This window comes from Schistocerca nitens, chromosome 8, assembly GCF_023898315.1.
Source record: "Schistocerca nitens isolate TAMUIC-IGC-003100 chromosome 8, iqSchNite1.1, whole genome shotgun sequence".
Classification (NCBI taxonomy): Eukaryota; Metazoa; Arthropoda; class Insecta; order Orthoptera; family Acrididae; genus Schistocerca; species Schistocerca nitens.
In genome coordinates this window covers 623,630,253-623,702,341 of record NC_064621.1, presented here as the reverse complement: position 1 = coordinate 623,702,341, position 72,089 = coordinate 623,630,253, and the positions used below count along the sequence as shown (strand labels likewise).

Sequence of the window (72,089 nt, the reverse complement as noted above, 5' to 3'; positions counted from 1 at the left end):
GATCACTGTGCACTAGTAATGGAAACCAGTATTTTTATTTTATTTTATTTTATTTATTTATCTCTTGTTCCAGTGATCCATGTTGTGACACTATCACAGGATATGGAACATGTCAATTTTACAAGCTTTTGGCCAGAATTTATGGTAATACATAAAACAAAACAAAAACAGTAAACAGTAACTTAGGTCCCACTACAAAAAAATACATTTTAGAGATAGATAGAGATTACAAAACAAAAAAAGTAAACAGTAACTTAGGTCCCACTACAAAAGTACATTTTAGAGATAGATAAAGATTACAAAATAATGTTACAGAGAAATAAATATTGCAAAATATATGTTTACAATAAAAATATTCGGTATTACAAATACAAATTTGGGCATATATTTGCAATTTACAATCCAAGAGATGTTAAACACTGTAGTTCAGGAACTCTTCTAATGTATAAAATGATCCTTGCAATAGGAACTACCTTAAGGTTTTTTTTAAACAAGAGATCATCATCTACCAAACACTTAATTCTTGATGGGAGGGCATTAAAAATCTTACAGCCACTGAAATGGACTCCTTTCTGCACCATACTTAGATTTGGCTGTTCATAATGGATATCATGTTTCCTTCTAGTACTGTGACTGTGATATGCACTATTCAGCTTAAAGATGGATTTTTCTTTCCCTATGAAGCACATCAACGAGAATATATATTGCGCAGTGGATGTAAGTATTTCAAGCTTCTTAAAAAGATTCCTGCATGTGGCTCTAAGATGGACTCCACACATGATCCTTATGGCTCTTTTTTGTACACACAGTACTTTTTTAGCCAGTGGCTGATTTCCCCAAAATATAATTCCAAATGCCATAATTGCATGAAAGTAACCATAATACGCTGACTTCCTGGTTTCCATATTTCTATAAGAAGAAACAATGCGCAATGCGTATGTTGCTGAACTTAGTCTTTTGCACAGATCCACGATGTGGTTTGACCAATTCAGTTTGCTATCAATATGCAAGCCTAGGTATTTTGAGGAATCTACCCTGGTTATTGTCTGCTCACCTATCTTTACAAATATTTCCTCAACTTTGTATGTTTTGTGGAACTGAATGTAGTTTGTTTTACAGTAATTTAAAATAAGACCATTAATGTTGAACCAGTTCACTGTTTCATTTAAAACCTTATTTGCCATTACCTCAAGTTTATCTACTGAATTATCAATAAGTAGTGTAGTGTCATCTGCGAAAATGGTGAATCTACAATATTCCGTTGAGAGAGGAAGATCATTTATAAATATAATAAAAAGTAGGGGGCCCAGAACTGAGCCCTGCGGCACTCCACATGTGATGGTACCCCATTCTGAGTATACTGGGACACCATCTTGACTATCTACTACAACCTTTTGTTTCCTGTTTGACAGATATGAGTCGAGCCATTTCCCTGCTGCACCACTTATACCGAGATGTACAGCTTTTTGTAAAAGAATTTGGTAATTTACGCAGTCAAATGCTTTTGTTAGGTCACAAAATATGCCAATCACTTTCAGGTTTTTGTTGATAGATTCCAAGAGTTTGCCAGTAAATGCAAATATTGCATCTTCTGTTGACAAACCTTTCTGAAATCCAAACTGATTTTGCTGAAGCTATTGTGTTCACTGAGATGCTTAACTATCCTGGCATGCATTAGTTTCTCTAAAACCTTTGAAAAGCTTGTCAGTAGTGATATTGGCCTATAGTATCCGTCCTACCCCCCTTCTTATACAGTGGTTTTACAAAAATGTGGCAAAGGACTTTACTTACATGGCTGGAGCAGTATTTTAATAATTTGTTAGAAATGTTGTCAATTCCAGCAGGGATTTAATAACTCTTTCAATTTCTTGAACAGTGACTGTTTTTACCTTCATGTGTTGTACTGAACCAGGTACTCTAGCTTTCAAAAGATTGATGGCTTGCTTCATGGACCCTTGTAAACCTATTTTTTCTGTTACTGTTAAAAAATTGTTGTTGAATGTGTCTGCAACTGTTTTTGGATCGCTAACAAGATTACCCTCACTTTTGATTTGGATATTTTCACTACAAACTGCTTTTTTCCCCGTTTCCTTCTTTACAAATTTCCAGATAGTTTTTACTTTATTGCTTCAGTTGTCAATTTCTGCCTTCAAGCACATGTTCTTTGCTGCCTCAATGGTCTTATTCAGAACTTTATTGTACATTTTATAGTGTGTAATCCTACTGCACGCCAGTGACATGCATGTCTGTTGAGGTAGAACAGTCATTATCAGGCAACCTTTGGGGAAACTGCTGAACCTCAGTTGTATAAGGCTGACCTACGGATGCTGGGGTCTGTGTAGGTGGACTCTTATTTCCCCAGCTGCTCATGGGACTGAGATGGAACCTTTGAAATTCACTTCTTCTCCTTCCAGAGGAAAGGGTTTACCGCTGGTAGGTACGAACACTGAATTGAACAAGAGGGCTCACATTAGCCATTCCTATAGACTTGGAGAGTACACAGTCTCTAGTAACAGAGCACATGCTGGTGGCCAGAATGTGTTTGTTATAGTTAAATGGAAAGAGGGCAGCTCTGAGAAAGTTTTACAACTACTAACAAACACAGTGAATTCAAAAAACAAATGTGCCCACAACCAAATGTCTTATGGGGAGCAAACTACAGATAAGCACATGGCATTCAAACTACACAATCAAAAGAAGATTTGTTAAAGAAGAGAGACTAAATGATCTCAAAGCAGCTCTGTCTTGTGTAAACTGGCAGCAGAAAATTTCAGAGTTAGTAGGCAGTGATTCTTTGTTATGTCTGTTCCAAACCTTAAAAGCAATATTTGATGACATATTTCCGGTAAGACCAGTGAAGAATCCTGTGGACAAATCACAAGGCAGGCAGCAAGTTACCAATGTGAAACAATGGTACACACCCGAGCTCAATAAATTGAAGTGTATTGTAACAATGTGCAAGGACCGAATGAAATGAGCTTTAGACATTCCAGCTAAAGAATTACATCACCACAACTACCTAAAAGCCAAAAAAGCTTATAGGAAGACAGTAGAGGAAGCAAAAAAGAAATATAATGATACATACTTTAAAGAGACCCAAAATCCTTGTAAAGCTGCCTGGAATCTTGTAAATGAGAACAGAAAGAAGAGTACCTCCTGCTTAAATTCATGTAGCCCTGATGACTTCAATGAATATTTTGTCAGAATAGTGGAAAAGACAGTGAGTGAAATTCCACACTCTGATCTAGGTCTGACTGCAAACATAAGAAATGCAGACAGTTGCAGTATTCAAAACAGGAAGTAAGTACACCCTGAAGACATGATAAAAATTGTGAACTCCTACAAACACTCAAAGTGTAGATATCTATGGCATATCCTGCACACTGCTAAAGAAAATTATTGCAGAATTAGCTCAGCCACTAGCCATAGCAATAAACAAATGTCTATCTTCTGGTGTCTTGCCAGACTTCCTTAAATTGGGCTTGCACAGTACCAATATATAAGAAGGGGGATCCATGCGAGGTGTCCAGCTTCAGACCAATCTCAGTGGTACCAGTACTAGCCAAAGTTACTGAGTCTGTGATGCACTGCCAGGTACTGAATTACTTTGAGGAAAACAACTTATTCCAAAACACACAGCATGGATTCCACAAAGGGAGTTCAACAGTGACAGCCACACTGGACTTACTAAAAACGATTCAACAGGGTTTTGAAGAGAGAGAGAGTGTGGCACTGACACTCAGTGACCTCAGCAAAGCCTTTGACTGCATCTCACACACAACACTAATAACCAAGTGAGTTTCTCAGAATAGTCTACCATGCACTCTTCCACAGCCACATTAGCTATGGACTGTTGTTGTGGGGACACTCCTCAGGCTGCAAAGATGTGTTGCTATTACAAAAAAAAAAGCCATCAGGATCGTATCCTCTAGCAAAAGACTGGACCACTGTAAGCCTATTTTCGCCAGGCTAGGCATAATGACTGTTTTTAGCCAGTTTGTGTTTTTCTGCCACATTTATATAAAAGAAAATCAAAGGAACTTTAGCATGAGACAAGAAATACATAATCATGACACTCGCTGTAAGAGGAACACTGAAGTGCCAAGGTGTCGCCTATCAAATACACAAGACAGCTTTCCAACAGTCGCCCTAAAAAGGTACAATCAACTGCCTCCAGAAGTCAAGTCCCTGCCCCCTGGATTATTTTGGAAAAAATTGCTCAGGACTTGAAACAACATCCACTATATTCCTTGGAAGAATTTTTCAACAGTGGTTCTAGTCAATGGACAAACTAATAAATATTGTTATGTTTTATATATAATTTTACCTAAATTTAATCTTCTTTTATGTTCTCAGTTAACTGCATATTTAATTTTGTGTTTTACTTAAAGTACATAATTTGGCCAAAACAAAACTTTGTGTGTGATCTACATGGTTTTGTAAACATTTTTCCTTATGGTATTTTCATTTGCTGCTATGAAGTTTTACTTTCCTGTTTAGCTATATTTCATTTTCTCTGTGTTCTATGTGCTTTTGTGCACTGCTTAAATATTTTCTTTTATTTGTAATATAAATTTTGTATATGGTGTTGTATAAATGTTAGCTGATAAACATTGTATTTGTGACGCAGTCTGTCCAGCCATGGCTGGTAAACGATGAAGATATAGTAATTATAAGTAATTACATATCCTCCACCAGGAATTTGATTTTCTTGTTTCTTGCAAGCTCTCATCATACTGGGAAATGAAGGACATCCTACCCACTATCATTCCCACCACTCTTAAAGCAGTATTCCATGGCCCACACAGTCTACACAACATTCTGGTCCATCCCTACATCTCTCCCACTACCAGTGCCTTACCACATGTGGAACACTGAGGAGCAAGCTAGGCCCAATCCATCCATCCCCTGCCCCAGGCCCCCACCCAGCTCTTCCTACTCCTGTCCTGTCACAGGCCGATCCTACCCGATCAGAGACAGGGCCATCTATGAAAGCAGCCAGATAATAAAGCAGCACTGCTACAGTTTGTACACAGTATTTTATGTAACCATGACCACCAACCTGTTGTCCAGTGGAATAAATGGTAACCCCTAGACTGTGGACAAGAGCAAGGTTGAGCACACAGTGACAGAGCATACTGCTGAGAACACATGCACGAGTTTAATGGCTGCTTAGCAACCCATACTACTTCGATTCTGTCACCCACCCCCAGCACCTGCTTTTCTGAGCTATGGAAATGAGAGTTATACTATCAATACATCCTTCACTCCCATAAACCTCCTGTCCCCATTCTCTGCTAGCCTACTGCACTCTACCCAACAGTCTCCCCTTCTTCTGTCCTGTCACCACCTCCAGATCCATGCTTCCATGCTATTCTCACTAAGTGCTGAATGAATTCACTGTCTCTGGTGAATAGTATATTTCTGTCATTTTGAACCAAAGAGCATCTAGGAGTGAAACTTCCAGGTTGTAAACCAAGAAACTAATTTCAAAGTATTTTCCAACCAAATTCTACATACAGGGCTATTACAAATGATTGAAGTGATTTCATAAATTCACTGTAGCTCCATTCATTGACATATGGTCACGACACACTACAGATACGTAGAAAAACTCATAAAGTTTTGTTCGGCTGAAGCCGCACTTCAAGTTTCTGCCGCCAGAGCGCTCGAGAGCGCAGTGAGACAAAATGGCGACAGGAGCCGAGAAAGCGTATGTCGTGCTTGAAATGCACTCACATCAGTCAGTCATAACAGTGCAACGACACTTCAGGACGAAGTTCAACAAAAATCCACCAACTGCAAACTCCATTTGGCGATGGTATGCGCAGTTTAAAGCTTCTGGATGCCTCTGTAAGGGGAAATCAACGGGTCGGCCTGCAGTGAGCGAAGAAACGGTTGAACGCGTGCGGGCAAGTTTCACACGTAGCCCGCGGAAGTCGACGAATAAAGCAAGCAGGGAGCTAAATGTACCACAGCCAACGGTTTGGAAAATCTTACGGAAAAGGCTAAAGCAGAAGCCTTACCATTTACAATTGCTACAAGCCCTGACACCCAATGACAAAGTCAAACGCTTTGAATTTTCGGCGCAGTAGCAACAGCTCATGGAAGACGATGCGTTCAGTGTGAAACTTGTTTTCAGTGATGAAGCAACATTTTTTCTTAATGGTGAAGTGAACAGACACAATGTGCGAATCTGGGCAGTAGAGAATCCTCACACATTCGTGCAGCAAATTCGCAATTCACCAAAAGTTAACGTAAGCGTAGGCTTCCGCGGCCGTTGTCTTCTTCAATAAAATTCTTCAGGGTATCAGACCGCATCGTCATAATTTAAAATACGCCAACGTTTCGGCCAGCGTTGCAGCTAGCCTTCATCAGGGCCTTACGTTAACTGCTAAATGAACACACTTGGTTCCTTAAATAGCTGCACGAGAACCGTGTCGTTACTTGATTGGCTGTAAGAGGAGGAGGAGGAGGGGTGAAAGGTATGCTTTATTGGTGTTTCCTTTATTATCTGTCATTGGCTGAAATAGCTGTTTTCTATTGGTCTTTATATTAATCCACCCCATTGGAGGAGACGGACGAATAGCGAACAGGTGATGGCTGTGACGTCACACTGTTTCCATGCTGTCCAGAAGCCGGCTGCGGCGTGCCATTGCTTTGTGTGCTCGCGACCACTACTGCGGCTCTCCGCGTGTCTGCATGGGCCGCCACGGCTCTGCCGCCGCTCCGTAGCCCTGCTATTGCAGGCAGCCAAGACCTCGGAAGCTTGTACCCGTCCTCTCTGTTCATGTTGGCGGGTCTTTTGGCTATTTCTATCGCCTCTCTAATCTTTCTTTTGAAAGTGAGAGGCTGTTTCGCAAGGACGCGGGCTTCTTGAAAAAATATTGGTTTCCCACACTCGTCTCGGTGTTCCGCCACTGCTGACTTAGTGTGTTGTTTCAGGCGGATATATCTTTCATGTTCCGAGAGCCTTGTGCTAATCGGACGTCCCGTCTCACCTATGTAGACTAATCCACACGCACAACCAATTTCATACACGCCAGCTGTGTGTAGTTTGTCAACTGCATCCTTGGTAGAACCGAGCATGTCTGATATTTTGTTTCTGCTTTGGAAAATTGGTTTGATGTCGGCTTTTCGTAGAATTTTGCCAATACGTTCGGTGACCCCTTGTACATATGGTAACACAGCAATGCTCTGTGCCTCCTTCTCCTCTTCCCTATTAGTCTTCTCCCTTGTCGACATGGTGCTGTCTATCATCTGCTTCCCATAGCCATTAGTTCCGAAGATGGACCTGAGGCGTTCAAGTTCTGTCTTCAGATGTTCTTCATCGCTTATCCTGTACGCTCTCTTCGTTAGCGTGTGCAGGGCGGACTTCTTCTGCGTGGGGTGATGGTGGGAGGAGGCGTGAAGGTACCTGTCTGTATTGGTTGGTTTCCTGTACACTTTGTGGCCAAGTTTACCATCAGGTTTTCGATAAACTTCCACGTCGAGAAAAGGCAGCACCCCATTCTTCTCTGTTTCCATTGTAAACTGAATTTTCCTGTGCTGTTAGTTAAGGTGCTTGTGGAAGTTCTGTAACTCCTCTTCTCCGTGGGGCCAGATGATGAAAGTATCATCGACATAGCGAAGCCAACAATTTGGACATAATGGTGCGGACTGGAGGGCTGTTTCCTCAAATGCCTCCATGAAAATTTCTGCTGCGATAGGCGATAGGGGTGAGCCCATAGCTACACCGTCAGTTTGTTCATAAAATTGACCTCTCCACTTGAAATAGGTGGTCGTCAGACAGTGGCGCGCAAGCTCACATATATCAGGTGCCACGCGTTCTTCTAGGATGTTCACAGTATCTGACACTGGGACATTCGTGAATAGGGATTTGACGTCAAAACTAACCATCAGATCTTGGTCCATAACACGCATTTCCTTTAGGAGAGACACGAAGTGAGTGGAATCCTTAACGTAGGACTCGGTTTGATGCACTAGGTGTCGGAGCCTAGGTGCCAGTTCTTTCGCTAGGTAGTAGGTCGGCGAATTTATACTGTTTACTATGGGCCTTAAGGGGAAGTCGGTTTTGTGTACCTTCGGTACACCATATATCCTTGGTGCCTGTGTCACTTGCGGGATGAATCTTCTGGCCTTGTCGAAGTTGATTCTAGAGTGCTTGAGCAGTGCCTGCGTCGTTTTGATTACCTTGGCCGTCGGATCTCCCTGAAGTTTCTTGTAGATAGGTTCTGCGAGAATATCTTCCATTCGTTTGTTGTAATCAGTTGTGTCCAAGACTACAGTGGCGTTGCCCTTATCTGCCTGTACCACTACTAAGTGGGGGTTGTCCCTGAGTTCCTTGATGGCATGGTATTCCTCAGCGTTGACGTTTTGCTTCGGTGGCTTTGCTTTATTCAGAACTCTGACCGTTTCCTGCCAGATCTTCTCCGCCTCAGCCTGCGGCAGATGACGTACCGAAGCCTCTACGGATTCTATGATATCTTCTTTTGGAACTCGCTTAGGTGCGACTGCGAAATTCATCCCCTTGGCCAGAATTGCTGTGGTTGCTTCGCTCAAAGTGTGGCTGGAGAGGTTGACCACCGTCCGTCGCCTGTCCAGCGTCAATGTTTCGTCCGTGGCTTTCTGTTGTAGTTTGTCGTACTTTCTCATCTGGCGGTTAGTAATACTATTGCTGGTCCTTGATGCTTGCTGAAAGGTTAACCTGTCAACTTTATCCCAGTCTTCCATCTGAAGTTTTCCGGCCAGAAATAGGTGCAGATCACACAAATTCCTATTGTGAGCATCGAGACTTATGCGGATGTGGCGGATCCTTTCCCGTAGCAATGCTTTACTGGCTTTAACACAGATATTCCTCGCCTTGTTCGTTTTTATGTGAGACGTCAACCGCAAAGAATACGGCACAACACTCATGTCTCTGCATCTCTTCAAAAAAGCAAGGTCATTCAGCAGTTTACATCTTTTTAAACGCAGTGCTTCTAACTTCTTGATGTTTCCGTGGATTACCTGCCCATAAAGGTTGGTTAAATGTAAGCGTAGGCTTCCGTGGCCGTTGTCTTCTTCAATAAAATTCTTCAGGGTATCAGACCGCATCGTCACAATTTAAAATGCGCCAACGTTTCGGCCAGCGTTGCAGTTAGCCTTCATCAGGGCCTTACGTTAACTCCTAAATGAACACACTTGGTTCCTTAAATAGCTGCACGAGAACTGTGTCGTTACTTGGCGCATTTTAAATTATGACGATGTGGTCTGATACCCTGAAGAGTTTTATTGAAGAAAAGTTAACGTGTTTTGTGCAATCTCACGGTTTAAAGTTTATGGCCCCTTTTTCTTCTGCGAAAAAAACGTTACAGGACACGTGTATCTGGACATGCTGGAAAATTGGCTCATGCCACAACTGGAGACCGACAGCGCCGACTTCATCTTTCAACAGGATGGTGCTCCACCGCACTTCCATCATGATGTTCGGCATTTCTTAAACAGGAGATTGGAAAACCGATGGATCGGTCGTGGTGGAGATCATGATCAGCAATTCATGTCATGGCCTCCACGCTCTCCTGACTTAACCCCATGCGATTTCTTTCTGTGGGGTTATGTGAAAGATTCAGTGTTTAAACCTCCTCTACCAAGAAACGTGCCAGAACTGCGAGCTCGCATCAATGATGCTTTCGAACTCATTGATGGGGACATGCTGCGCCGAGTGTGGGAGGAACTTGATTCTCGGCTTGATGTCTGCCGAATCACTAAAGGGGCACATGTCGAACATTTGTGAATGCCTATAAAAAAACTTTTTGAGTTTTTGTATGTGTGTGCAAAGCATTGTGAAAATATCTCAAATAATAAAGTTATTGTAGAGCTGTGAAATCGCTTCAATCATTTGTAATAACCCTGTAGATACAATCAAAACAAAATGAACAACAAAGTTGAGTTATTTAAAAAATTAGAAAATTATAGTAAAGGAAATTTTAATTTAATTAAGAGGAAAAGACAAAATTTGTAAAATTTATTCAAATTCAATAACATAAATTGGATGATCTCTATTCGCTTTTTTACCTTGATATGTTAAATGTAATCTTACAATTTTATCTAACTTATCATCATCAATTGTAAAGATTTTGGTATAACAAACTGGAAAAGTAATAAAACTTTATCGCCAAACATAGTTGGTAAAAATTCAGCTTTTGAAATAACATAATATTTATGTTTTTTAAGTTCTGATAATTTAGTGGAAACTTCTGAAAAACCTTTACTCTAATTACCAAGTTCAGTTAATAGATTTTCAATGCTACCAGTCATGTTCATTTTGTTTTGAGTTTATTTATATAGAAAAAACTTAAGGAATCAAAAATTAAAATGTTTTCCTAGCTTTTGGAAAACGTATGAAGAACATTTTAATTTTTTAAAATCTGAAGTATTCAGTTTTTATCTGCTCTAGTTTTCTGAGTATATTTCAATAGGAAATGATAACAAGAAGTTAGAAGTTCTTTAATTTTTCAAAATTTGTATTCAGTTATGTAATTAGAAATTTTCAGTAAGCATTCTGTGTTCTGAATTGTACGTTAAATTCTTTTTACCACACATAATAACATATGCCATAGTATCATTTGGGGTATTTTTAAAGAATGCACATAAATTCAGTGTTGTTTTTGAGTAGATAAAACATTACATATATAGGATAATTTTGAAAAAAACTGAATGGCCTTATCATTATTTAATTGCATTATTCTTTCAAAATACCAACTGTTACATAAACACCACTGAAGACAATTAAGTTATCATTTTTATCAGTTGTAGTTATTTCTAAATTCTGAGTAGTATCAAAAATTGGAATATTTACAGGATGATTTGGTTCATAAATTATTGGACCACAAATTTCAGAATTAGGTTTAAATTAAGCAATAGTATTAGTTTCTCGATGAAAATTATCATTATTTTTACAAACATTCCAGCAGACAAATTAAAATTTACATTCATTATTCCAAATGGAATGATTTTAAGAACATCTTTAGTAATAGTTTTTACATTTGCATTAATAATTTCATTTTTAAATCCTAGAAGTGACCAATGCTATCTTCTATAGTCATATATAATTTTTTTTCGCTCTCAGTAACAATTCTACTTAAAATATTATCTGCTTTATATGAATATTTGGATTTTTTTAATGAACAAATTTTTCCAGTTTTTTCAAACTATATTGACCAACATGAATTTCTATTATTTCTCCATCACAGTGAAGTTTATTATTTTTGATGTATTATTTGGAGGTAAAGAAGGTGAATAAAAACAAACTAGTGAAACACTTTTATAAGTTTCTCTTAACGGAACACTTAATCTTTTTTTTATGAACAGAACCTAACGCAATTGAAAAAATCTACTCATTAATAATTATAAAAATTATATAAGTAAATGATGGATTGGGAACCAAACATAAGAATTCCTGAAAAGAAATTAAAAAAGAAATATAGTTAACCTTTACCAAATTCCATTCAATGTGCAATAATAGGACCAAGTGGATGTGGAAGAACAAAATTAATTATTTATAATTATATTTTAGCATGTGGTTGGTTAAACTGGAAAAAAATTAACCATTTGCATATTTACTCATGAAGTTTACATCAACAAAAATATCAATAATTTAGAAAAAATTGTGAAAAAACTGAGGATAAAGTTAATGAAAAATTGTTAGTTTTACTGAAAATAATGATGAAATTATATCATTTGATGAATGTGAAAATAATTCAGTTACAGTTTTTGATGATTTCATTCTTGAAAATCAAGATACAGTTAGAGATATTTCACTTGAGGGAAACATAAAGGAATAGATTGTTTTTATTTAAATCAAAAATGTTCCAAAATTCCAAAACGACTAGTCAGAGATAATTTTAAATTTTTGAATGCCTTAGACAAAATGATACCAAATTAAATCATATTTAGGGCCAGCTGGCGTGGCCAAGCAGTTCTAGGCACTTCAGTCTGGAACTGTGCGACCACTACAGTCGCAGGTTCGAATCCTGCCTTGGGCATGGATGTGTGTGTGATGTCCTTAGATTAGTTATGTTTAAGTAGTTCTAAGTTCTAGGGGACTGATGACCTCAGAAGTTAAGTCCCATACTGCTCAGAGCCATTTGAACCATTTGATTTTTAAGTCATATTTATCATGAATTTGCTGTTGGTGATTTAAAGTTTGATGAATTTAAAGAAATATGTAGTAAATGTTTGAATAAACATAAATTTAGTTTTATAACAATAGATAAGGCGAGATAAATTAATGAAGGTAATTATTAAAAAAATTTTAGTGTGGAACAGAAATGGTAAATATAAATATTAAACATAAACATTCAATGTAAACATTAAACATAAATGTTAGATGTTGAACATAATGTTAAATGTAAAATAAAAGTGTTAATCATATTATTATCCTTAATATATGATTTGCAAAATATGATGTGGAAATAGTTAAAAAAAATAAACGAAACAGAAGAGTTAAGTAGCAATTAAAAAAATAGTTTAAGAAATGTAAAAAATAAGCAAGAACAAAACATGATAAATTTAAAAAAGTTCATCAGTTATCGATAAAATTGAAAGCATTAATGAAGTAAGTCAAGGATTTGGAGAAAAAGTTTTAAAAGCAATTGAAGAAAATAGAGAAGTTGAAAAACAAATGGTTCCTTATAATCAACATTATTTAGAAGAATTTAATGATATTTGATCAATTAAACAATATGATAGTAATTATACATTAAGTGATTGAACAATAAATAATTTGTTACAGAATTATGGAAAAGAAAGAAAGAATTAAAAGAAAAAGATTTAAAAAATAACTATAAGTGAAAGAATTCAACGGTGATAAATTAAAAATTGGTGAAAAAGAATATGTAGGAACTGATAAATGAATGAAACTTTTAGTTAGAAAACAATTAACTATGGATGGTTTAGGAACAGAATTTGACTCTCTTACTTTACAAAATTTTGCCAGAATTTTATTCGATTCAAATGCTCTATATAATGTTAGTAATCCAAATAAAATAAAATAAAGTAAACGGAATAAATATAATAATTTGATATAAACAATTGTTGAAGAATATTTTCCTAGTTTTTTGGAAAGAAAACTTAGTGATGCATTTGAACAAGTTGGTGAAGGTTTGGTAAAAAAACATCCAGAAAAGCCAATGGAATATGTTTGGGTGGTTGATTTTTGACAATTAATTGATACATTAACATTAATTAATGTTGAAGAATTAGCTGGAGTTATATTATGATAATGAGAATGTTGGAGTAACTCAAATGTTAACGAACAAATTTAGTGATTTATTTATTAATGATCCAAAAGGAGTTCCTTATTTTATTAGATTGTGAATAATTTACCACATACATTTAGGAAAAGTGAAAAATATTGCAAATGATTAATGAATACTTTAACTAACATATTGCCATTTCAATGCATTTATCTGGTTATCATTATTGTGGTCCATGTACAAAATTAGAAGAAAGATGGTCTGGAGATGATAAAGTAATTAATACATTAGATGATAAATGTAAGAAAATGATATTTTTATAGAGATAATAAAGATTTTATAAAGATATGATGTAAATGAAAAACTTGAATTGTTGGCAAAAGAAAAAATGCATCAAGTGATTCTTCATTAGGAGAAAAAAGTGCTGCAGCTGCAGTTAGAGGACCAATGTATGGGAAACAATAATTAGGAACAGGTTTAAATGTTGAGAAAAATGGATTTGGTTTATAACAATTCTGTATTAATTTTTAATCTATATAAATGAATAACTTTCCAATTGATTGCAATTTGCTACCAAGTGGCACAACTAAATCAAAATCAATTAAAATTAAATTAAATAATGAATACTTAAATAGTACTGAACCATTTTAACTAATATTCAAAACAGAAAGAAAGAGAAAAAGCTGGTGGAAATTTACTTGTTTTATTAACTATTCCTGTTGTGAAAAATATTATCGAATGTTTAACAAACAAAGAAAAAATGAAGCATCAAGGTGCATTTTTACCATTATTATTTGTTGTATTACCATACTTAGCAACTACTGGTTCACTTGCTGGTGGTTCTGCAGTAATTGCAATTACAATTTTATATAAGAAAATAGGTGAAAAGGAATTAGAAGAGCAAAAAAGACCTGATTTAGCAATGTAACATAAAGGGAAAGGAGTAAAAAATATTTCAAACAAATTATTGAAGAATTTAATAATTTTGACATAGACGAATTAGTTAAATAATTAAAAATTCATGATTTTCATGGCATCTTTATGTTTGAAGAAATTGTTTAATGAACTAATAAGTTTAGAATGTGGAATAGTAAATTTAGATACTTCTGATCATGTTGGTACTAATTGGATTTGTTATTATTGTCATCGTTAATTCCCAATTTAGGAGAGCATTAAAACACAATAAATTTTCATGTCACTTATTTTGTCTCTTTATTTTCTCTTCCCGAAAACCTCTCCTATACTCAATGTGTTTCTCATTCTTCTCTTCTGTCCACGTCTTTCTTGGTTTCTTCACTTTTGGTGTTTCCTCATATTTCTGTTTCCTGAGTTTTTCTCTGTATTATTCTCTGTTTGCTATTTGTTCTGTGGAGATATTTAGTTTCTTGAGGTCTTCCATGGTATCCTTTGTGAAGTTAGTTTTCATCGTATTACTCATCACTATTTTAAAATTCTTCTTGATCAGCCTATTTTCGTTCATCCTATAAATGTGCCCACATAATTTAGCCCTTCTTTTTCAGATGTTGTCTGTAATTGTCTCTGTCTGTTCCTACAGTTCTTTTGCTGGTCTTTGTATCCAGATTCCCTGTCTCTGAACTGGCCCATAGATTTTTCTCAGAATTTTCCTCTCTTGCTTTTCCATACCATTGATTTTCGTTCTTCCCCTATTTATGGTACTGTTGTTTCTGAGGCATACAATGCTCCTGGTAAGACTACTGTTTTGTAATGTCTTAATGTGGCATTAACGGAAATACTTCTTTTGTTGTAATGGTTCCATGTTAGTCAGTAAAGCTTTTTGTAGCTTTGCAACTCTTTCTTCATTGACCATCAAGTTAAGTTCTGTTTTCTGTTTAATCTGTCCTAGGTATTTGAAACTTTCTACTTGTGCTATCTTTCCATACTTTGTTACCAATGGGTTTCTGTCTGTGGATTTTGTATCCATTTACTGGGTTTTTTCATACGAAATTTGTAGTCCTGTTCTGGCTGCGATTTCATCTAGCGTCTCTAGGGCTTCTTTGTCTTCTTTTCTGTTATTTGTTATGATGGCTATATCATCAGCAAAGGCCAGACATTTTATGTTGATGATTCTATTTCTGTGTCTCCCCATCTTTACCCCATTGACTCCTTTGTCCCATGTCCTGATTATTTTCTCTAACACTGAGTTAAATAAAATGGGTGACAGGCCAACTCCCTGTCTCACTCCTGTCTTGATTTCAAACAGTTCTGATATCTCTCCCATGAACTTCACTTTGGATTTTGTATATGTTAATGTTTTCTGGATTAGTTTTCTAGTCTTGTTGTCTACCTTCATTTCTTCCAGTGTATTGAAAAGTGTTTCTCTGTCTATGGAATTCTAGGTCTTCTTGCTATCAACAAATATTATTGTGGTGTTTCTGGACTTTCTCCAATATGTGGATCTATCTGAGATTCTAGGCGATTTAACAGAGCTTTGGATAGAATTTTGTACGTCCCAGGCAATAACGAAATTCCTCTATAGTTATTCAGGTCTGCTTTGTGCCCTTTCTCATGGAGGGCGTGTGTTAGGACTGACTTCCATTCTTCTTGCACTTTTTCTGCTTCACATATGTTTTCGATTATTCTGTGTATTTTGGGTGTAATTTTTTTATGATCTAATTTCCGTATTTCTGCAATTAGTCCATCTTCTCCTGGTGCTCTGTTATTTTTCAATGTTGTTATTATTTTCGCTATTTTTTCGTGTGTTGGGGGTTCGGACTCATGGTTAGCTTCTGATTATTTAAACTGTAATCTCTGTTTTGGTTCATCACAGTTGAGTAATGTGTCAAAGTATCGAGCTAATATTTCACAGCTTTACTTCGGATTTGTCTCCAGTGTTCCACCCTATCTTTTGAAGCCTAAGCTTGGTGGTTGATATGCTGTCATATTTTTTTGGAATATTCTGTAAAAATTCCGTGTGTTTTTTCTGGTGAGGTCCTCTTCCATCTCCTTCAATCTGCTGTTTTTGTAATCTCTTTTTTCTCTGTGGATTATTGTCGAAGAGTTTTTCAGTACCCTATTGAATTCTTCCCATTTTTCTCGAGCTCTGTGATCATTAAACTTTTTCTAGGCTTGTATTCTATCTTCTATGGCCCTATCGCATGTCATGTTTCACCATTGATGTTCCCTTTTTCTCAGTGGTTGCGCCAATTTTATCAGTTCTCTCATTTTTTTTCTGACTTCTGTCCAGTTGTTGCTGTTGATTTTCGTAATTTCTTCTAATATTTCTTTCTTGTTTAGTTTTAGGTACTCTGGATCTATTCTGAAAGGTCTGTTGGTTCTCTTGATTTGTCTGTTGGGTATCAATTTTGATTTGATTTGGAGAAGGTGATGATCAGACTCAAAAACTCCTTTCCTAGTTCTTACGGTCATTATTTCTCTTGCATTTTTCATGGATATGGTCTATCTGAAATTCTTCTAGAGTGTTGTTGGGGGATTTCCAAGTTACTACTTTTCTGTGTGGTTTATGGAATTGCGCTGACATTATTTTCGGCTCAAAATTCCTGTAGAAATTTATCAAGTTCTCTCCATTTTTGTTTGTTCTCTTGTGGATGTGTATATCCCTGTCATGTCTCGGAATTTTCTTTCCTTCCTAAATGGGAATTGAAATCACCTAGTAACACTTTTACATGATTCTTGGATATTTTTCTGGTAGTTTCTTCCAGATCTTCCCAGAATTCCTCTATCATCTCGGGGTCTTCTTATTATAATTATTTGTGGGGGCATGAGCACTAATTAGTGTATAGGCTTTGTTTCCAGATCGTATAGTGAGTGTTAAATTTTTTTCTGATTTTGAGGTGAAATCTATTACAGAGTCCAGTATTGATTTTTGTACGACAAATCCTGTTCCGAAGAGTTTGAGAATACTTCCTGGAATTGTTGCAGCTGGCTTCCACTTATATATGCTGTAATATTCCGAATCGTTGTGTTTCTCATGTGCGAACCATGTTTCCTGTATTGCCATAATTCTGATGTTGAATTTATCCATGGCTTTTGTTAATGGTTTAAATTTACATGGCTTCAGTAGTGTGTTTGTGTTGAGTGTTCCCATGTGAGATATTCTCTTTGTCTTGGGGTTTTTTGAGAAGCTCCAATTCTTCTCTTCATGACATGCCTGATCCTCTGGAATCTGATGATCAGGTCTGCTACCCAGTCTTACTGACTGGCCCCCTTGGTAGTAGATTCTTTCACATTGTTCTGTCATCATTATTTGTTTGTGTTGAGGTTTTGGTGGTGAAATCTTGAAGGATCTCACATAATTTCGACCAGAGTTTTGAGTTCCAGAAGATTCAGTCGCAGCTGAGCTCACAGAGCCGACAGACATTGACTAGAGTACCGGTGGCTACCTCACAGACGTGTCTGTAACCCTAGGCAGGGGCCCTCACACGTTGCTACCACCCAGAGCCAGATGGACCCATGTTTTTTACGAGGTGTTTCTGCTCCCCCTCCTCCTTCCCCCATCACTTGCGAGATGAGACCCTGGGCTTGAGACTGGCAGTGGCGGATTTAATTGGATTTGTTATTATTTGTTATTAGTAAACAGACATTTTCGAAATTGAAATTATCATTCATTACAATCCAATCATATAAAATTGAAAGATTTAAATGGTGAACAATTAAAAGGATTTTTTGTGAACAAGAATTATGCAAAAGTAATTTTCCAGGTGGATATCCTGTTGACAAAAAGTTTTTAATAAGAAAAGTAATAAAGTATATGTTAAATGATATTTCCCTCAAAAATTGCGTAAATAAAAATATTGTAATTTTTTAAAATTTTAATGAAAATTTTTTATATATAAATGAGTTCGTTAAGGAAAGTATAAATATATTTGACATTGAGTATAATTTTCATTTTGCTTATTGTTTCATGAAAGAAGACAGAGTACATTTTGATATTCAAATTCATGTTAAGAAAAACGATTTAATGTCAAAATCATTTGAGGATTTTTAAATTTCAGTTGATAAAATCATATGTTATTAATGAATTCTGTGTAGCTTTATATTCTAAGAAAGGTTTGTTAGTTTATTTATACCTACATACAATTGCTTGAGTGAATATTCAACCAAACTATTAAAATAATTTCGGTGACAAGCAATTCTTAAATTTTCTTTCATTCATTGATATATATTTACTGAATTTGGTACATAATTAATTCTTAACATTTCATCACAATTTGGATTATATGTAACCGTTTCCATAAATTTATTCTTTGCATTCTAATAACATTGTAAGTGTATTCATAATCATCATCAAATAATTTCAAAAGAACGAAATTTGGTGTTAACTTTTCATCTCTTAATTGAGGATAACATGTGGTAATAATGTATTTATTTCTTCATTTCTTTCGTTTAGTATTCCAGCTGCAGCACGATTTATTTCTCTAAAACCTTATATACTTTCATCTATGATTATATTTAAATTTTCGAAGTGAGTAAATCTCTGTTTCATTTTATATTGACCGTCTTTTCTAATGGATGGTAAAACTTCTTCATAAACCCAGTCTTGAAAATTTTCTGCAAATGGTAATTGTGAATTCATAACTAAAGAATATAAACTAGGTTTATTAGTAAATTTTGTACGTGGTTGAATATTTTTAGATAGGAATGAAATACCACTATTGAATTTTTAATATGTTTACATTACTTTTTTAGCATGCTGTTTTATAGCATCTCGAGAATGTTTATATCCTAAAATATCACCAATTTGATTTGCATAAAACCCAAAATAATTTTTTTCATCAAAAATCATTAAAACCTGTTTGGTATTATAAATAGATTTATTATTTCTTAGATCCACAAAAGACTTCATTTCTATATTTAAAAAAATTAATATATTTTCTTATTTTTTCCAATGCATTTTTTCCTTATAAATGGAAAGCAAAAATAAAATGATTTACCCACTGTGCAATCAAGAAAAAGAAATTCGTACTGAAATTAAAATAACAAGACATACTTTGCTTTCTAAACCATGTGGTAATGATTGGAAAAGATTGAAACAACAAGAATAACTTCATAATTGACACATTAAAACATTTATTTGTGAAAAATGGTGAAAGTAAATTAAAAATTCTTACAAATATATACATAACTGTGATCATTCAAGGCATGAGAAATGAGCTTTAAAATATAAAAAAATAAAGAAAGCGATTATTAAAAAGTTGAATGTTTCTGTGGAAAATGTGTATGTAAATCTTATTTGCCAAGACATCAAAAATTACAATTTCATGAATGAATATTGACGAGCTAATTTATTTATTTATTTTATTTAATCTTCTGTGCAACTGTTTAATTCTCGTAAGAAACCATTCTTATCATCTTTTATTTAGACCATAAGGTAATGTATTAAGTCCATCTTGTAATACAACAGGTTTACTGTCATTACAACTTAAAACAATTTTATTACATTCAACTGTACATAATCATGTTTAAATGATATAATCAATTTCATTTTTCTGTATTGTTGTATATTGTCAATGAAACATATTTTATAATTGTTGAAAGTAATTTCATTTTTCACAACTGATTTCTTAACTCCTTTAGATGTTTTCTCTTCTGTATCACCAACTTTATAAGCATTCATTTTTGATCTTAAATTACCATTTTCTTAATTTTTTCACAATTTTCGTGTTTAATTTTGTTAAAACTTTCTTATTTACTTACAGAAGTCCATAAATATTATCTTTTGGATAATCACTTGTATCAAAGTAATCAATCATTGATTTCATATCTTTATAAAAATCGTTAGCTCTTATATTGTAAATGAAACAATACATATCCATTTAACATCAATCAATATTTTCACCATATTTTAGTTTCATAACATTACAATGAAAGTCATACATTTTTATTTTCAAAATATGTAGGATACTCATTCCAATATAAATTGATTTATTGAATACTATTCTTACTTTCTTCATAAGAACTGCAGCTTTATTTTCTGAAAATATGGTAGTGTGTTCATAACTTGGTTCTGAAATATAATTCATATATATTCTTGATAATATTACAATTTTATTAGTTTCTCTATTTCTAATATTTTACATAATTTTCCCATACACGAATTATTCGTTAGCTTGTAGAAATCTTTTCCAAAATTGTTAACTGTCTTTTTCTCTTTTCTGTATTAAAATCAATATATTTCTTCAACCAATGTGGTTGTCCAAATGATAAGATTCTATGTATTTTCTTTAATTTTAATCCAAGATTTAAACATTGTTTCATACTTCTATAATGTAACATATTTTTTTTATTATTTAAAGTTGTTAATAATTTATTTCCTCCTTCTGGTGATAATGGTAAATCTTTATGTAAATCATGAAATTTCTTTTGATATTCTAAATCTACTTCAAAAATAAAACCATATTTATAATAATCTGACATTTTAAGAATAAATTATTTGCATCTAAATATGCAATATAATTTGTTTGTTTTATTGGCTTAAAATTTTTCATATATTTGTTATTTGCTCTTGCATATCTTTTAATATTTTGAGAAATTTCACCTCGAATTCCTTTTTCAAGAAATAAAATCATATCATAATCATGTCATAAATCCAATTCAACTTTTGAAATTTTTAACATAGAATCCCAAAATTATCCTGGTGCAGTAAAACGCCAAGATGGATCAAGTTTATATGATTTAATACATGTATATCTAAAATTTTCCAAAAATTTCTGCTAAAATTAAAACATTTATTGCATAATTTTGTATATTCTTCTAAATTTTTAACATTGAATTTTTTCCTAACTTTTTTGCTCTTTTATAATCTTCATCAAAAATATTATCTTTATTATATAATATAATGGCCTGGTGCTTCCTGTTGGAAGATTCAAGTGGCATCCTGGAGACATTTTCACAGGTGGTTCAGAAGTCCGATGCAAGAGCCAACTTGGTGCCCACAAGCGAGGCATATACGAGTTGCTCCAGCAGGATGGTTACCCATAAGCTCATGTCTGCACAAACCTTTTGCAGCTAAGTTGTTATGCCATACTTGGTCATGCATCTTGATTCCATCTGCAGTCAATTTCCTCTATTTGCTGCAATTGTCAGTGAGTTGCTCCTACTTGTCACTGTCAATATTAAACGCACAAATATCACACTTGATGCAATCCCTAAAGTGTAGTGAAGGTCTTCCATGAGGTCTCTTTGCTTCTGCTATTTCACTGAGTAATGTGTCGAGGTGGAAGTGCAGAGGCAAAACCCGTGACGCATTCTATGTGGGAATGACCAGCAACAAACTGTCCATTCGCATGAATGGACACAGGCAGACAGTGTTTGTTGGTAATGAGGATCACCCTGTGGCTAAACATGCCTTGGTGCACGGCCAGCACATCTTGGCACAGTGTTACACCGTCCGGGTTATCTGGATACTTCCCACTAACACCAACCTATCCGAACTCCGGAGATGGGAACTTGCTCTTCAATATATCCTCTCTTCCCGTTATCCACCAGGCCTCAATCTCCGCTAATTTCAAGTTGCCGCCACTCATACCTCACCTGTCATTCAACAATATCTTTGCCTCTGTACTTCCGCCTCAACTGACATCTCTGCCCAAACTCTTTGCCTCTGTATATGTCTGCTTGTGTCTGTATATGTGTGGATGGATATGTGTGTGTGTGTGTGTGCGAGTGTATACCCGTCCTTTTTTCCCCCTAAGGTAAGTCTTTCCGCTCCCGGGATTGGAATGACTCCTTACCCTCTCCCTTAAAACCCAAATCCTTTCGTCTTTCCCTCTCATTCCCTCTTTCCTGACGAGGCAACTGTAGGTTGCGAAACCTAGAATTTTGTGTGTATGTTTGTGTTTGTTTGTGTGTCTATTGACGTGCCAGTGCTTTTGTTTGGTATGTCACATCATCTTTGTTTTTAGGTATATTTTTTCCCACGTGGAATGTTTCCTTCTATTATAGACTTATTTATATTTATAGACATGGAGAAAAGCTTGCCTGCAGTAGAGAATTTATCCACAAGTATGTGCTACAAATGCAGCATTGTCAGTCAGAAATAAAAGGCTATTTACTAGCAAGCATTGTTGGTAGCACTTGGATCTGAGTAGAGAAATGTTGTAGAGCTTCCCATCAGCTGAGGTATACATATGAATGCCCGGGTTAGTTTCACCAAAAGCAACTTTGAGGAGTGCTGAGAAAAAAATATTGAACAGAGTGGGAGCCAATATGCATATTTGACGAACCCCTCTTTTTGCAGCAAATGGGCCAGATGTGATTCCGTCGAAGACCACAGTGCCTTCCATATCTTCATGAAAAGCCTTGATCATCTTTAAGAGCTTTGGAGGACACCCTATCTTCAAAAGTACTGCATACAGTGCTTCTCTGTTGATTGTGTCGAAAGTCTTGTTTAGGTCGATAAAGGCAATGAACAGAGGGGTTTTTTGCTCGCAGCACTTCCCTGAATTTTCCGCATTATGAAGATCATATCAACTGTAGATCGTTGGGAACGAAACCCACATTGTTCCTCAGGCTATATGCGCTCAGCAAGCTTCTGAAGTCTGCCCGACACCACAAGGGCAAATGTTTTTCCAGATATACTCTGAGGTAAGATTCCACAATGACAGTTGCAGTCACTGCGATCACCTTTACCTCTGTATAAAGTAACAATATTGTCGTTGTGCATGTCCTGCGGCACAGTACCCTCAGCCCAACATTTCAGTAAGAGGTTGAAAAGCAGCTGAAAAACTGGCTTAAGTTTTACAGTTTCTGTGGAGATGTCTTTGCCAGGGTACTTCCCACATTTGAGCTGTGCAATTACTCTTTGAAGCTCCTCCACAGTGCGTTTGGACTAATGTTAATGGGATGTGAGTAGACGCTGGAGTGATGTTCAATTGACGATTTCAATCTGTGATGACTTTTCCATCCATTTCCTTGAGTAGTAAGCTCTTCTTTGGAATGGGTCCAACGGCCTGTTTGATGCCGGAGTACACACCACCAATGTCGCTAGCATCGAAATGCTCCTGCATGTCAGTGCATAGTTGCTCCCAAGAGGAATTGATGCAGTTGTGGACAGTGTGTTGAACAGCTGCCTTTGCTTTGCTTAGCTCCCTGCATGCAGAATTGCATGGGTTTTTATGCCAGATGTCAGTGGCCTGACGCTTACCCTCAAGGAGAGGTTTCAGGACATCCACATTCTCGATGAACCAATCCTGGAATTTTGCTTCCAGATTACCGAACATATTTCCTGCCATTATGGTAAGAAGCGATTTTATCTTCTGCCAGTCTTCAGAAATAGGGGCGGCTGGGTCCCAGAGATCCACCTCTTTTCTTTTCGTATCTTCTCATGAAATACTTCTGCTGCAGCAGTGTTTCTTGTTTGGCAAATATTAATTTTTGTTTTGCACGGTGTTCTGTCAGAGTGAAACTTTTTAGTCATGAAGCGCCCTTTTGTCACTACTAGTGCATGATCCGTGCCAAAGTCTGCACTAAGGAAAAAACATGTATGAAGAAAGTAACGCAGATCTTTCCTTTCAGTTAGAATAATATTTAATTGGTGCTAATGTTTTGAGTGGGGGTGCGTCCAGGGAACCTTGTGGTTCAGTTTGCCTTTAAAGTATGTACTGGTGACACACAACTGATACTTTGCACAGAATGCAAGCAACCATAGACCATTTTCATTATTTTGCCCACTCTGTGCTTGTCTAGGCAGTTAGGCCAAATGGCAAAATCACTACCAATACGAGCATTGAAATCACCAAGGATGCCTAGATGGTCCCTGGAGTGCATTCCTTGAACCACATCACTGAGTTGTTCGTAAAACTGATCCTTGGCATCTGCAACTGAGGTAAGTGTTGGTGCATACAGATATCAGCGTCAGTGGGCCACTATTTGTTGTGAAATGCTGGGTCATAATGCATACTGAGATCCCAATCGGGTTTTCGATACAACACAGCAAGTCACTGCAGACAGTAAAATCGATTGCTTGCTGTCTGGGGCTTCCAGAAAAAAGTGTAGTTTTTTCCTGTTTTGAGCCTTCTTCTGGTAGCCTGGTTTCCTGCATTGCTGTTATAGTGATATTGAGTCTGACTAGCTCAAAGTCGATAGCAGCCGTTTTATGTAGTTCTTGTGAGCTTCCACAGGTGTCCACAAAGCCTTGCAGCATAGTGCGGATGTTCCATGTACTGATGCATAATGAAATATCGTTACTTTTTATTTAATTTTTTATTTTTGTAGCAGCAGGTGTCGTTATAATGCTGATAACATCTAGCAGTGCTAGTGTTCCATACACCCAATGAAACAATCGGCACCAGGACGGGCCACTGCCTAACTGACTGGGGGCTGCCCAGATTAAAGCGGGTGGTGACTGGTCAGTTGACCTACGATGGGCCCTCCCGCTGTCAATAGGGACTCCTGGCGCCCGCTCCTACACCCATTAGAGAAGGCTTATGACCGGTAACTGCCGCTATCTGTGTTGTTTTCACATGGATGGAGTGTCCTCTCAGTGGATGTTACTGCGCCTGGGATGCAGATTTCAGGTGACAGCGAGCTTGCTCACTACTCGTGCCCCCCTCTCGGCCTAGCTGACTGACTCGACAGGATCGAAAATACGCGACATGCGGAGTCAGGTTGGCTGCAGGCAATTGCCGCTCATTTCCGCTTGGAGCTTACTTGGGCCTAATGGAAGTGCTGATTCTGGGTTTCAGTTTGGAGTTGTCCCTATCCTATATGGATGGCATGCCAGTGCTAACAAAGTCCGTATCTCCAAAGACAAGAGATGGGAAACAGGATGGATAAGAAGAAAGAAAGTGCGTTGTGAGACACACTTTGTCTGGCTCCTCTGCAGAGGCCCGTACAGATTGGGAGGCTCTGCCGGTAGCTACGCTAACGCCGCCACGCCCCTCTGCTTCCCTGGAGCACGCAAACCCTCTATTCCACACGGACAGTGCTACTCTAAGGCGGTGTCTCCTGAGAGACATCTTGAATAAAAACATTCTGTAGGTAATTTAGTTTCTTGTAATTTTTCTTCAGGATTCATATAATTGTAAGGGTATTTTAATGATTTAACCTAATTGTTCACCTTCAAAATATTTTTCTGTTTCTCTAAATTGTTCTTTTGTAAGATTAAAAGATAATTTATCTTTGCTTGAAATCATAAATTTAAATGTATCAAATATCTTGATGTTAATCCATCTTCAACATGTTTACTAAAAGAAAATATTTTTGTTCATTATTTGGAATTGCATCAATATCCTATTATCTATTGCTAATTCTTTGATAAACAAATTAACATCATAATTTGTTAAATTATGAACATAAACTTGACACACAAAATTAGCCTTTTGGTAAATAAGATTGCAATCTTCATCTGCAGCTCCTCGATATTTTCCTGTTAAATAGCAATGATATTTTACTTTCTTTTCACCAAAAGTAAACTTATTTTCACTAGTATGACAAGTTTTTCAATTTTTAAATTTGTTTTATCTTCATTTGTTATTATCACTGGAATATTTCATTCATGTATTCTAGCAATTTCCCTTGATTCTTCTTTTAACATTTCAGTGAATTTCTTTGCTGCATCTTTATGAGCATAAGTTACTGGATTTTTCTAGTCACCATTAGAATTTTTAACATAATAACTGAATGAAATTGGTAAATGTTTTAGGTATTTGTTAACCCTTTGACTGCTAGTCGTGCCTCGTGCCCTGAATTGTCATGCCACTCGCCATGCGCTGGGTGCTGAACGCTTCTGGCACACTCACCATGCACAATGCTTCCAACAAGCTCGCTGTTTTTTGGCATTCTATTTTGTTGTGGTATTTGGACTGGCTTTGGAAGAACTGGGAGTATTTATTTACAATATTTACACTTCATGTACATATGAGGTGTATTCTTATTATAATGTATATACAAATGAAGATATTTACAACAGTAATATACTTCTACATTCTGTCAAAACAAGGCTTAACAGTTTTTTATTGCTGAAATTTTTTGTGATAAGTTTTGAAGCACAGATAAGTACATAGAGTTACGTTACATTCCTTACAGCACAACTTAGTTTGTTTCTTAACACCATTTCGAGCACAGACTATGAATGTCTTGTACTTTTCCCACTGATCTGGTAAATGTGTTGATACATTTAGTCTTGTATGGTACTCTTGATGTTTAGTACCACCTATTGTCTTGTGATCAATGTAAAAAGTTGCAAAACTTTCTAAAATTACATTGAGTTGAAACTTTTCATACTTCTTTTTCGTCCCTTATTTCTGGTAGAAGCAAAACGAATTGAACATTCCCATGTCCAAAATATAGAAAAAAGATTTCCTGTACCACTTAGACGACTTCCATGTACTTTCCACTGTTTTTATTAGCATGTCACAGAAAGGCACAATTTGACAGAAATCACAGTAGTGTCATCTGTTGTGCTTAAAGCAGATTACTCATACAAGCACTGACATCGACTTCAAATGTAGTCGTGTTCTAGTGTTCCGTGCACTGAAATGCCATCTGTTGTGGTTAGAGCAAACGATAAGGTGTGACGAGAATCTGTCAGTAACGCTGCAAACAATCAGACCTCTTATTCAAGCACAGGTAAACAATAGGCGAGTGAACGTCTTAGAACTTCTACAGCAGTGCATCTCGCGGGTCCCGAGGAACACTTCATGACATCATCAGAAAGGCTGAAAGCATGATAACACTGCCTGGAGACTAGACCTATAAGCAGCTCTATACAGACCTGCCATCAGCTGTCATTTTGGAACGCCAAGTAAATACATATTGCTTAAATGAAGCTTGTTATGAGAACTAAATGTAGAAACAAGGTTCAAATGTGAATAATTTTGATTAGGGAGACATACTAATCCGTAGTGTACTTGGACTTACAGATTAGGGTGTCACGATTCCCTGGGGCCTGCGAGACGCTTTCCAGCACCTGGGGCATGGCATTGCTGAACTGCTGTGGCAGTCAGCCACAGTCAAAGGTTTAATACGGTATCTGATTTTTCAGGATTTGTTTGACAAATTTTAATATCTTTTAACAAACATTCGAAATCTGCATAAATTACAAAAGTCCCCTAATTAATTATTATAATTTTTAAATTCAATATTTTTACTTTTAAAAGGCATCTCTATTTCTACTTCTTTATGTTCTTTACATTCATTTTCAAGAATGTTTAATTTTTCTTGTAAATGAAAATATCTTAAACATCGATCACAAAGATAAATTTGATGACCATATTTAGTTGCTTGTGATCTAATTAATCTAGATACATTTTTTTCCAACACTATTGTGAATTATTTTCTTCTCAAATGAAAAGATCAACATGTTTTCCTTGTTTATTTTGTGCATGGTAAAGAGTTTATACAATAATTTTTCTTCTTGTTTATTGTCTTCAAATGCTTAAACATTAATTGAAATATTTGATTTCTTTTCAAATTTCGGAATATCTGTTAACCTAACAGGAAAACTAATTTTTTCTTTTTCAAAAATTTCATCTATTTCTAATCCAATATTTTTGTAATTATTTACTCTTTCTTCATGACCATTTAATGGATATAAAGTTGATTTCATTGAATAAAGAAAACATTTTTATCTTTGTTTTTTATGTTAACCAGAGCTTTTTTATCTTTAATTACTGTTGGTAAATCGACATAAAGAGAACTAAAATTGGATTGTGTCTATTAACATTTAATTCTAAACCATCTATATAAAATAAAGACCATCCAGTTATTTTGCATTTCTTCCATTTCTGTTACCGTAATAGTCTATTTGTTGATTTTTTTTTATAATAATCTTCTAAATCAGTTATTCTTAATAAATCTTGATAGGTTGTTTCAAAATTAAATTCTTGTATTTCATCTTGTACTTCAAATTTACAATAAAATTTCATATTAACTTTAAATGCTCTTCTTTGTATTAAATTATTCTATAATTTGGTGGTTATTTCTTCTTTAATTTGATTAAAAAATTCTTGTGGTTCAACAATATTATCATTATTGTTAATTCCATAAGTTGTTATTGTCGATTTGAAAGCAGAAACTTTCCTATAAATTCGTTTGGATGATTTGCAAAAATCTTCATCATATAGAAAATTGAACATTGGTAAATTTTTCTGATAATTTTTTGTTTAATTTCTTGATATTTATGTACTGAAGTTTTTGAAAATAATTCTCATTATATGGCATTAGGAACTTGCTTATTAATAATAGTGATGCTGTGACTGTTGGTTGGTAATATTTACTGACAAAATGCAACCTAACGCTAGATTGCGCACTTATGGCTATCGTGTGTGGCCGTTTTTTAGTACAACTTTAAAAGAGAGAGAGAGAGAGAGAGAGAGAGAGAGAGATTATTAATTGATCACCAATGCGTCGGTTCTCAATTGTGTTCAGGAGACATACGGATTGATTATGTGAATAATTGACCTTTTGACCCGGATTGCTTTCAAGCAATCAGAATCTTTGATGAAAATACGTAAGGGACCTATTTGAATATAAAAATGGAAATGAAAGCAAATTAGTGGAATTTCGTAAGAGAAAGATTAACAGATCGGAAGTTGAACACACTAGTGGTCTCCCAAATACAATCGAGACACCGCGATAAAGACCGAACCTGTAACAAAGCACATATACAATGTGAACATCGTTTTTGGTTAGTAAAAGAAAAGAATAAGAAGAAAATTACTGCATCGTAAAATATTAATATATTTTGAACAAACTGGCTTTAAACTTCTACACATTGACAAATACACAATAAATGCATGACTTACATCTGATATTTCTTTTGTAAATGGCGCAGTCCAATAATCGCTGCTTTGTCAGTCCATTCCTTCTTAAAATTAAATGTCCTTGCATGTGCATAAGTACATTGTATCCACACCCGAGCTACCAAAATCTCTACAACTCAATCCATACTTTCCTTTACCACTATTTTCTAAGTTTTTAAATAACTCATTTTTGTTAACCGTTTTGTTTTCATTGTATTTATATAGAATGAAATTTGACTATTATTTTTATTAAAATGTTTAGGGTTAAATGAACCATTGAGATTTTAGGTCTGATGTTTCTTATTTCTAAAGATTAAAACTTATTAGATTTGTAAATTTTTAAATGAGAAAATGAGAATTTGGTTTTTTTATGTAGGCAAACGAGGTTTGATGGTTCTTATTTATAAAGAATAAAATTTATTAGATTTGAAAATTTTTAAATGAGAAAATGAGAAATTTTTTCAGTATAGCCAAATGAAGTTTGATGGTTCTTATAATTCTGAAGAATAAAATTTATTAGATTTGAAAATTTTTAAATGATAAAATGAGAATTTGGTTTTTTTGGTATAGGCAAATGACATTTGATGGTTCTTATCTATAAAGAATAAAATTTATTAGACTTGAAAATTTTTAAATGAGAAAATATGAATTTAGTTTTTTTCCAATATAGGCACATGAGATTTTTTGGTTGGGAAAAACTGCGAAATTAGTTTCTTGGTTTGCAACCTGGAATTTTTACTCCAAAATGCTCTTTGGTCCAGAATCGGTATGAGTATAATACTCTGGTGCCGATGCAGCTGCTGCCTCTCCCTCCCTCTTTCCTACCCCCACACCTACTGTCTCCTCTTGAGCCAATGACTAGCCTTCCCCAACTCCTACCTCCACTTTCTGCCTCTTTCTTCCTCTGCCCACCCTATCTGACACAACTCCTCACCACAGTCCAACTGCCGAACTGCTGTTGCAGCACTGTTTGTTCAGATGATGATGATGATGTGTGTGTGTGTGTGTGTGTGTGTGTGAGAGAGAGAGAGAGAGAGAGAGAGAGAGAGAGAGAGAGAGAGAGGGAGAGGGAGGGAGGGAGGGAGGGAGAGGGAGAGAGGGGGAGGGAGAGGGAGAGAGGGAGAGGGAGAGGGAGAGAGAGAGGGGGGGGGCAACTAACTGTTTATGCAGTCATCACTCCTATCATAGACATTACATAATAAGCCTGGAAATTCTTGAATGAATAACACATAAAATAGTGGAAAGGGAACCACTCACCAACAGCTGTCTGCTGTGTGGCACATAGAAATTTGCAACAGAAACAGTAATTTACCAGATTTCAAGCTCTTGCTCTTTCTCTAGTACAAGTACACAGATTCATGCACACAACCACACAGGCATCCAAACACATATGCCCTTGGCCATGGTGAATCTGATTGTTGATTACTCATAGCAGTTGCTGCTGGAGGTGCATGAGGCAAGGAGGGGGTAGAGGGATAGTGTGGGCAGGTCTTTTGACTCAGCAGCTGCACAACGAGATGATGGAAGTTCAGAGGGCGCAGCATATACAAGGTGAGGAGATGGTGAGGGGAGGGGAGATTAAAAATGGTAGGGAGTGGAGGAAGGAACAGGAGGGCAGAAAAATGAAGAGGGAAGAGAAAAAAAAGAGGGATGGAAAAGGGGTATCACTGGGGGAAGGGGGAAAAGGAAGGGGGAGAGGCAAAGAGATGGGGGGCGAGGGGGTGAGAGAGATGGAGAAGGAAGGAGGGAGATGGGGTGTAAGAGAGGAGGGAGTAAGCAGAAAACAATCCAGATGAGGAAGGAGTGCTGTGATCAGAAAAGAGAAGGGGAAAGGTAAGGTGAGGCAGTGGGAAACAGGTTAGTGGAAGTTTAGAGGAGGAGGGGGAGATTGATGTTTAACATCCCATGAACAAAGGGGTCATTAGAGACAGCACAAGCTCAGATTAGGGAACGATGGGGAAAGAAACTGGCCCTGCCCTTTCAAAGGAACCATCTCAGCATTTGCCTGAAACAATTTAGGGAAATCACGGAAAACCTAAATCAGGATGGCTGGAGATGGGTTTGAACCGTTGTCCTCCTGAATGTGAGTCCAGTGTGCTAACCAATGTGCCACCTTGCTTGGTGGCAGTATAGCACATGCCGGAGAGACAATCAACATCTACACTCTGCAATCCACCGTGACGTGCGTGGCAGAGGATACATACCATTGTCCCATTTATTAGGGTTTTTTCCTGCTCCATTCACATATTGAGTGCAGAAAGAATGACTGTTTAAATGCCTCTGTGCGTGCAATAGTAATTCTAGTCTTATGCTCATGATCCCTACTGAGCAATACTAGGAGGTTTCAGTGTATTCCTAGAGTCATCATTTAAAGCTGGTTCTTGAAGCTTTGTTAACAGACTTTCTCAGAATAGTTTATTTCCATCTTCAAGAGTCTTCCATCTTCAAGAGTCTTCCATCTTCAAGAGTCTTCCATCTTCAAGAGTCTTTCACTTCAGTTCCTTCAGTATCTCTGTGACACTCTCCCATGGATTAAGCAAACCTGTGACCACTATGCTGCCCTTCTCTGTATACATTCAATATCACCTGTTAGTCCTATTTGGTATGGGTCCCACACACTTGAGCAATATTCTAGGATGGGTCACATAAGTGATTTGTAAGCAATGTTTTTCCAGACTGATTACACTTCTCCAGTATTCTTCCAATAAACTGAAGTCCATCGCTTGCTTTATCCCCAAATGAGCCTATGTGATCATTTCATTTTGTATCACTACAAAATGTTCATCCAGGTATTTGTAGGAGTTGGCTGATTCCAGCAGTGAGTCATTGATATTATAGTCATAGGATACTACACTTTTTGGTTTTGTGAAGTGCACAATTTTATATTTCTGAACATTTAAAGCAAGTTGCTAATTTGCACTACTTTGAAATCTTATCAAGTTCAGACTGAACATTTATGCAGCTTCTTTCATACAGTACTTCACTATCTGCAAAAAGCCTGATGTTACTATTAAAATTGCCTGCAACATCATCAGTATACAACATGAACAGCAAGGGTCTCAAGACACTTTCCTGGCGTACACCTAAAGCTACTTCTGCATCTGACAATAACTCTTCATCCAAGATAACATGTCCCCACACACAAACCAGAAAGTTCTCAGTCCAGTCACAAATTTCATTTGATACCCTACATAATCATACTTTTGGTAATAAGTGTAGGGGTGGTACTGAGTCAAATGCTGTACGGAAATCCAGAAATATTGCATCTACATGATGGCCTTGATGCAAAGCTTTCAGTATGCCATGTGAAAAAAATGCAAGTTGGGTTTCTCATGACTGATTTTTCAGAATCCATGCTGACTGGCATTGAGGTGGTTATTCTGTTCAAGATACCTCATTGTGTTTGAGTTCAAAATACTTTCTAAGATTCTATAACAAATTGATGACCAGGATACTGGATGGTATTTTTTTGGATCACTTCTACTACTACCCTTCTTGTAGCTGGGTGTGATCTGTGCTTTTTTCCAAGAACTGGGCACGGTTTTTTGTCGGAGGGATCTACGACTGATTATAGTTAGAAGAGGACCTAACTCAGCTACAAATTCAGTACAGAATCTGACAGGGATTGCATCAGGCCATGGAGCTTTGTTCAGTTTTAATAATTTCAGCTGTTTCTCAACACCATTGACAATAATACTTATTTCATTCTCGTTTTCAGTGGAACAAGTATTGAAGTGGAGCGACTCTCCTGGATTTTACTTTGTAAAGGAACGTTTGAAAACAGTGTTAAGCATTTCAGCTGTTGCTATGCTACCCTTAATTTTAGTTCCTATTTCACTTGCTAGGGACTGGACACTAACTTTGGTGCCACTAACTGCCTTTACATATGACCAGAATTTCTTTAGGCTCTGGAAAGAGCATTCGACAATACTCTGCTGCAGTAGTCACTGAAGGCATCACGCATTGCTCTCTTGACAGCCAAATGCCTTTCATTCCGGATCTCTCTCTCTCTCTCTCTCTCTCTCTCTCTCTCTCTATATATATATATATATATATATATATATATATATATATATATATATATATATATATAGTCTGCTTGTGTCTGTATATGTGTGGATGGATATGTGTGTGTGTGCGAGTGTATACCCGTCCTTTTTTCCCCCTAAGGTAAGTCTTTCCGCTCCCGGGATTGGAATGACTCCTTACCCTCTCCCTTAAAACCCACATCCTTTCGTCTTTCCCTCTCCTTCCCTCTTTCCTGATGAGGCAACAGTTTGTTGCGAAAGCTTGAATTTTGTGTGTATGTTTGTGTTTGTTTGTGTGTCTGTCGACCTGCCAGCACTTTCATTTGGTAAGTCACATCATCTTTATATATATATATATATATATATATATATATATATATATATATATATATATATATATATATGGAAACATTCCACGTAGGAAAAATATATCTAAAAACAAAGATGATGTGACTTACCAAATGAAAGTGCTGGCAGGTCGACAGACACACAAACAAACACAAACATACACACAGAATTCAAGCTTTCACAACAAACTGTTGCCTCATCAGGAAAGAGGGAAGGAGAGGGAAAGACGAAAGGATGTGGGTTTTAAGGGAGAGGGTAAGGAGTCATTCCAATCCCGGAAGCGGAAAGACTTACCTTAGGGGGAAAAAAGGACGGGTATACACTCGCACACACACACATATCCATCCACACATATACAGACACAAGCAGACATATTTAAAGACAAAGAGTTTGGGCAGAGATGTCAGTCGAGGCAGAAGTGCAGAGGCAAAGATGTTGAATGACAGGTGAGGTATGAGTGTCGGCAACTTGAAATTAGCGGAGATTGAGGCCTGGTGGATAACGGGAAGAGAGGATATATTGAAGAGCAAGTTCCCATCTCCGGAGTTCGGATAGGTTGGTGTTAGTGGGAAGTATCCAGATAACCCGGACGGTGTAGCACTGTGCCAAGATGTGCTGGCCGTGCACCAAGGCATGTTTAGCCACAGGGTGATCCTCATTACCAACAAACACTGTCTGCCTGTGTCCATTCATGCGAATGGACAGTTTGTTGCTGGTCATTCCCACATAGAATGCGTCACAGTGTAGGCAGGTCAGTTGGTAGATCACGTGGGTGCTTTCACACGTGGCTCTGCCTTTGATCGTGTACACCTTCCGGGTTACAGGACTGGAGTAGGTGGTGGTGGGAGGGTGCATGGGACAGGTTTTACACCGGGGGCGGTTACAAGGGTAGGAGCCAGAGGATAGGGAAGGTGGTTTGGGGATTTCATAGGGATGAACTAAGAGGTTACGAAGGTTAGGTGGATGGCGGAAAGACACTCTTGGTGGAGTGGGGAGGATTTCATGAAGGATGGATCTCATTTCAGGGCAGGATTTGAGGCAGTCGTATCCCTGCTGGAGAGCCACATTCAGAGTCTGATCCAGTCCCGGAAAGTATCCTGTCACAAGTGGGGCACTTTTGTGGTTCTTCTGTGGGAGGTTCTGGGTTTGAGAGGATGAGGAAGTGGCTCTGGTTATTTGCTTCTGTACCAGGTCGGGAGGGTAGTTGCGGGATGCGAAAGCTGTTGTCAGGTCATTGGTGTAATGCTTCAGGGATTCCGGACTGGAGCAGATTCGTTTGCCACGAAGACCTAGGCTGTAGGGAAGGGACCGTTTGATGTGGAATGGGTGGCAGCTGTCGTAATGGAGGTACTGTTGCTTGTTGGTGGGTTTGATGTGGACGGACGTGTGAAGCTGGCCATTGGACAGGTGGAGGTCAACATCAAGGAAAGTGGCATGGGATTTCGAGTAGGACCAGGTGAATCTGGGCTCCTTTGGTTACATCAGATTCACCTGGTCCTACTCCAAATCCCATGCCACTTTCCTTGATGTTGACCTCCACCTGTCCAATGGCCAGCTTCACACGTCCGTCCACATCAAACCCACCAACAAGCAACAGTACCTCCATTACGACAGCTGCCACCCATTCCACATCAAACGGTCCCTTCCCTACAGCCTAGGTCTTCGTGGCAAATGAATCTGCTCCAGTCCGGAATCCCTGAAGCATTACACCAACGACCTGACAACAGCTTTCGCATCCCGCAACTACCCTCCCGACCTGGTACAGAAGCAAATAACCAGAGCCACTTCCTCATCCTCTCAAACCCAGAACCTCCCACAGAAGAACCACAAAAGTGCCCCACTTGTGACAGGATACTTTCCGGGACTGGATCAGACTCTGAATGTGGCTCTCCAGCAGGGATACGACTTCTTCAAATCCTGCCCTGAAATGAGATCCATCCTTCATGAAATCCTCCCCACTCCACCAAGAGTGTCTTTCCGCCGTCCACCTAACCTTCATAACCTGTTAGTTCATCCCTATGAAATCCCCAAACCACCTTCCCTATCCTCTGGCTCCTACCCTTGTAACCGCCCCCAGTGTAAAACCTGTCCCATGCACCCTCCCACCACCACCTACTCCAGTCCTGTAACCCAGAAGGTGTACACGATCAAAGGCAGAGCCACGTGTGAAAGCACCCACGTGATCTACCAACTGACCTGCCTACACTGTGACGCATTCTATGTGGGAATGACCAGCAACAAACTGTCCATTCGCATGAATGGACACAGGCAGACAGTGTTTGTTGGTAATGAGGATCACCCTGTGGCTAAACATGCCTTGGTGCACGGCCAGCACATCTTGGCACAGTGCTACACCATCCGGGTTATCTGGATACTTCCCACCAACACCAACATATCCGAACTCCAGAGATGGGAACGTGCTCTTCAATATATCCTCTCTTCCCGTTATCCACCAGGCCTCAATCTCCGCTAATTTCAAGTTGCCGACACTCATACCTCACCTGTCATTCAACATCTTTGCCTCTGCACTTCTGCCTCGACTGACATCTCTGCCCAAACTCTTTGACTTTAAATATGTCTGCTTGTGTCTGTATATGTGTGGATGGATATGTGTGTGTGCGAGTGTATACCCGTCCTTTTTTCCCCCTAAGGTAAGTCTTTCCGCTCCCGGGATTGGAATGACTCCTTACCCTCTCCCTTAAAACCCACATCCTTTCGTCTTTCCCTCTCCTTCCCTCTTTCCTGATGAGGCAACAGTTTGTTGCGAAAGCTTGAATTTTGTGTGTATGTTTGTGTTTGTTTGTGTGTCTGTCGACCTGCCAGCACTTTCATTTGGTAAGTCACATCATCTTTGTTTTATATATATATATATATAACAGACATAACAGTCTGTATATGTGTGGATCGATATGTGTGTGTGTGCGAGTGTATACCCGTCCTTTTTTCCCCCTAAGGTAAGTCTTTCCGCTCCCGGGATTGGAATGACTCCTTACCCTCTCCCTTAAAACCCACATCCTTTCGTCTTTCCCTCTCCTTCCCTCTTTCCTGATGAGGCAACAGTTTGTTGCGAAAGCTTGAATTTTGTGTGTATGTTTGTGTTTGTTTGTGTGTCTGTCGACCTGCCAGCACTTTCATTTGGTAAGTCACATCATCTATATATTTCTTTACAGTGACTGTACACAATGGAGGTTCCTGCCCATTATGGACTGTTCTACTGGGTACATATATATCCAGTGCATGGTCAACTGTTGTTTTAAATGTGAGCCATAGTTCCTCTACATACTCCTGCCTTGTGCTGAGAGTTTCAAGTTCCTCATTAAGTTATGACACTACTGACTTATTTCTTTTACTGGACATATATCTGTTTCTGCTTGTTTTAGTTGTCTTTTGTACTCTGGTAATCATTGTTGCCACAACCAAGTCATGGTCACTGACTTCAGTTTCAATGTGGTCATCCTCAAAGAGGTCAGGTCTATTCAATGTCATTAGATCCAATATATATACATCATGAGTGGGGTTTGTAACTATTTGTTCTAGGTGGTTTTCAGAGAAGGCGTTTAGTAATGTTTCACAGGATATCTTATCATGCTCACCTTCTCCCGATTAATTACTGGAAGAGTAAAGTCTCCACCAATGATTACAGTGTGATTGGGGAATTTACATACAAGTGAACTGAGGTTCTCTCTTAAGTTTTTGGTTACATCAGGAGATGAGTCTGGTGGGGAAGATAAGGATCCAGTTATCATTTTATGCCCACCCCTGGTACTCTGTCTTGCCCAGACAATCTCACATTCAACTTAAATTTCTATCTCGATGGATTTAAGTTTCTTGTCTACTGTAACACCACATCTGTTTCCCATTTGCCTATCCATTCAATATACCTTAAAATTTTCCCCAAAAATCTTACTGTTATCAATTACTGGTTTCAACCATCTTTCTGCAACTAGTATTAGGTGAACTTCACTGCTTTTTATGAGCACTTCAAACTCTGGCACTTTGTTGTAAATGCTTTGATAGTTAACCAGAAGGATTTTAATACTCTCACCTGTGGGAGGCATTTCTTTCTTATGCTGATACTTCTGGGTTTCTTACAGCTCTCATTATCTGGAATGGATAGAATGTTGCCTAATCTACAAAACCTTTGTGTGCACCCCACACACTGTCAGCTACCTGAGTAACAGCCTCTGACGTGTAGTGCACACCTGATCCAGTTAGGGAGACCCTACTGTTCTCAGTTCTATGCCTCAAGTCCAGGAAGTCGTAGCCTAGCTTGTCACAGAGCTTCCAAAGTCTCTGAGTCAGTCCTCCCAGTCCACACAGAACCAAAGGGCCACAATCATTCCTTGATCTATGCTGCAAACTGTGAGCTTCATTGAAACTCCATGTGCAAGGCTGGCCTTTTCAACCTCCTCTGCCAGTCGCTGGAGTGACCCAGGTACAACCTTGGAGTCCACATGACAGGCATCATTTGTTCCAATGTGCGCCACAGTCTGCAGTTGGTTGCACCCTGTTCCCTCAATGGCTGCCAGAATAGCCTCTTCAACATGTTGAATGAGGCACCCAGGTGTACACAATGAGTGTGCCTCGCATTCTTCCCTGTTACTTGCTGCCATTTCCCTGAGGGGTACCATCATTTGCTGTACCTTTGAACAATGATTAATAGACCCCTACCCTTTTGCGTTTGCCTCCACTTGACTCCAGGCAAAACAGGTTTCCCCAAAACAGGTGAAGTGAGTTCCACTGGCTCAGTTTCAGTTTCGGACATGTCGGTTAAGAGGATCGGTGTAACATCCTGAGTCCTGCCTGGTCCCTGTCCACCCTTACAGGATACCTAGTTGTATCATTGACACAGCACTCACAGTCAAGTGGACGAGTAATGACAGATCCTGTACTTTCTGTAGAGGAGACAGGATCCACAGGAGAGTACAGTACCTGAGGTACCTCTGGTTCCAATATCACAGCAAGTGGCACACAGGCAGTGGAAACAGTGGTGATTCCCTCAAAGTGCTTGGAGAGAGGGGTGGTTAGTCCCTCCCATCTGTGTGAATTTTGCTTGTATGACTGAGTAGTGATGCCCATCACCCTGTGTGATGCCCATCACTCTGTGTAATGCAGGCCATGCTGGTTAGCATGTTGTGTCAGGCACTGCTGACACACTGCCACAACATAAAATTTGTGCACCTTATTTCCCACCACAGTGCCTTGCATTTGCCTCTTTATTTGCCTGAACATGCATGCCCGGATGGAACCTTGTGTTTACAGTGGCACAGCTGTTGGTCCTAGCACGGTTGGTTGAAGATATAATGAGGCTGATGACTGTGCAGCACCTCAGTCAGACTGCACCCACTGATTGGAGCTGCTCTGATGTCGAAAAAATGGACGGGGCCTCAGCTTGAGGGATCTCAGAGATGTTTTCTCCAGTTCTGATTTGAACGTCCTGGCCAACCTCTTGACCCCTGCTTTAAATGCGGAATGGAAAGCCTCTTACAGCCACATAATCCCCAAGTAGGGACCAGCAAAATCCACGTTCACTCAGTCCCACGGGTGCTCTGGCATAGAACATAATTTTTGTGTCAAGTCAGTCTTGTTGCGTGTGCACGCTGACCTGATTCTTACCTCATGCTTGATGGCAGAATTAATTGCTGGCGAGGTCAGTGCTTTCATTTAGGACATCCCCCAATGAGATACACCACATACCACGAGTAGAATGCATTGTCACAGTAGAGGAATAACAACACAGTAATTCTGATCTTCCATAACTAGCAGTAGAACAATGTCGACAACAACAATGCTGAGCTTATTGTGAAGTTTGAAATGCATACGGAGCACTAGGTCTGACCCCACAGGAAACCACACCAGCCATCCCTGCTGGGCCACTATAACAACTCTGTGAAGTAGCAGATCCTCGCTTTTAGCTCCAGCGTCTTACCTCGCCGTCCACAGAAATTCGTTGAGGGTATCCCAAAGGTTCTGTTCCAGTGCAAAACACATTACCTCTTGCTTTTCAAAATTGATGTTGAGATCCATCTGTAACTGTACTCAGAAACAAGGCCAAATGCTGTAAACTGTGCACTGTTACATCTAGAAACTTGGGCTGGGGACCAATCAGGAAGATGAGTGGTTTACAGTCTGTAAGCAGATGGAACTATGGAACTTAGTGTCACACAAGAAGACATGGAACTTTTTAATGCTACATATGATTGTCAATGTCTCCTTCTCAATCTGTGCTGCTGACAAAGTTCCTGAGACAAACAGAGTAGGCTGCTCCAGGACATTTGGATTTGGATGTGTTGGAGAATGACTTCTATACCATATTGTGATGCATCAGCAGCCAGAGTCAAAGGCTTACTGAGGGTAAATGTGGCCATATGCAAAGCGGAACAGAGGTGTTGCTTTAGTTTCCGGAATGCTGACTGACAAGCATCCAACCACTCAAAATTTGCCCCTTTTTTATGAAGCTGACTGAATGGATGACAAAGTCGAGCAGACTGGGGAATGAATTTTGCTTAGTAATTTACCTTCCCTAAAAACAACCACAGGTTCGTAATATTCTTAGGAACTGGCAACGTGTTGAATGTTGCAAGATGGTGTATCTTACTTAACACATGTCCAAAACACTATATATCTCAAGCTTGTAACATAACCCATTGTTTAACATTCACCAAAAAACTGCTTGCAAATTCTGTAAATGCTGTACTGCTGTGGAGCCAATAACCCAGATGTCATCTGGATAGTTGATGCTGTGTGGACTGTCTTTGATATGTTGCTAAGAAAATGCTATAATATTCATGGAGTTGACCTGCCCAAATGGCAACCAGTTAAACTGGTAAATTCCAAAAGGAGAATTCAACACCAAAATCTGCTGAGACACCAGAGTCCAATGAGTGTTGCAAGTACGCATCTCAGAGGTCAATTTTGGAAGAACACTGGCCACTGGCTAACATAGCAAACAACTCTTCAGGACATGGTAATGGATAAGCATCTAAGTTTGTGCAGTGATCATGTGCTTGAAATCACCACAAAATCTACCATCACCATTGGGTTTCTGTATCATGACCATGGGGATGACCTACTGGCTTGATGAAACAACTGACACCACTGTGAGATTCTGTCGTCTGTCGAGTTCTACCCTTACTTTATCTCACACAGAAAAAGGGCAAGCAGCAGGCTCGACAGAACTTAGGATCCGCTGACAGTTTCAATATAATGTGGGCTGCAAAATTGGTGGCTGTACTCTGATCCTACCAAAATCTGTGTGAATAACTGTAGCAGTACCTACAGATTCTGAAATGGCACTACCTGAAAAACTAGATCCACTCTGTCAAATACAAAAATATTTTCTGCCAATTGTGAATTGACAACCAGAAATGCAAGCTGGCATTTCACATATTTGTATTTGGCTGTGAATATCAGTAGTCTCCAGAAGGGAATCTGCTGCCCACTATGAGATACTACTTGGTGCTGAAGGCACTCTAAGGGAGGGTACCCTAACCAGTGATAAGTATTCAAATTGATTAGAGTGGTCAAAGCCCCTGTGTCTAATTGAAACTTCATGCTACACCCAGCAATCTCCAAGTCTACAAGGATAATGTGCAGCTGCAGGCCTACTGATGTGCTTGTGGAACTGATTGTGAACATGGAAACATTGTCCCTTGTTGCAGCTTGCCAATGTTATCCACACATGGATGCTAAATGTCCTGGCATGCACAATAAGTTGCAAAGAAATGGAGGCATTATAGTGACCATTAGTGTGGGCAAGACTACTTCACTTGCAGTGATGTGTCTGGTGCCATGGCAGTATGGCACTCTGTGCCTGTTGTGAACTCGGTGGAAGACTCATGCTGCAGTGACGGAGTGATCAGGTGTGGCAGCTATCTCCATAGCAGACCTGCACTGGAATGCTGGAGTGCCAGTTCTGATACTAAGCCCATCCAGCCACCTCAACAACAAGATCACTGAAGCTTGAACTACTTCTGATGAGGACCCATCTGTTTAGTGTGATTCATCACGTTTTGCCACACGATCACATATCGACAATGTGAATTTGAACTGAAGACATTGAAATATCTTGAAAACTAACATTGGATCAAAAAAGTTATAATTCCAATTTGCTTGTCTCAGAGAGGGCATCCAATGACACCATACTCAACCCCCTACCCCACCTGGTGCATGGGTGGCAGGAGGTAACTTCGAAATCTTCACTGGGAACCCCCATTTTTTTTTACTGCAGATTATGATTCTATGCCAAAATCTAAATACGGTTTTATCTGAAGCATTTTCTACATTTTGCCAGAGATTACACTGATGTGGGTGTGCTAACTGTAAAAATTGTTAGTTCACCTAAACAGGTCATTCCAAAGGATTTAAATATGCTACATCTCATATTAGTAAATTGTCGAAGTGTCTGTAGCAAGAACCCCAATTTACTCTCTGAAATAAACAATAGTAATGCCAATATTGTATTAGGTACCAAAAGTTGGTTGAAACCAGACATAAATAACAGTGAAATTTTGAACTCAGGTTGGACAAAGTTTAGGAAGGACAGGACTGATGCTATGGGAAGTGGTGTGTTCATTGCAGTTAAAAGCTGTTTGATACTGGATTGGACTATGAAATAGTCTGGATAAAGTTGTCAATTAGACAAGGAGTGACCATTGCGTTAAGATGTCTTTATAGACCACCAGCATCTGCAACAAATGTCGCAGAACGTTTCAGGGAAAGCTGAGTACATAGGAAATAAATATCCAAATTATCCATCAGTTGTAGGTGGAGACATTAATCTGGCATCCATTGACTGGGAATATTACACATTTATCAGAGGGGGCAGAAGCAAAGACTCATGTGAAGTTATCCTAGGAGTGTTCTCAACATACAACCTTGAGAAATTGGTTAGAAAACCAACTCGAGATGGGAACATATTAGACACCTTAGTGACAAACAGGCCTGATCTTTTTGAGGCAGTTAATCTAGAAGAAGGTATTAGCAAACATAATGTCATTGTGGCTTCTATGTCAGTGGAAGTTGCAAAAAAACTAAAGAACAGTATACAGTTTTCTTGTTTGGGAAAGTAGGTAAAAGTGTCATTAATGAATATCTTCATAGTAAGCACCAAGCATTCACCAACAGACACAAAGATATTGAGCATCTTTGGTCAGAATTTAAAGGTATTGTCCACCACGTACTAGAGAAATATGTGCCTGGCAAAAATATAGGAGAGGGAAAGGATCCACCTTGGTTCAACAAACATATTATGAAGTTGATGAGAAAGCAGAGAATTTTGCACAGTCATTTTAAATGTAGTCACTGTCCCATTGACAAACAGAAATTATGCAAAATGAAAGCAGCTGTCAAAAGGTCAATGAGAGATTCTTTTAATGAATTTGAAAGCAATATTTTACATGTAGAGTCTAAAAATAGCCCCAAAAATTTTGGTCATACGTAAAATCTATGAATGTTACAAATAGTTCAGTATCTTCTCTTGCTGAGAGTATGGGTAATGTAACGGATGATGATAAACTGAAGGCGGAATTCTACACCTAGCTTTCAAAAACTCATCTATGTTAGAGGACTGCAGCACCATTCCCCCTTTCAATTATCCAACAGTCGCAAGGATGGCTGAAATAGTGTTCAGTGTATCTGGGATAGTAAAACAGTTATGATCCTTGGACGCCAGGAAGGCATCTGACCCAGACGGTATCCCTGTAAGATTTTATGTTGACTATGGTACAAATATAGCACCATTCTTATCCATCACCTATCAGAGATCATTGGAACAGAGGAAAGTTCCATGGGACTGGAAGAAGGCCAAGGTCATAGCAGTCTATAAAAAGGGTTGAAAATAGGATGTACATAATTACCGCCCAATTTCACTGATGTTGATTTGTTGTAGAATCATGGAACATATTTTGTGTTCAGATATAATGACCTTACTAGACTCTGAGAAACTCATCTGCAGAAACCAGCACAATTTTGGGAGGCAGCGGTCATGCACAACACAGCTGGCCCTCTTTGTGTGTGATATGCAACAGGCTCTAGATACCAGCTCCCAAGTTGATGCCATATTCCTCGGCTTTCAAAAGGCATTTGACTCAGTTCCGCACTGTCGCTTGCTCCAAAAAGTGCACGCTTACGGTCTATCTGATGACATATGCGGTTGGATAGAAAGTTTTCTAAGAGACAGAGCAGTATGTCATCCTGAATGGGGAGACTTCAACAGAAACAGGCATGGCATCAAGTGTGCCACAGGGCAGCGTAATAGGTTCACTACTTTTTACGATTTACGTAACGATCTGGTTGATAGTATTGACAGTGGCATTAGACTGTTTGCCAATGATGCTGTGGTCTACAGGAAAGTGTTATCACATGAAAGTTGTGAACAAATCAATGAGGATTTGCAGATAATAAAGGTGTGGTGTAATGACTGGCAGTTATCTCTCAACGTTAGTAAGTGTAACTTACTGCATATAACAAAGCAAAACTCCCCATTAATGTACGAGTACAAAATAAATGCACAGTCTTTGGAAGTGGTAACTTCCGTCAAGTATATGGGTGTGACTATTCGAAATAATCTCAAATGGAATTATCAGATTATGCAAGTAATGGGTAAGGCGAACTCTAGATTGTGATTTACTGGTAGAATCCTGAAGCGATGCAGTCCCTCAACAAAGGAAACTGCTTAAAATACGTTAGTTCATCCAGTCTTCGAGTAATGTTCATCTGTATGGGACCCTTACCAGTTGGGTCTGATTCAGGAAATTGAGAAGATCCAAAGAAGAGTGGCAAGATTTGTGACTGGTACAGACAGAGCAGTATGTCATCCTGAATGGGGAGACTTCAACAGAAACCGGCATGGCATCAAGTGTGCCACAGGGCAGCGTAATAGGTTCCTCATGAGAGCATTACAAATCTCATAGAAAGTTTGAAGTGGGACACACTTGCAGATAGATGACATGCTAAATGGAAGGGGCTGCTCACTAAATTCCAAAATCCAATCTTTGCCAAGGATGTAGAGCATACGTTATTACCACCAACTTTCAAATCACGCAATGCTCACCATTCAAAGATACGGGAAATTAGAGCTTGTACAGACGCGTTTAGACAGTTGTTTTTCCCTTGCATGATCTGCGAGTGGAACAGAGGGGGGGAAATATGATTTTGGCATGAATAGTGCCCACCGCCACACACCACTTGGTGGCTAGCAGAGTATATATGTAGATGTAGATGGCACTGTAGTATGAGTCATAGAAATGAGTACACAATCATAATTTATGACATGCTACTCAATGGCCCCTGAATATCCGATGGCACACGAGACCCTGACTCCATGCTGCGAGGGTAGGACAGGCCAGCAGGAAACCCCATTTGCAACATTGTATTCCTCTGACACATCAAACAGGGAACTTCTCGACAGGCCACTGTGGCCATGGGTCAAAGTGAACACTACTCTACTTTCCCAGTTACAGTAAGTGTTCAAATGTAGTACTGCCAATGTCAATAAACTTAGTGATCAACTTTTCAGATGACCACACACAGGACAGAAGCATATCTGTGGGAATGACAGTAAAGGCATTACTGATGTGGTTGACTACATCTTCACAGCCTGTTGGCACTTGCTGGTACACCTTATCTTTTTAATATCCCCAGAGAAAGAAATCCGGCGATACAGTGGCCCAATTAATAGGATCACCTCTGTCAATCCATTGACCGGTGTAAACACGGCATAACACTTCCTTTGCTTCAGTTGTGTAATGTACTGGGCAACCGTCATGCTGAAACAACATACACTGTCGAATGTCCATGGCAATGTCCTGCAATAGTACCAGTAGTTCCTGTTCCAAAAATTTTCAACATTTGTGTCCATCCAACATGTTGTAAATAAAATACAAACCATTGAATTTCTTCTCCATGATGCCACACCATTTGTTAACTGACCAAGGACATTGATGGTCAGCTTGTCATAACCAGTGGGGATTGTCTAGCTCTGTGGCGAAGCAAGCTAGGATAATTTTTACTTCCCTCTCATTTTGACATCTGCCTCCTTAAAATTAATTTTGTTCTTAACTAATTACCATTAATATGCATGAGTATAATCTGCATTTTAATAAAAGAGAATGGTTGGCCGTCAGTCTAAATCTACATTTATACTCTGCAAGCTACCCAACGGTGTGTGGTGGAGGGCACTTTACATGCCACTGTCATTACCTCCCTTTCCTGTTCCAGCTGCATATGGTTTGCGGGAAGAACAATTGCCGGAAAGCCTCCGTGCATGCTCGAATCTCTCTAATTCTACATTCATGATCTCCTCGGGAGGTATAAGTAGGAGGAAGCAATATATTCAATACCTCATCCAGAAACGCACCGTCTCAATACCTGGACAGCAAGCTACACCGTGATGCAGAGCACCTCTCTTCCAGAGTCTGCCGCTTGAGTTTGCTAAACATCTCCGTAACACTATCACACTTACCAAATAACCCCATGACAAAACACATTGCTCTTCTTTGGATCTTCTCTATCTCCTCTGTCAACCCGACCTGGTATGGATCCCACACTGATCAGCAATACTCAAGTATAGGTCGAACGAGTGTTTTGTAAGCCACCTCCTTTGTTGATGGACTACATTTTCTAAGGACTCTCCCAATGAATCTCAACCTGGTACCCGCCTTACCAACAATTAATTTTATATGATCATTCCACTTCAAATCGTTCCGCATGCATACTCCCAGATATTTTACAGAAGTAACTGCTACCAGTGTTTGTTCCGGTATCATATAATCATACAACAAAGCATCCTTCTTTCTATGTATTCACAATACATTAAATTTGTCTGTGTTAAGGGTCAGTTGCCACTCCCTGCACCAAGTGCCTATCCGCTGCAGATCTTTCTGCATTTCACTGCAATTTTCTAATGCTGCAACTTCTCTGTATACTACAGCATCAACCGCGAAAAGCTGCATGGAACTTCCGACACGATCTACTAGGTCATTTGTAACAGTCCCCTGTGCAACGCCAGAGGTTACTTTAACGTCTGTAGACGTTTTAAAGAATATACCATCAGATCTAATTTTGTGATTAGTTTTATGTATATAATTGATTTTCTAATTTTTTTTTTTTTTTTTTTTTTTTTTTTTTTTTTTTTTACTATTGTTAAAGGGTGAAATCAGTAATTGTTTCATAACTTAAATTCTATTGTTGATATATAAACAAATATAAATTCCATACTAATTATGAACATTTGCAAGATGAACTTATAGTATTCTTAAAGTATTTATTTGGCTCTATTCAAGAACATGCTACCAAAGCCAGCCCTTAATTAATTCAGAAGTAATTCCCCATTTCGTTGAAAGTGTTGTTTGTGTAACTATATATGTTAATTTCATCATTTAAACAAATAATTTGGCCTAAACCTTGTAGAAAAAATGGTTCAAATGGCTCTGAGCACTATGCGACTTAACTTCTGAGGTCATCAGTCGCCTAGAACTTAGAACTAATTAAACCTAACTAACCTAAGGACATCACACACATCCATGCCCGAGGCAGGATTCGAACCTGCGACCGTAGCGGCCACGCGGTTCCAGACTGAAGCGCCTTTAACCGCACGGCCACACCGGCCGGCGCCTTGTAGAAGAAACTGTTAAAAAGACAGAAGTTTTCAATGTATTCAGTTAATTTAATGAGTTAAGTTTTAATTGTAATTTTGTAAATTAAACATCGAACAATGTACAGTTTCGACACCTATTATGTGAGTGTTTATATAAGGACCCAAGTTTTGATCCTGAGACAGTCCATAGCTGAGTTTCAGACAAGAAACCTGTGTTAGAACGACAACAATGCATCAACGTAACTGTGAAATAAGTGTAAAACAATTAGGCCATGTGTTAAAACAATGACAGTGTCTGTTCCATACATACCTGATTATTCCAAAATAACTGTGAATTATGTGGTTACATTTTTTTACTGCTCATAGATATTCAAAAGTAAACTATTGTAGCAGTATGTGGATGTTCACCTGAAAACCATCAATGAGGCTTATTGAAAGTTAACAAAAGTGCACTGGCAATGTTAAATGTGTGTATGGGGGATTGTGAAAAGTGACAGTAAACAACTGTGAAACACAAATGTGCACTTGTCAGCTACATCATTTACAGCAGACAGTACAACACTTCCACCCCCTATTTTTTCAGCCAGTACATCGACACTGAGAACGATCAACAAAGAGATAAAGCAGGAAAACATCACAACTACAGTAATGCATGTTATGCTGGTTAACACTGTCATCGTTTGCAAATGTAGGCTCATCAGAAAATAGTACCTCAGCAAAGAACCTGGGTGTTGTAAGCATTTGCTGATGTGTCCGTTCACAAAACTCTACTCGGCTATAGAAATCAGAGTCATGAAGTTCTTGATGCAGTGAAATGTGGTATGGATAATACTTATCATGATGCAGTATTGTGACTGTCCTACCTATGACATACCAAAAGCACAACATAATTGCTGGGTATTTATGTGTGGGTTGTGGTGCATTGAAGCTTGTACAGCTATTTCATTGTCTTCTCCTGTAAAATGTTTGCTTTATTTCCCTTTGCCAGTCTGTATGCTGCTATCAGACAAAGGCATTCACAACCTTTTAGAATAACAAATGAGACTGAGCTTTCTCTGGAAAATTCTCAGTATACAAACAATAGTGGACTCATCATTTCTCCTACATTCTCCGAAAATCAGAATCATTTCAATTTTTTCTTCTGTGGTTGCAAAATTCATCATCCACTTGCATGTCTGTCCTCTAAATGATAGGTAGGTGAGCAGGCAATAAACGCTGTGCAAGTATTGTAATGTGTCAGGCTACTATCTGTTCTATGTCTACATGTTATGTGAGCTCTGGTTGCAGTGTACTGCCTGTTATGATATGTCGTAGGTCATTACACAGCCATGGTGGCGCACGAGTTGTCCCCTGTTCGATATGTCAGAGCTATACAACATTGCAAATGGGATTTCCAATTAGAAGTTGTGAAATACTGGCCTGTCGTATCCTCACAGCATGGAGGTGGGGCCTCCCTTGCCATTGGATATTTGATGACCATTGAGTAGCACATCATAAATGACTATTGTGTACCCATTACTATTCCTCCGATTACAGTGCCATCTGTGGCATAACAAAGAAAATGCTTCAAACAAAACTTACGTAGATTTTGCTGTAAAATCATACTCTGCAGTAAAAAATGGAGGTTCCCACTGATGATTTCAAATTTGCTCCCTCCACCCATGCACGGGGTGAGGTAGTGGGTCGAGTGTGGTATCGCTGGATGTCCCCCTCTTATATGAACAAACTAAAATTATAACTTTTTCTGAGCCACTGTTTAGTTTAAGATATTTCAATGTATTCAGTTAAAATAAATATGCTGCATACCAAGCAGTTAGGAACAGTTCATAGAAGAAAAGTATTGTATCACAGAATCATAAACAATGGCTTAATCACACAGTTTTAGAAAAAAAATTATGAGGAACACTGGAAAGAAATGTAAAAAGCAGATTGCACTTATAAAATGTTTAACACTATCTTAAACATATTTCTACAGTGTAATGAGTCTCATTCTTCCTTTTAAATAAAAAAAAATTTTTAAAAAAAGGTGGTAATATTGAACAGAAGCAAGGATAAGTGATGGATAACTTCTAGGGTTAAATTATCTTATGCTACAGCAACTGTAAATCTCCAGCAATTGGACATTTCTTTTGCCTTGAAATGGTCATAAAATGAAATGTTGCAGCACATCTCCACTTTATCAGTGGGTTGCACCTTTTGTTTTGACAGTTCTAGTGGGATGCTATGGTACTATGGTATGGGCATTTCAAAATGTACGTGGATGGCAGATGAGTACCTACAAACAAAAAAATTAGTTTATAATGTTATTTTTTTAATTTATAATTAAAACTTCAAGACTGCCTCTCATAATTATTCTTAACTCTTATCTGAACTTTTTACTTTACTTTTGAGGAACATGTTCGGTCATCAACATTAAAATATAGCATTAAGTATGAAGCCATGTTTATTTCATAACAAATGCTGTACAATATGAACATACATACAGTAACATAAATATAAAAATGCACGCTGTGCCTTCAGGTACTTTTAATATATCAAATTAATGATATCCCACAAATTGTTTTTGTGATTCCTCACAGCCACTGTGAAATGATCATGCAAAATATTTTATGCCTTCTTCAGAAAGAAATGGCACACTCATATAAATTATGTATGGATTTCAATACACCAAGTTTTGTGAATTTTACATTTCTTTAATGTTTGCAATATTATTGATTTTCCATTTCTACCCAAAGTGTGTAAACTGCTTGAATTTGAAATAAGTCTCAGCACTAAAGGCTACAAATAACAGTATTACAATGAAAACATAATGAAACAGTATTACAATGAAAACATAATAGACTATCACAGCCCATGTTTAAATGATGTATGTTTCAAAAATCCATGTAAAAGTACAAGGTTTTAAAAGTATGCTTCATTTCTAAGTATTGTAATAGTCAGTGGGCAAACAGACTGTGTTTCACATTTTCAACAATGTATCATGACTGTGTTCCACAAAGCTTTTTCAATTGATGCTAGTAATTGTCGTAACAGATTTTCAAACAGAGACTCACACGGTAATGGCAGAAAACCAAGTTCGACACCTCATGCACAGCACTTTTCTGACCCCAATGAACACTGCCATGTTCTGTAACTTCAGTTGCTATCCACTTCTGAGCATAAAATTTTCATAAAAGGGCTATTTTATAACCTCCTTTGATTTCTGCAACTTGTGCCATATTTTAGAAATCTGTTATAGCATTTGTCAGTCAACACTGTTTAGGACTCGCGAAAAGTCTGTTTAATAATTATGAAGATTGGACCAAGAGAATTAATTCTTTGTGTCAACCACAATGCTGTGAATAATATCGCCAGTATATCCTTACCCTCATAGCTACTAGTCTCACAGGAGAGTGGGAGATACTCAGCAGAATTTAAAAGGAAGGGAGAGAAGTCTGTGGCAAGTTGAGGCTTTCAGCTGGTTCATGAGACATGCTCAGATCCTGCTTCACCACACAGTTTTAACGTGTCACATGCAGTCAAGGTACTAGATGTCAGCAGGGCAAAGGTGAGAGCCAAATTCAAAGAAAATACACTAAAGAAATGTAATTGAAAACTAGAGAAAAGCAAAGAAACAAGTGAAAAACAGTACAGAGTCTGATACTGGCAGAGGGTGGGAGGGGGGCAGTGGAGGCAGAAATGGTTATGTTAAACTGATAGGCAAGCAGCTCTAGATTGAGATGTAGGTGAAACAAGTGGTGGAAAAATTATCCAAATCCTTGTTACTTTATGCAGCATGCTCACAAACAGTAAGTTTTACATCGCTAGTGTACAGTTGTCAGTAGCCATTCATTCCAAAAGGATTTTTCTTTTCTTCTTTCCTTCCTTTTCTCCCTCCACATGTCTGTTTACTGTGCTCCAGTATTTCATATTCCATTATGCTTCTTCAAATAGTATGCCGATGCCCTTGCCACAGTGGTAACACTGGTTCCCATCGGATCATAGAAGTTAAGCACTGTCTTGCTTGTCTAGCACTTGGATGGTCACTGTCTAGGTCTGCTGAGTGCTGCTGGCAAGCTGGCTGCACTCAGACCTTGTGAGGCCAACTGAGGAACTACACGACTGAGAAGTAGTGGCACTGGTCACGAAAACTGACAACGGCCGGGAGAGCGGTGTGCTGACCACATGCCCACCTGTATCTGCACCTGTTGACACCTCAGGTCTGAGGATGACATGGCGGCTGGTTGATACTGTTGGGCCTTCAGGGCCTGTTCAAATGGTGTTTGTTTTTATTTGTTCTTCAAATACTGTTAAGATTCATTATTAAATTTTATTTTGAGACATTTACAAAATGAATGGAAGAGGCAGTTGCCTTCTGCCTTTATTATGGTGTACAATTTATTTTCAGCAGCACTAGCTCACTTTGTTACTCACATTTTATCCACAAAACATTCATCTTGTAGTAATAGTTATTATGTCAATCATAATAATATAACCAATGCATTAGTCATCCATCATGTAGGTAGCATATTTCAGACTAACACTGTCTCAATCTTCTTCACACTACTGCAGACATAACATTCTCATGAAATTGGTCAGATCTTACAATATCTCTGAGGTTGGATGCAACAGACTGGAAATCACACAGAGAGAAGGGCTATCTGGCAGACTTCTCACTACTGTGGCATGTGTTCATTGGCAAGCAGTCCCTTTGATTTCCTTATGTACTGGAGGAAAAAGTAGCTAATCATGACTAGAGCTACCCCAAAGATGACGGTGAAGGCAATGAGGACACTTATGGCAGGACAGCGAGCTGTTGCGCAAATACTCATTCTCGGCTGGTTCTTCTTTCTTCCACAGCTGCACCCTTTTTTGAGAGAGGCCCGTAACAGACTTGGAACGACTGTCCCCCAGAAGTCAGCATCTCGTGACAAGAATTCAGTGTTCTTTGTTCGTGAACCATTCAGTGTGAATACGTACATTTGTCTTGAGCTGTCAACAAATGGTGGCCAAATTTGTGTGGTGGTTGAATTATCTTCATCTAGATTTGGATTCCTGAAAAATACAAAGCATTTATTAATTAATTGAATTCACCACACTGTTTAATTAATCAGTGAAGTTATTTGTAATTTATACATAAAAATTATCATTCTAAGGAATGTAGTTCATTATACTATTTATGTGTGGCTCAGTGGCCAGCCGAAAATCCAAACATTTAGCTCTGACTAATTGTAGAATTTGTTGCATCACTTATCACTTTTCTTGCATCATGTAATGGTTTGTGTCTGGAATATTATTAAATGGCACCATGATATGGAATCCGTGTGAAAAGTGACAAAATAATACACGTGAACAGTCAGATGTTGGCGTCTTATGGGCACAATGTTTTGGCAAGTGACGACATTGCCATCAATAAGTATTCTGATAAGCTGACTGCTTAGGGGTTGGCACAGCACTTATCTCTCGGCCCCTCCTTCCAGGCTGTTGCTATGTTGGCTGTACATACCCAGCATATCCCCTCCACCCCCATCCCCTTCCCCTTCCCTCCTCCTCCCTGCTGATGCTTTGTTCTGTCCTCGATTTGCACCTTGGGACAAGTGCTTGTGTTACCTCTGATGTTGCTCCACTTGCCCCGAGATTTAGTTCATGTAGGTTAAGAGGATGGAATATTTCCTTCCTCTTCTTAATAGGACTAAGTACAGGTTCAAAGGCATTACTAACAATGTAGCCACTACCATGATTGATCAGTGGTTCCCTTACTCTAATCTCAACAGATTCTTTAAAGGCACAGTCCCTGAAGTTAAACATCTGTGTCAGAACCTTAGTATGGTCATAATACATTCCTTGTAAATCCAGTAGGCAATGTTCAGTAACTGTTGACTTGTTAGGCTGCTAAAACCTGATGTGCAGTTGGTGTCCTCAGCAACAATATTCAACAGTACATACTGTCTAATCTACACGTCTTGCCACACTGGCGGGGCATCTGATAGACCCTGGATTCCTGTAGTCTAGGTCATGTTTGACACTACCAATCTGTGCCCCTATTTTAGCTGTTGGGCAGAAGACTATATTGAGTTCATATTTCTGGAGAATTCATTCTATCCTTCTGGATAATGCATCACAAAATGGAATAAATGCCATGGCTGCATCCTGCTGAGGCTACAAGGAGTAGCATCACCCACTGTAAAACTGACAGAAACAGAAGAGGAACCCCAGGAGGTACTGGCCATTACATTTATTCCATTTTATGGCACATTATATTTCCCTAGTATTCTGGCAATGAACCAAAGACTTCCACATGCTTCACTGTGACTGAGCCCACATTATCATTCTCTTTCATGTCGTTACAAATTTTTATGCTCAGGTATTTGTAGGAGTTTAATGATTACAATTGTGACTCATTGATATTGTAGTTGTTGCTACACACTAGTGAATTCAAGGACACAGTAAAACTACTACTCACACACACCTTTATTCTCACACGTCCATTTTACAGTTGCTCGAAATATATCCGCTGCAGAGGGCAGCACAATGTACAGACTTAACAGAACACCAACAGATGGCGTAGGAGTCTTCATTCCCCGACATCCTCCCCACCCTGGTCCATCTCGAGGGGGATGACCAGCTGGACCGGTCGACAGATCTTCATACCATCTGGCTGGCGAAGGATGATGCACCGTATTTTACTGTCTCTGCCATGCCGCACTTCTTCTACCACAGCCCTCTTCCACAAGTGCCGTGGTTTGCTGTCTTCTTGGAGCAGAACAACCTCTCACTCAAGGAGAGAGCGACACTGCATTGACGCCAGCTCACTTTCTAAATGGTGGGAAATTAGTAACAATTCCATGTGGGCCAGAGCCAGCAACTAGAAAGGACCCTGCCAAGGAGTTCCGACTCAGACAAAAGGTCAATGACGACATCTGCGAAGGGTATCCCTTCACCTCATGATATTGTCTTAACAGCAGGAGGTATTCTGTCTTCCACCTGCGCCAGATGTCGTCATTGACCTTTTGTCTGAGTCGGAACTCCTTGGCAGGGTCCTTTCTAGTTGCTGGCTCTGGCCCACATGGAATTGTTACTAATTTCCCACCATTTAGAAAGTGAGCTGGCGTCAATGCAGTGTCACTCTCTCCTTGAGTGATGGGTCGTGAGTTTATTGCGGCTTCTATGCTGATCAAGGCGGTGTTTAAGCTCTCTTCATCCACCTGGGTGCGACCAAGAACTTTCCTCACGCAGCGCTTGACTGAGCCTATCATGTGTTCCCACCAGCCTCCCCACCAAGCTGCACGTGGTGGTATGAATTTCCAAGTGATTCCATGGTGCGCACAGTAGAGCTGTACGTCAGTATGCTGCATGGTTTTGAAAAGCTCTGCCAGTTCTGAGTTGCCTGCATGGAATGTTGTAGCATTGTCTGAGTAGACAGTGACTGGTAGGCTCCTACGTCCTGCAAAGCGTTGCATGGCCAACAAAAATCTGTCAGTGGACATGTCAGTTGCAAGTTCAATATGAATGGCCCGTGTTGTTGCACATGTGAATAGGACCATGTAGGACTTTTTTGTTTGATGTCCAGATTTGACATATAATGGTCCGGCAAAATCGATGCCTGTTACTGCAAATGGTCTTAAAGGCTGAACTCTGTCCAGTGGTAGTGGGGCCTCCATCTCTTCATACCGGCGACTGTGTATTATCTTGCACGGTAGGCAAGAGTGAAGAACTCTCCGAACAGCTTGTCGTAAGGCGCGAAGACGCGCTTCAGCAGTTGTGCGGTTGCAGGAGAGAGGCATATCCTTCTTTCGAGGCAGAGATACAACTCTGCGACCGTATTCCACACAGTATGATTCTCGGAATTCCTGATAAATAGGGTGGTCCATGGGTTTTAGTGCTCGCTCTTGATGTCCTGTTATCCCGATTGTCTCCAGGTCCCAAAATCGGCGCACTGACTCATCAGATATATCACTGCAGCTGCCCTGAATAAAGTTGACAGTTGCTCTGTTGACGGTGGTGCTAGATCTGTTTCCACTGAGAACATATCCAAAGATTGTTGGGAGAAGAACCAATGATGGTGATACCTTGATTGGTTGTTCCAAAGTCACGATTCTCCAGTAATAATCAGCTCCAATCAGGATCTCAATAGGTAGATCTTCAGTGTCTCCTTTAGGATCTGCGAGTGGTGTACCACCCCTCAAGACCATATCTCCTACATCTTGTGGCACTGTTGGTTGCTGTGAAAAATTATTTGTGGTTTCAAAGGCTGTTACTGATATGTGGGAATTAGTGGAGCATCCCATCATATTAAACTGCACCTTCTTCCTTGACAGTGATGAACTGTAACTGGATTCGAAAGTAGTTATCTCGAGAGTAGTGCTTCCAATGACACTTAGTTGGAGAGATTCGATCAGTGAATGGTGAATGAAACTCGATTGACTCCCTGTGTCCAGGATGGCACGTGTCTGTTTGCTCTTACCAGTGGGTCCTGTGATACTCACACGAGCAGTCTGCAGGTATGTGAAGTTAGAAGTCATAGTTTCAATTTTATTTACTGTTGTGATATGGCTACTGCAGATAGAAATGTGATGCTCCCCCTTACATTTCGCACAGGACGCCTTTCCCAGTTTGAAACACTGATTTCTGTTGTGGCCACGTCTCAGGCATAGAAAGCAACGGTTCATCGTCTTGAGGGCGTCGATTCTTGCCTGCAAGCTTGCAATCTTTTGGCAGTCTTGGCCCCAGTGCCCTCTTTCGCCGCAATACACACAGAAGGGCTCTGAATTCTGTTGTTTCTTCTTGTCCCTCTTCGTTTTAACCTTTACATGGAAGGCAGATGCTGTTGGTACGTAATTTTCGTGTGGTACAGTTTCTCCACGAATTTTGCGTGTGTTGATAGCTCCTTCCACCTCTTCATTTAAGAACGCCATAAGGTGGGTGAGGTTCCCTTCTTCAGTCTTTTGCCTTCGCGCATGAACAAGCCAATTTTTGCAGATTTCTTCAGGAAAGGCTCGAAGAAGTTTGGGTGCAAGCACTCTCCCATAAGAGTCCACATTTTCTCCTAGTGCTCGTAGTGCGTGGATGCGCTTATGGCACTCAATGTAGGTCGAATTGAGAGCCTCTGGACTGCCTGAAGTCGAAGTGTTAAGATTCTCCAAGAAATCCAGGTGACTTTGGATAATTCTGTTCCTATCCCCATATTTGGATTTCAAAATTTGCTTAGTCTGCTCATATGTATCAGCTGTAACAGCAATGCCATCGACCAAGTCCTTAGGTTCCCCATCAAGGTAACCACGGAGGAATACATGCTTGTTCATTGTTGACACCATCGGATTCTCGTCTATGGAAGCTGTGAATTGCTCCCAAAATCGAGGCCAAGCTTCTATATTCCCTGAGAATGCGTGCAGTTTGGTAGTAGGCAATTTTATGTCCATACAGGCGTGTTGTTGAGCCGCTGACGTCACGTTTCTGTCTCCTGAGCGCGGTCCTCCTAGAAGGCCTTTCGCCTTTCGGAGGGCGCGTTTGCATTTATCAGTATATTCCTCACAAGCTTCCGTGTCGGCTTCGTATTCAGAGTCATCCAGCAAGTCCTGTATTGTATCGTTGAGTCGGGTCAACTCTTCTAATGTTTCTTGTAGGCGTTCCTGGAAGTGTTCTACTTCTTCTGCAGCTGTAGAACCATCGAAGGCGTTTATTTGGCTGACGAAACGCGTCGCATTCGATCGCAAGGTCGTCCGCTTCCGGCGCAGCCTCCCCAAGTTCGTAGCTACTGCTTCTGCCATGGTGAGTTGGTGGTTTTGCTTTCTGTCGCGAGAGTGCGTTCAAGGTCAAGACACCCCGTCAGTTGGATGCTATCGCTAAGGGATGGCGCTGTCCAGGAGTGTGAACCGTTAGCAGCCCCCTAGTGGTGTTTGTAGTTCTCAACAGATGGCGCGACCGTGCAGTTTTCAACTTCCGCGACCTTTAGTAGTGGTCGCTGTTGCTAACAGATGGCGCTGCAGTCTACCAATACTTTAGCAAGTCCCCTTTGTGCCTTGCAAATAATACGCCAACTGCCCTCTATTGCTCTGCCACCAACAAACATGCACCAAGTAACATCACATACAAATCAATCGCCCCGCAGTGTCCTTTGCTACAGTTTCAGAGCAATGCCGCAACTTATCTGTGTGAGCTGAACGTGGCGTGACGTGACCGGATTTTGAGATTGAAGTCGCTCAAAACCTTCTCCGCCAGCGTCGAGTCCTCTTTAATGTGTAGTAGCACTCTATCTCTTCATGTTCTCCCGGGTTTCGGCACCACAAAATGTTGCTACACACTAGTGAATTCAAGGACACAGTAAAACTTCTGCTCACACACACCTTTATTCTCACACGTCCATTTTACAGTTGCTCGAAATATATCCGCTGCAGAGGGCAGCACAATGTACAGACTTAACAGAACACCAACAGATGGCGTAGGAGTCTTCATTCCCCGACAGTAGTCATAGGCAAATATGAAACTTCCTGGCAGATTAAAACTGTGTGCTGGACTGAGACTCGAATTTGGGATCTTTGCCTTTCGCTGGCAAGTGCTTCCGTGAAGTTTGGAAGGTAAGAGACGAGGTATTGGCAGAATTGAAGCTGTGAGGATGGGTTGTGAGTCGTGTTTGGGTAGCTCAGTTGGTAGAGCATTTGCCTGTGAAAGGCAAAGGTCCCTAGTTCGAGTCTCAGTCCAGCACACAGTTTTAATATGCCAGAAAGTTTCATATCACCACACACTCCACTGCAGAGTGAAAATATCATTCTGGATAGGCTAACATTTTTTTTTTTCCATTTTGGGAAGTGCGTAATTTTACACTTCTAAACATTTAAAGTCTTTGCACCACTTTGAAATGTTATCAAGAAACAACTGAATGTTTTTTGTAGCCTCTTGCAGACAGAACTTCATTACAGATAACTGCCCACCTGTGACAAGATTAAAGTTACTATTTACATTGTACAGAAAGTCATTAACATACAACATGAACAGCCACAGTCCCAACACCTATATCTATCAACACCTCTCCATCAAAGGTAACATGTTGCATCTTTCCTACCCATAAATTGACAATCTAGTGACAAATTTCACTTGATGACCCATACAACAATACTTTTGATAATAAGTGTATGTGTGGTACTGAGTCAAATGTTTTTCGGAAATCAAATACTGCAACTCCCTGCTGTGGCTTTCAGGACGTCATGTGAGAAAAGTGAGAGTTGGGTTTCACATGTTCAATGTTTTCAGAATCCATTCTGATTGGCATGGAGGAGATCATTCTGTACAAGATACTCCACTGCATTTGAAAATAACTGTCTCAGTTGAAAGTCAGCAGAGGGGAGTGACAGGCCTACAGGTGCTTGGTTTGACAGCTGAAGTAGAGTACCACTTGAGATGGCACAGTGAGACTCAGTAATAGTGTGGTGGCAACACCAATGAGAACCATACTTTGACTGCAGCATACACAATTTCTTCTCAACATCCTGAATGAGACATCCCTAGTTCTGTGTCAGCTGGAAATGGTAGAAGTCAGCTGACATCAGCCCACAGGTGTTCTGTGTCCAGCCTATTTAAACATTGGTCATCTAACAATACAGCACCTGTGTGCTCTGTAGCCATTATGAAGTTATTCTTGTGTTGTGCCATGCCAAACCAGTAAACATTTGTACTGTGTGAACATTGTGTGGTGATAGTGCAGCTACCGTGAACATGATGTGGTGAGAGTGCAGCTTGTTCCCCTCTTAACGCCACTCTCCCTGTGGTTTTCTGTGTTGTGCTTTGGTATGAGAGCTCATTTCCTTCACTCCTTGCACCCACATAAAATCTTATTCAACCTGAATCATGTAGTATATCCACAGGAGTTGTGGATTTGAGAATCTGTGGATGGGGGTTCAGTTATATGTCAGAAAGTAAAGAAAGTAGATCTCGGCACATGCAGTATGTCCAAAGGAGTTGTGGATTTGAGAATCTGGGATGAGGACTCAGTTATATGGCACAAAGTAAACAAAGTAGTTCTCATTATGTTCTACTAATTGTGTACTTCAAGAGGACACTTAGCAAGGTGGCTGATGATACAACCAGAATCAACCAGTCACAAGAGAGCGTGTGGTGACTTGACTGATATTCCCAAACACAGAACACACTGATATTATCGGTCACAGGATACCACTTTTTTTTGGTTTTGTGAAGGGCACAGTTTTACATCTGCTACAATTTTATGTCTGCTTTTGTATAAAAATGCAGATGACATGTTAAACTTGGTACTGTCTGCTAACAATGCCAGGTTAGGTTAGCAGTGAGGGAAAGCTGTAAGTGCTGGTTGAGTACCTTCAGTTTGTACCAATTCAGGTAGCCCCATCAGACAACATGCCAAGTGCCCTACAAAGGGACTGTACCCACTGTTCTTCCATTTTTCCAAATTAATGGTACACACAGAGCTTGGCCAGAAATGAAAGTGAGAGATTCAGATGGCCAAGCATTTAGAAAAAAATTGCATTTTTGGCACAAGTTGGATTTATATTACCATAGGTACCTGGCAGCAGTGGAAAGTGTTTGTGATGGTAATCCAAAGATTGTTGGGTCAAGTCCCTATGCAGAAGGTTTCTTTCAGTTTTTATGGTACACTGCAAATAAAGTGAAATAAAGCACAATAAATTGTTTGTTAATCTATATAAATAAACATCAGTTGCCCCAAGTATGAAAGTTTACCACTGGAGAATGGCTTGGACAATTTGGACCTTTTTTTTTTTTTGTAATTGTCAGGACAAGGTTCATATGAAAGAAAATTTTTTGAAAATCCACTGAAAAAGTCAGAGATTTAGATGGTCTTCTGGTATGAAAATCTCAGTGAAAGAAATATGATAGCCAATTTGACAGTTCTGCTGTCACATGTTTTCATAACAGTGGCAAATTCTGCATTGAGTCTTGATTTTTGTGAAAAGAATACAATTGAAAGCAATATTTCAGTGTATTATTGGTGGTGATCTCTGGTGTGTTGCAAAGATTGTATTGATGTCAGTTCATGGTATTTGGTGTGTTGCAATATATTTAATTAATTTCAATTTGTGGTTTATTTCTTTGGGAAAAAATGCCATCAGTGAGACATCGAAATATTGATGAGCATACAAGCAGTGCAAGCCAGCTACATGAATGTCGAGTCAATGAGACTGACGAAGAGTATACAGAGCGACATCCTGTTCACCATGGAAATAGAGAAAGATGGTTGTTTGCCTTTCTTGGATGTCGTGGTTCGAAGGAAGAATGGTGGTTCTCTAGGGCATTCAGTTTACCGGAAACCCACTCATTCTGATTTGTACCTGCAAGCATCGAGTTGCCATCACCCATCGCAAACCATGAGTTTGCTTAAAACACTTGTTCACACAGCTCATACTGTCTCAGATCTAGATAGCTTACCTCAAGAACTCGCCCATCTAAAGACAGTATTCAGCGAAAATGGGTATTCCATCCAGCAGATTAACAGGGCACTAACATTTAAAACTAAGAAGCAGGAAGTGAATAAAGAGGAGAACATGCCGGAACAATCTTTCGCTTTTCTTCCTTTTGTTGGCAACACTTCGTTTAAAATAGCAAGAAGCCTCCGAAAATTTCAGGTAAAAGGGGTTTTCCGCCCACCATCGAAGATTGCGGACCTTGTGGGATCAGTTAAGGACAATCTGTTACTACAAAAGGCCAGAATTTACAAGATATCCTGCCAATGTGGTATGGCTTACATAGGTCAAACCACACACACCGTGAAAGAACGCTGCACTGAACATCAACGTTACACCCGCCTTTTGCAACCAAGCAAGTCTGCAATTGCTGAACATTGTATTTCTACTGGACATTCAATGGAGTATGAGAAAACAATGATTTTGTCCACAGCAACGTCTTTCTGGGACTCAATTATTAAAGAATCCATAGAAATACGACTGGCAGAAAATCTGTTAAACCGTGACAGCGGCTAGCAGCTGGACAGTGCATGGAATCCCACCATCTCCACGATTTGCTCAAATCGAAGACAACAGAGTGCGTTGACGGCCGTGGCAAACAGCAACGCAGAGGGCGACCGAGTTCCGCTACTCCACCAGCGAGGGCGCTGCCGGCGGCCAGTGTGGTTCAACTATCAAGTTTTCGACACATGCGCAGAATAGTTACACTACGCTATATATTGCGGAACGGAGGACGTTTTCGCCAGTCTGCGACGGCTCACCTGAAGATGACTGGCAGGTGCCCAGTTGAAATATCATGCGAGGTATTGAACGACGACTGGCTGCAAGCCCAAAATTTGTTTGAACAGCATACAGATCATTTGGAGGCATATCGAATAAGAATTTCTTGGTTGCTGGGAGGAAATAAGTTTAAAGAAGGGGACGGAGTTTATGGACAGAGAGATGAGAGAGGAGGAGATGGATAGATAGAGTGTGCGGTAAGAGACGTACAGTGAGTGGGAGGAAGGGAATGGATAGAGATAGGGGGAGGAGGAGGATATGGGCAAAGGGAGGTATAGAGGAGAGAGAGGAGGAGGTTAGGACACATATCCGATAGCCATACATATCTAGCAATTGTGAAGCATTGCTGGGTTCACTAGTATTTTCATAAATGGCACAAAAAGGAAAGGCAACAGAATATTTGGGATTGCAAGTAAATTTCCTGGAAGGGATTGTAAGGTACACATGAGAACTTCATACATAAAGTTACATACTTTTATTACTTTACACGTAATTATGCTGGGGTGATATTCTTCACAAAAAAAATCAGAGGATGTAGTAATTTTCTTGGCATCTTGCACACATTACAAACACCGTATTTTCACAATTACCAGGAGTCTTTAAAGGAGGAGGAGATTAGTGTTTAACGTCCCGTCGACAACGAGGTCATTAGAGACGGAGCGCAAGCTTGGGGGAGGGAAGGATGGGGAAGGAAATTGGCCGTGCCCTTTCAAAGGAACCATCCCGGCATTTGCCTGAAGCGATTTAGGGAAATCACGGAAAACCTAAATGAGGATGGCCGGAGACGGGATTGAACCGTCGTCCTCCCGAATGCGAGTCCAGTGTGCTAACCACTGCGCCACCTCACTCGGTCGGAGTCTTTAAAGTTTCTATAGGAAAACAGATTTTGTTTATATTCATAGAAACTTCTCTCTCATTGCACAGTTTGGCAGCACATTAGTAAAGTAAAAAATTGTATAAGATTGTTGAAAGTTTCCCTGATTTTGTGAAGTAGTGATGACATACCCGTATTTTATCACTTACTTATCCACTGCTTTTTTTTGAATGCTCTGTCCAAAATGAAGCTCTGCCTTTTCTTTTCATGTCTTATGAAATTTTTTATAAATATTCGAGTATTATTTCGATTTAATTTGCAGTGTTAGTAACATAAAAATTCAACATAAAAAAGTTTCCACATAGAGATTCAAACTTACGACCTTCCAGTTACCATTCTGCACTCTTTCTGTTGTGTCAACTGATGCCTGGAAACTATGCTAAGAGAAATGGTTCATGCCCTGCCAACCTGTGCCAAAAATGCTATTTTTTGAAAATGCTTTGCCGTCTGGACTCCCACTCCTGTCACTTTCATTTCTAATCAAGTCCTGCATATACCATAAATTTGGAGGAAATAGGTCATGTTGAGCAGGTGTGGCCCCCTCATTAGAGGAGTGTGCAGAGTGAAGCTGGTCTCGTGTTCTCACCCGGTCTTGACGAAGTTGGCCCACATGCGCAGCATCTCGTCGGCCAAGTGGCGCTCCTCATCGGATTCGTCATCGCCACCATCGGCCGGGAAGAGCGCCGGTAGCTCGTCGCCAGGCACGGCGCCCATGAAGGTGGGATGGGGCGATCGTGCAGGCCGCACCGCCATCTCGAAGCGCCAGATGGTGGCGCCACGCTTGGCAAGCGCACGAGACAGTTGCTCGGCACGGCCTCGCCCGTACAGCAGCCCGCAGAAGCGCAGTGCTGCCTCCCGGAAGCCGCCACCCCCAGCCTGCCCCCACGGTCGGTACTCGTGCACTGCTGCATCTACCACCGACTGGTCACGGATCTGTGCAGGAAACGTCTTTGTCAAAACAACTCATTATAGGCCTACTCAGCTGGATATTACTGGAATGGATTTAAAAGCAACATCACTGTGTGTAGTGTTCGCACCGGACGGAATGTTGGCTTACAGTACTGAATGGTGAAAGTGAGGGTATGAAGTACCAGCCATGATGCAAAATGTCAGAAAAAAGTAACTGTAAATGCAAACATTTTAGGTTGGAGGTTAGAACCTTTGAAATGCGTCATGGAAATAATAAAAACGGTGACTGGTAACAGTAAACTCTTTGTTTCATTTAATTAAAAGTAACTGTATTAAGTAATTGGCCATTCCCCTATCTACAATAGGCTGAACATGTGGCGCAGGCTCTACTTTGGGAATTTAGTGACAACTAACCCAGACATTTTACAGGAATTTTTGGTTTAAATTGTACAATGCAGTAGTAAAGATTGATTATTTAATTTTAAATTTTACTATAAAATTTACAATTTAATGAATTGAAGAAAATATAAAACAAAAAGAATTGATATCATTAAGGTACTCAACATGATGTCTAAAAGAACAGACACCATTTTTATCCAGCATGCCAGTATGAATCAAGATGAAAATGAATTAAAGACATTAGTTGCCAGTGGGCATTGATTTATATCAATGAGGCGAGTTGAAAATTTGTGCTGGATCAGGATTCACACCTGTGTCTCCTACTTACTAGGCAGATGTGCTGACCACTACACCATCCAGACACAGTGGTCACCACAACCGCACTGACTACCCCAACATGCTTCCTGTCGGACACAAATTATCAACTTATAACACACACTACTGATGTAGTCCCCCTGAGCCTCATGACACTTTATCCCACTGATATACAGGGTTATTCTAAATGGTGGATCCTTTTTCAACAATTAGTATGTATTCAAGTACAAATCCAAAATGAACAAGCATTATACCAATGAAAATAGGAAGTTTCAAAGTTTTTGGCGGGTGGTGGTGGGTGGGCAGTGATGGTTTCAGAAGTGGCTGGTAGAGTTCGCATGGCAATAGGGCAATTATTCTGTTTCACTGTCAGTTATGAGTGAGATGGCAACTGTGGAGCACGAGGTTTTCTGCATTTTTGAGTTCCTGAAAAGTGAGACGCAAATTGCAGTACAGTGGGCATTTCATACCAAATTCAGTATTCAACCACCAACTTGCAAAACCATTAGCCGTTGGTTTAAGCAGACTGGGAGTGTGTCCACAGGGAAAAGTAAAGGCCAACCACGTGTGTCAGAGGATGATATCTGACAGCTTCAAGAAAATTTGGTGTGCAGTCCCAGTAAGTTTCCCAATAGAGCCAGTTTAGAATTTGAAATACGCCAATGAATTGTATGGAAAGTTCTCAGATGGCATTTGCTGTACAGGTCCTAGCGACCAACTTGTGAAGGCTCTCAACCCCAATGACAAAGAGAAGTGTCTTGCATTTTGTGGATATGTGCTGGCAAAGACGGAGGATGACGCATCTACAGCATGTAATTTTTTGCACCGTAGTGGAAAATTCAACAGACATAATGATCGCATATGGGGCTTGGAAAATCCACATTCACCATTGCAACACGAAAGAGACTCACCGAAGATCAACATTTTTTGTGCCATATCCCGTACAAAGGCTTATGGATCATCTTTCTTTGTAAAAGAACTGTAACAGGAATCACATACCTGGATATGTTGGAACAACATGTTATGGAAGATTCCCAGGACTTCCTTTTCCAACAGGATGGAGCTCTGCCCCATTGGCACTGTGACGTATGAGGCTTTTTGAATGACTCCCTTCCTCAGGGCTGGATCGGTCACAGGGGCCTCGAGGACCTGGCTCTGCACTACTGGCCACCGAGATCTACTGATCTCACACCCTTTGACTATTTCTTATGGGGTTACATCAAGGAAGCTGTTTACATGCCGCCTCTACCAACCACTCTGAACGATCTGCGGAACAGGGTCACTGCTGCCGTGCACTCGGTAACAGCAGGTAGGCTTTCGTGTGTGTGGGACAAGTTTGGCTATCATGTTGATGTTTGCTGTGCAGCCAACAGTGGCCACATTAACACTTATAGCATTTATCTTATTTATAAGTATTAACTATTTATTAAAAACGATTAATTACAAATTAAGAAATGTATTAAATTGATATCAAACATTATGAAAAAAAAACTTCAAAACTTCCTCTTTTCAATGGTATAAAGGTTGTCCATTTTGGATTTGGATTTGAATAAATACAAAGTTTTGAAAAAGAGTCCATCACTTAGAATAATCCTGAAAATCAATGCCCACTGGCAGCTACTGTCTTTAATTCCTTTGTGTCTTCATTCACGGTGGCTGCAGGATCGAAATGGTGGTGATGACCAATGATCCTTTCAGTGCGGATGCACATCGAGCTCAAACTCTTACAGTAATTAGCACAATGCCATGGGTAATGAGGCTAATGAGCAGGGGCACTACAACAGTAGTATCTGATTTGAGAATTTCAATCTGACAGCAGGCATGCCAGGGTAGTCCATGTGGCTACGATGACCACTGTATCTATACGGCGTAGTGGTCAGCATATCTGCCTGGTAAGCAGGAGACCTGGGTTCGAATCCTGGCCTGACACAAATTTTCAGCTTGCCCCATTGATATAAATCAATGCCACCTGGCAGCTAACATCTTTAATTCCTTTGTGTCTTGAATAAGTATTTTAATACTGTGAAGCTGACCTTGGGGAAGATCAATTTGTGTTTCATAGAAATTCAGGACCACTTGAGGTAGTACTGACTCTATGGCTTATCTTAGAAGAAGGCAAAGAAAGCAAAACCCATGTTTAGAGTATTTGTAGATTTGCAAAAATCTTTTGACAGTGTTGATTGACATACACTCTTCGAAATTCTGAAGGTAGCATAGATAAAATACAGGGAGCGAAAGGCTATTTACAACTTGTGCGCTAATCAGAGTGCAGTTGTAAGAGTCAAAGGGCATGCAAGGGAACCAATGGTTGAGAAGGTAGTGAGACAGGACTGTCTCTAGTGTTACTCAATCAACACATTGAGCAAGTGCTAAAGGAAAGCACAGAGACACTTGAAAAGGGAGAAGAAATAAGAACTTCGCAGTCTGCTGAAGTCATTGTAATTCTGTCAGGGGGAGCAAAGGGCTTGTAACAGCAGTTGAATGGAATGGATGTCTCTTGAAAAGAGGTTATAAAATGAACATGAACAAAAGGAAAACAAGTGTGATGGAATGTAGTCAAATTAAATCAGGAGATGCTGAAGGAATTAGATTAGGAAATGAGACACTAAAAAGTAGTAGATGAATTTTGGTATTTCAGAAGGAAAATGTCATCTAATGATGGCCAAAATAGAGAGGATATAAAATACAGACTGCCAATAGCATGAAGATAATTTCTGAAAAAGATGAATTTAATTATTAAGAAGTCTTTTCTGAAAGGTATTTGCCTAGAATGTAGCCTTGTATGGAAGTGAAACATGACAATAAGCAGTCGAGACACCAACGCAATAACATTTCTTTGAAATTTGGTGTTACAGAAGAGTGGTGCAGATTAGGTTCGTACACTGAGTAACCAATTAGGAGATGCTGTATCAGGTTCAGAAGAAACGAAATTTGTGGCATAACTTGACTTAAAGAAGGGATCGGTTGGTAGGACACATACTGAGGCATCAAGGAATTATCAGTTTGGTAATGGAAGGAAGTGCTGGGTGTAAAAATTGTGGAGGAATACCAACATTTGAATATAAGTTAGCAAGTTCAAATAGACATAAGTGGTGGTAGTTACTTAGAGATGAAGAGCCTTGTACAGTAAAGACTAGCATGGAGAGCTATATCAAACCAGTCTTTGGACTGAAGATAACAACAACAACAAAAGCAACACAGTGTTCCTTTCCATGAAATCCAATGTGATCAGACCTTCACAAAGGAAATTTAGGGCACTCCATGTCTGTCAAATAACTAACCTGGAACCACAGCCTCTAGGTCAGCATTAACCTCCATGAGGCATACAAACCAAATGGATTTATTAACAGTTTAATATTATGAGAAACACAATTTCAGCCACTTAGGGGCACTGGAATAAATCAGTGGTGAATGTTGAAAATTTGTGCCGAACCGGGACTCTCTAGAATGGTTGCTTTGACCATTCAAGACATGCTTCCCATCCAAACCAAATTCTCAGTCTATAATGCCCAAGTAGCACCACCTTCTGTCAGCCACACTGCTCGTAGCAAGAGTACGGAAGATACGGTGCCTCCACATTGCAGGTACCTACGAGCTGTCCTCACTCACATATGCATGTTAAAATGTGGTGTCTGTTCTGTCAGACATACTCAACAGGTCACCACATTTCAATATATGAGGCACTGAGAACTATAAGGGCCTAAGGTAGAGAAACAAAGTTTTGAGAAAAATAGATATTTGTGAAAATCAGTTTTACACAAAAACCACCAGTCTCATAGGTCTGACTTGTTTTTTTAGCAAAGTCTCAGCATCCATATTTTCTACGACAAAATAATGAACACATTTTATGTTATGAAGTTCACAAAATTTCCATACACTGACTAGTGACATAGTATCTTCTGATAGTTGTAAAGATTGTAATTAACATGACACTAGAATCAGCATAGATACTAATGAACCACACATAGAATTATGACCTATTTCAACACAGCATGGTTCTTGTTATAATAACTTTCATTAAGCATATTTCATAGCTTGAGACCCAGATAAAACTGCAAATAGACCACTGATTATGAAGTACCACTACTAAGGGCATGATGTAGACACTAAATTTGTTGTCAGCTCAAGATAACAATTTAGAGTGGAGCAGAGCAACAAAATTATGCTTTGTGCCCATATGGAAATGAATACCTGAGAAATTGATGAGACTTTTCATGAATGTTCATGTACACAGTGTATGTCTACAGACACAAAGCTGGTTCTCAGTAAGATCAATAGATGTTAGGAGTATGCAGACATTCCAAAATCTCAAAATTGTTGATCGTGAGCTTTCAGTGCTTTATTTCAGTGCCCATAGGTTACTGAAGTCCTGTTCCTCATAACACCGTAACTGTACTGCCATTCAACTTTACCACCAGACATGTCTGACAGAACAGACACCACATTTCAATCAATAATGGTTCAGTCATGAGAAAATTATTTTTAAAAATTAATCTCTATCACTATTTCATTAGACTAATAATTATTACATCATCCTCTGCTGAATAAAGGCCTTTTCTATTCTCTCCACATCCGTGTTGGACAACATGCATGTTTTGCTCTCCAACCACAATTTTTACCTGTCCCACTCCACACTTCCATCTACCGCCAAACTGAGGATCCCTCGGTCACTCTGATTTGTTCTATCACACCTTCTTTCTTTGACTCCAGTTGTGCCATAAATTTCTTTTCTCCCTATCTGAGTTAGTAACTCTTCGTCAATTAATCTATCAATCCATTCAGTCCACAGCATCCCTCTTTAACACAACATTTCACACATTTATGCTCTTCTCTGATTCAAGTATCATCTAAGTATTACTTCCACATAGATGTAAATGCCAGACAAATATTTTGAAAAAAAAATACTTCTTTTTTACACTTAAATTTATATCTGATGTTAAAAAATTTTCCACTGTCAGGAATGCTTTTCTGGCTATTGTCAGTCTGCTTTTTACGAGGTGCGACAATAACCTAATGTTGCTTACCATTTTAGTCAAGTTTAGTGTTGTCTCCTTCAAAGTAGTTCCCTACTAATTGCACATACTTTTTCCAGCGCTTCTGCCATTGATGGTAACATTTCTGGAACTCATCTTCTGTACTATCCTCCAAGACCCTCGTCACAGCTTTTTGGACGTCTTGGGTTCTATGAAAATGGTGTCCCTGGACCACCGTTTTGACTCTTTGAAATAGGAAAACGTCACATGGAGTGATATCTGACGAATCAGGTGGCTGTGGTAGTACTGAAATTTGTTTTGAGGTAAAAATTGCTGTACTGACAGTAGTATGGGATGGCGTATTATCATGATGCAGAATCCAACTATCAGCAATGTTGGCACAGACACGAATAACTCTTTCACGAAGTCTTCTAAAATTACTTTGTAGTAATATTGGTTAACTGTGTGTCCACTCTTTATGAACAATTCCCTTGGAATCATAGAAGCACACAAGCATGCATTTCACATTTGACTTTGACATGCAAGCTTTATTTGGTCTGGGTGATCCCTTTGAGCACCATTGCGAACTTGAGCTCTTGACATAACCTCCTCTCCAAAAGCCTTCTGAAGCTTACCATTAGTTGTCGCCGCGTTTTCACCCAATTTAATCGAAAAAGAAATGGCATACCATTGCGCAATATTATGTGGTTCCATTTGCGTGACAAGAGCCACAAACACGTGTTAACTTATTTCAGCACAACTCATGAATAAACAGCTGCATCGATGTGCCGCTTGGACTAGAAGCAGCTTATAGACCAAGGTCAAAGATATTGTGCCTACACAAGCCTATAGGGTTGCCACACCTTGCAAAGAACAATCTCATTACTTTATTGTCACACCTTGTATATCCTCTCTACTTCGGCCATCATTAGTTATTTTTCTGTCCAAATAGCAAGATTCATCTACTGGTTCTAGTTTGTCATTTCCTAATTAATTCTCTCAGCACTGATTTCACTTGATTAATTTCCACTATGCTTGTTTTACTTTTGCCGATGTTCTTCTCATGACCTCCTTACAAGGTAACATCCAATCAATTCAAGTTCCCCGCCGGTAGTACAGTTTCATTGGTTCTTATTCCTTCACAATTAACTCAATGTACAGATTGATGGAAAAAAAACAGTGATAGGCTACAACCCTATATCACTCATTTCTCAACTACTGCTTTCATTTCGTGTTGTTCAACTACACTCCTGGAAATGGAAAAAAGAACACATTGACACCGGTGTGTCAGACCCACCATACTTGCTCCGGACACTGCGAGAGGGCTGTACAAGCAATGATCACACGCACGGCACAGCGGACACACCAGGAACCGCGGTGTTGGCCGTCGAATGGCGCTAGCTGCGCAGCATTTGTGCACCGCCGCCGTCAGTGTCAGCCAGTTTGCCGTGGCATACGGAGCTCCATCGCAGTCTTTAACACTGGTAGCATGCCGCGACAGCGTGGACGTGAACCGTATGTGCAGTTGACGGACTTTGAGCGAGGGCGTATAGTGGGCATGTGGGAGGCCGGGTGGACGTACCGCCGAATTGCCCAACACGTGGGGCGTGAGGTCTCCACAGTACATCGATGTTGTCGCCAGTGGTCGGCGGAAGGTGCACGTGCCCGTCGACCTGGGACCGGACCGCAGCGACGCACGGATACACGCCAAGACCGTAGGATCCTACGCAGTGCCGTAGGGGACCGCACCGCCACTTCCCAACAAATTAGGGACACTGTTGCTCCTGGGGTATCGGCGAGGACCATTTGCAACTGTCTCCATGAAGCTGGGCTACGGTCCCGCACACCGTTAGGCCGTCTTCCGCTCACGCCCCAACATCGTGCAGCCCGCCTCCAGTGGTGTCGCGACAGGCGTGAATGGAGGGACGAATGGAGACGTGTCGTCTTCAGCGATGAGAGTCGCTTCTGCCTTGGTGCCAATGATGGTCGTATGCGTGTTTGGCGCCGTGCAGGTGAGCGCCACAATCAGGACTGCATACGACCGAGGCACACAGGGCCAACACCCGGCATCATGGTGTGGGGAGCGATCTCCTACACTGGCCGTACACCACTGGTGATCGTCGAGGGGACACTGAATAGTGCACGGTACATCCAAACCGTCATCGAACCCATCGTTCTACCATTCCTAGACCGGCAAGGGAACTTGCTGTTCCAACAGGACAATGCACGTCCGCATGTATCCCGTGCCACCCAACGTGCTCTAGAAGGTGTAAGTCAACTACCCTGGCCAGCAAGATCTCCGGATCTGTCCCCCATTGAGCATGTTTGGGACTGGATGAAGCGTCGTCTCACGCGGTCTGCACGTCCAGCACGAACGCTGGTCCAACTGAGGCGCCAGGTGGAAATGGCATGGCAAGCCGTTCCACAGGACTACATCCAGCATCTCTACGATCGTCTCCATGGGAGAATAGCAGCCTGCATTGCTGCGAAAGGTGGATATACACTGCACTAGTGCCGACATTGTGCATGCTCTGTTGCCTGTGTCTATGTGCCTGTGGTTCTGTCAGTGTGATCATGTGATGTATCTGACCCCAGGAATGTGTCAATAAAGTTTCCCCTTCCTGGGACAATGAATTCACGGTGTTCTTATTTCAATTTCCAGGAGTGTATTTTGATGGCGTTACGTTTAGAAATTTCTTCGCTTACTGTATGACACTTACGACCCACCACCTGCACCACCATTTGCCACTACTGCCATCTATTCCAAAACGATGGAAGCAAAGTTGTAGACCTGGTGTTACGTAACCCATACGAAAGCTTACAGTGTACCCGAGCCTCTTCCAAGTACACAGCCACCATTTGCGATTCTTAGATCGAGTGATAGCAGTGATTAAATCGTACCCTGTGAGCAGAGAGTACTCACGTTGGCGAAGTCTAACAGGTGCTCAGCGACGAGGTCGGCGAAGTCCCTCCTGGTGAGGTTGTCGGCGGCGATGGCGGGCCAGAGGCGGCGTTCCAGCAGGAAGTGTCGCAGCAGGCAGAGCGCGCCCTCGCCCGCCGCCTCGCCCACCATGAGCGCCGCCCCCGCCGCCCCCGCGCCACCGCCCATCCAGCGGCGCACCGCGCGCAGCGGCTCGGCGCTGAAGAGCTCCCCGTCCAGCACTGGCCGCCAGCGCCGCCCAGAGGCCTGCGCCGCCGCCGTCAGCGCCTCTAGCGGCGCCTGACGCAGGCACGACACCGCCTGCAACCACAGCAGCGCAGCTCACTGACGACATGCCGGACAGTTCGCCATATGCCAGAGAAATCTAGTAGTAGTAGTAGTAGTAGTAGTAGCTTTATTCATCCGTAGATCTCTTTTACAAGAATATTACCGCAGTCTAACATAACAGTCGCGACACTTCGCCTCGATTTTGTTGCCTACCGCGCCAGCAGCGCCCCAAGCGGCCAGTAATTTAAATAGTGAGTTCGGCGCGATCGTG

General features: G+C 39.9%; 1 protein-coding gene across 1 annotated transcript; it reads right to left on the bottom strand.

Moving 5' to 3' along the window:
* Positions 1-49,375: 49,375 nt before the first annotated feature.
* On the bottom strand, positions 49,376-71,737 carry LOC126198568 (acetylcholinesterase 1-like). The gene is made up of 3 exons (XM_049934999.1): positions 71,534-71,737; positions 62,601-62,947; positions 49,376-51,967 (listed from the first exon to the last, which is right to left on the bottom strand). The coding sequence occupies exons 1-3, from the start codon at positions 71,717-71,719 to the stop codon at positions 51,589-51,591; spliced, it is 912 nt and encodes a 303-aa protein (XP_049790956.1). The 5' UTR covers positions 71,720-71,737; the 3' UTR covers positions 49,376-51,588.
* Positions 71,738-72,089: the final 352 nt, after the last annotated feature.

What these genes read in the sequence shown, in the direction of transcription:
- LOC126198568 (XM_049934999.1), bottom strand. Translation starts at nt 71,719, where the DNA reads ATGGGCGGTGGCGCGGGGGCGGCGGGGGCGGCGCTCATGGTGGGCGAG. An exon ending in ACCTGTTAGACTTCGCCAAC is followed by an intron (nt 62,948 to 71,533) that starts GTGAGTACTCTC and finishes TTTCCTGCACAG; the next exon opens with ATCCGTGACCAGTCGGTGGT. An exon ending in GCCAACTTCGTCAAGACCGG is followed by an intron (nt 51,968 to 62,600) that starts GTGAGAACACGA and finishes TGTATTTTTCAG; the next exon opens with GAATCCAAATCTAGATGAAG.